Raw genomic sequence first — 61654 nt, 5'->3', positions numbered from 1 at the left:
GGTACTGCTGCAGACCTGCCACATCACCAGAAAATTCCTCAGTGGAAACTGTTAAAGGGACTACGATGAATTTTGTTTATCTTTGGCGAAACTCGACCCTGGCAGCGCCAGAGAATGACTACTCCTTCATTTCTAACATAATAATAATAATAATAATCTTTATTGTCCGTAAGGAAATTTGTCTTACAATTTGTGCATTACACCAAATAAAAAACATTATAACTATAAAAAAACAAAATGTACATTCACACCAGACTCACTCATAATTAACATGCGAAAAGTTTATATCAGATTGTTTCTATTTGATGATTTGATTGCCAAGGGAACAAAAGAGTGTTTGTGTCTGTTTGTCTTTGCTATCGGTGTCTTGTATCTCTTTTGTGACGGTAAAAATCACAAAATCCTTACTGTGACTCCATGTTACATGCCGACGGCCATGTTTTTGCATTCCTCTTTTCGGCTTTCATGTTAAGGCTGACTTTGGTAGACGTGTTTTGTCTTGTCTAATGACATGTCTCACAAATGTCAATCACATATGCCTGTGTGTGAAAAGATTTCTCTAGTGGTAACATTATCTCGGTATGTTATTCGTAGGATCCTTCTCAGCCATCACTGCTCAGCTTCTTTTCAACCTCCCAAGTCTCGAAGTTAGGTGGCCGTTGTGACAATGATTGTATTGAGTAGGTGGATTTTAATCATCAGGCTAATTGAGTTGCTTTTGCAGATAGGCGGTAGTTTATCAAAGACAGCTCCTGCTTTTCAATACGACATGCAACACCATGATATGTAGAACTTTGAGGGCGTCTTTATCCGTCATCTCGTAGTTGAATTTCAAAGTAATACTATGTCGTCTGCGAAATTCAACTCGGTTTGGTTTACGCCATGGGAACCCGAATGCAGCCTGTTTATCTTCGGTTTGCTAAAAGAAAGAGAGATGGGGAAAAGATACACCCTAACCTCATATACGTCTCGATGTTGAAGAATTCCACCGTCTGTTGTGACACAGCTTGATTTGCTTTAGACATGTCGCTCCATCTGGACCAATCGTTGCGAGATGCCTTATTGTCTTGTTATTGTCCAGAGTGATTGCGATGGACGCTATCTTTTTTTTTTAATTGACAAATCTTACCAAACATCATTTGTTGGTAGTCCAGGCTTTGCTAGACGATGTTTTGCACCACGTAAACCTGTTCAGTGCTTGATTTGACTTTTCTCAAGGAGCTGAGAAACACTTATATAATTTAAAACCATTTCGGAGCTCTTAAGGTACTCTTAAAAAATCTCTGATAACAAAATGTGTTCAACTCATTTTTTCTCAATTCAATATTTGTACATTTTTAATTTATGTAGATCTAATCACTTATGATAAAATGTCAAAAAAGAACGACAATGTAAAATAGAACCAAAAACCATTTTCGTGTGTAACCATCAAGGAATTAACTGACAGTTTTAGTGTTCAACATAAAGAAACAAAATAAACAAGAGTTGTTTATTTTCTTTTAACAAGGAGATTCTTTTTTTCCTGGGGGTGGGGGACACCCCGAGCTTACCGCACCGGATGACACCAACCCTAGTGACGCCACTGCTAATACTACATACTTTACATTTCATATTGAAGTCATTCTCTCCACAGAAGTATATTTTATGTTATTAAACATTTGTAGCGACGATTTATACACAGTATAGACTAGCATTAAACACTACGCCCGTTGATTTGTTTCCAGGCTAAATATTTTTATTTTGGCATACTCTCACACTGTACCGACACCCCACCCCACCCTTTTTTTTTTTAAATTTCATCCTACGCATCCTAATGCTCTCCAACGTAGACTTTTTACATGACTTGGAATGACCCGCCTTATTTCCTCCGAGCCAACACAACAACGCACACACACTTTTGTCCCGTAAATTGTATTATCCCTTTCCTCTACCCCCCCCCCCCAATCCTTTAGAAAAAAAAGTTAGTCCTACACATAATCTCTGACTTTTCTTCAGCTTCTAAATTCAATATCGAAATATTTAATATAGGCCTACTCTATGTTGCTTTTTTGCCAGATCACATCGCCCAGCTGTTTTTGTTTGCATCCTAGGCATCGTAACTCTCCCACAAATAGACTGTCCCTTAAGTTTTCTAATTCTAAATTAAGTATTCATGTAGATCTAGTTAGTCTTATTATCCTATTGCACAGAACTGACATTGTATTGAAGTTGTCTCCCCACACACATACACACAAGCAGGACTTTCATATTCCATGTTCTCGTGTACAGAAAAAGATGTCTATAAAGGAGTATTTGTAAGACTATCAATTCCAAGTGTACAAAAGACTTTTGTTGGATAAAATACTAATACACAGAAATATAATAAAAGCTGACGAGGTGCTGACATCGAAAAGAAAAGGCTGAGATTTGAATATTTAAACAATGTATTTTTGTTTTCCAAGGCTAAAAAGAAACAAAAAGATAAAACTGGTCACAACAGACAGAAGTCGGAGAGTTGCTTTCTCTTGTCCAGATTTAGCAAATGACATACTCTCTTTTTCATACACTGAAATAAAGAGAAAATAGGAAAAAAAATGTTTAAGTTAATTCCCTTTTTTTTCTTTACATTTACTACCAAAAAAAAAAAAGTGAAGAATTAAAATAGAGCAGGAGTGCATTGAAGAAAACCTGATACTCAACACTATTGTTCATTAAAACATGTAGGCCTACACCTATATTAACAGTAATCGCCTGTCTAGGTCAACAAATATTTTTATCTCTGAACAGAACACAGCAGAATGTCTCGATGGTCTCAATCAGACAACATGTGTGACCATGGTTAGGCAAAGATATCTATTATCCTCGTATATAAAGAAGCTATCATTGGATGTACAAAAGTAAAGTAGCAATTAAAAACAACACTCAACCATAATCTACAAATACAAAAACAAAACCTAATAAATACTCAGAAAGACACAATGATAAAAGTATATTTCTTGTTCCATATGCTAGGACAAATTTATACAAATGCTTCTTTTCCCTAGTAACATTAGGGCATGGAAGGTGCTGCCTGAATCACTCAGTAGTACGCGCAGGACATAATTATAATTTCTATCTGTAATTTATAATCCTTGGATAAACAAGGATACAGCTTTTGTTACTTTGTTTGGAAAACTCTAGACTCTAGACTCTAGACTATACAAAGCAATCCCTGATCGTACCAAGTAAACAAAAATTTGATTGTATGACTATTTGCAGTTTGTAGATTACAAACCAGATTGCGAAACGATTCAACTATAGTGTACCATTGATAAGTTCCCTTGTCATTTGAATCTTCTCGAACCAAAACATTTGGACTTCTTTCCGTAAGCACATCGTTTCTTGAAAACAAGTCAACAATTTGTTTAAGTTATCTCTGAAACAGAAACAAGTCAACAATTTGTTTAAGTTATCTCTGAAACAGAAACAAGTCAACAATTTGTTTAAGTTATCTCTGAAACAGAAACAAGTCAACAATTTGTTTAAATTATCTCTGAAACATAAACAAGCCAACAAATTGGTTAAGCTAACTCTGAAACAGGAACAAGCCGACAAATTGGTTAAGCTATCTCTGAAACAGGAACAAGTCAACAATTTGTTTAAATTATCTCTGAAACAGGAACAAGTTAACAAACTGATTAAGCTAACTCTGAAACAGAAACAAGTCAACAATTTGTTTAAGCTATCTATGAAACAGAAACAAGCCAACAAATTGGTTAAGCTATATCTGAAACAGAAACAAGTCAACAATTTGTTTAAATTATCTCTGAAACAGAAACAAGTCAACAATTTGTTTAAATTATCTCTGAAACAGAAACAAGTCAAAAATTGTTTAAGCTATATCTGAAACAGAAACAAGTCAAAAATTGTTTAAGTTATCACTGAAACAGAAACAAGTCAACAATTTAGTTATTTCTGAAACAGGAACAAGTCAACAATTTGTTTAAGATATCTCTGAAACAGAAACAAGTCAACAAATTGATTAAGCTAACTCTGAAACAGAAACAAGTCAACAATTTAGTTATCTCTGAAACAGGAACAAGTCAACAAACTGATTAAGTTATCACTGAAACAGAAACAGGTCAACAAACTGATTAAGTTATCACTGAAACAGAAACAAGTCAACAAATTGGTTAACCTATCTCTGAAACAGAAACAAGTCAAAAATTGTTTAAGCTATATCTGAAACAGAAACAAGTCAACAATTTAGTTATTTCTGAAACAGGAACAAGTCAACAATTTGTTTAAGATATCTTTGAAACAGAAACAAGTCAACAATTTAGTTATTTCTGAAACAGGAACAAGTCAACAAACTGATTAAGCTAACTCTGAAACAGAAACAAGTCAACAATTTAGTTATCTCTGAAACAGGAACAAGTCAACAAACTGATTAAGCTAACTCTGAAACAGAAACAAGCCAACAAATTGGTTAAGTTATCTCTGAAACAGAAACAGGTCAACAAACTGATTAAGTTATCACTGAAACAGAAACAGGTCAACAAACTGATTAAGTTATCACTGAAACAGAAACAAGTCAACAAATTGGTTAAGTTATCACTGAAACAGAAACAAGTCAACAAACTGATTAAGTTATCACTGAAACAGGAACAAGTCAACAAATTGGTTAAGTTATCACTGAAACAGAAACAAGTCAACAAATTGGTTAAGTTATCTCTGAAACAGGAACAAGCCAACAAACTGATTAAGTTATCTCTGAAACAGAAACAAGTCAACAAACTGATTAAGTTATCACTGAAACAGAAACAAGTCAACAAATTGGTTAAGTTATCACTGAAACAGAAACAAGTCAACAAATTGGTTAAGTTATCTCTGAAACAGGAACAAGCCAACAAACTGATTAAGCTAACTCTGAAACAGAAACAAGTCAACAAATTGGTTAAGTTATCTCTGAAACAGGAACAAGTCAACAAACTGATTAAGCTAACTCTGAAACAGAAACAAGTCAACAAATTGGTTAAGTTATCTCTGAAACAGGAACAAGTCAACAAACTGATTAAGCTAACTCTGAAACAGAAACAAGTCAACAAATTGGTTAAGTTATCTCTGAAACAGAAACAAGTCAACAAACTGATTAAGCTAACTCTGAAACAGAAACAAGTCAACAAACTGATTAAGCTAACTCTGAAACAGAAACAAGTCAACAAACTGATTAAGCTAACTCTGAAACAGAAACAAGTCAACAAATTGGTTAAGTTAAGTTATCTCTGAAACAGGAACAAGTCAACAAACTGATTAAGCTAACTCTGAAACAGAAACAAGTCAACAAATTGGTCTAGTTATGCATTTGTGCCGATAAGTTGTACCAGTTGGAATTGTATCAGGCAGGTTGAATGGTACGAGACGAGGTTGAAATGATTGAACGAATTAATTCAATAAATATACTTATTAATTTAGTTTCAGTAAAACGAAATCCCGTAAAAACACATTTTGAAGTGTCAATATATATCCTAACTTTCTTAATGAAACTGTTTTAGTATGAAATACAACATCATCTCTAAGGGAAATTTCTTTTTTCTCGTTGTTATTCAAGTCACCAAACACCACAATTTGTGTGTTGTCGTATCGAATAAAGATTTGAAAAACAAAACCCACAATTATCTATATATAATAATGAAGGACCATATTCGATGTGATGTATACTCACATTTCAGTAGTATTCAGCTGGAACAGGGCTTCACAGAAGAAGACCCTCAAGACACACTGCACATTAGAGTCGAGGCTCAAGGTTCCCCTTTTTTTATCATCGGGGTCGGAGAAAGCCTTTAGTAATACTGCAACTGTGGAAATCAAATAAAATGACACTAGTCGACCGGCGGCGTAACATACGCCGCAATTATTACATTAAATTATTAAATTAAACCATTTTATAACTTATAACAGATTTCCTGCGGCCTCCTGATTTACCAGGAGCTCATGGAAATCTCCTGAAAATGCAAAATATACGAAAAAGTCCCGGTAATATCCGGAAATTATTAAAATCTTTAGAAAACTCATACAAATCTCCTGAAATATATAGACAAAAATTGTCATATGTCATTCAATATGGAAAACGCCAATCCTACGCGCGATAAAAAAAAAACGGCATTATGCAATACCCGTAACTGTGGGATCTAGTAAAAGAAGCTTCCCGCGCCTTAAACTAATGGAGAATTACTTGAGGTCAACAATTCTCAAAGATAGATTGAAACATTTAGTAATTCTTGCTATTAAGCGTGATCTATTTAGGAAACATAATTCTTATGATATACTGTATGATTTCGCTACACGCATGGCTCGTGTAGTAATTCTGTGCGTAGTAAAGAATTAATAAAATGCAAAGACGAATATATTTTCTAATACAAACTCTTAATTTTCACTTATTATCCGTATCCCTACCCAAACTTGGCCCCGCGAAATCCATTTCGCATTAAGCTCCACAATGGTTAAGTCCTGCCCTGCTATTTAGTGACGGGTGAATACAGAGTAGATTACTTGTTCTCTTTCCATGACTTCTTGGTCACAATGGTTAAGTCCGGCCCTGCCATTTAGTGACGGGTGAATACTACTTATTCTCCCCCCTCCTTTTTTTTTCGCCTCTAAAATTACTCTAGTTCGTCCGACTTGCAGAAATAAAAGAGTGATCTTTCCATTACTTGGTGTCCAAACTCTTGAGCCATGAAGAGAATTATATATAAAGATCTTTCTCTCTACACACACATATATACTTGTGCTTCGCTACAGTGGCGTCACTAGGGGGTGCGGTCCGCACCGGGTGACACCCATAAGAAGGGTGACACGAATGAAAAAAATAGAGTATTGGCAAAAACTAGAAAATAAAAACACGAATGGAAAAATTGAAACTGTAACCTATACGGCTGCAGTGGGCCCCGCACTTTCATAGGCCCCGCGCTAATTCTAGGTGTAAATCATTAAATTAAACCATTTTATCTGAAATCTCCTGACATTGCAAACTATACGAAAAAGACATGAAAATCCCCTGATTAAAATCTCCTGAAAACTCATACAAATCTCCTGTAAAAAAAATGTCATTTTGGTGTGTCATTTGATATGGATAACGCCAATCCTACTTGCGATTAAAGAAAAATGGCATTGTTTGCTTTCATTTAATAAAAATGCAATAATAGGCGAATTAAAATCAAAACAGGAAGTTCCAGTACTTTATTTACTTTAAAAGTCACTGGCATATAAATGTAGATCTAAGTGTATCTAGATCTCTTTAAAAAAATCAAAGACGAATTTATTTTTTAATGCAAAATCTTAATTTTCAATTATTAGCCTATCCTTATTCCTACCCAGACTGGGCCCCGTTTCGCAAAAGGCCCCGCAATTTGTAGGGCAGGCTCTGTCCTTACAGTTATTTCGTAGTTAAAGGATTACGGGCACGACATGGCCTAAATTGTGCCGATGTGCCTAAACTCAAAACTCAAACTCGTAGTTATGTGTAAAACTGAATTTTAATTTGTTGTCACAAACTTTCTCCGATTGTAAGTTACAAGCCTAAGAGCGCTGTTCATTGCTTCTTAAAAGAAAGAAAGAAAAAAATTCCTATTGCGCTATTCAACGTTTGTATGTCGTGTTTATTTCAACGTAGTGGTCGTTTCAAACGTGAAAAGTGATTACACTTACATGGCAAGTAATAACTATCAATACACAACTATTGGCATTATTTTCTTCTTTTTACAACTACTATTCATGCACTCTCTTCATGGGTTGAAAAAGTTGTTTGAAAAAAAAAAGAAGGAAATATTTCTTGTATTTCAGAAAAACGGCTCTAACGATTTTCCAAGTAATTTGACAATGTACGTAGTTCTTTTGGGGAAAAGTCTCTAATTGGCCACACCGTTAACATTTTGGTTTGACCGTTATAATTTTTCAGAATTATTTGGTCAATCTTAAAATTAAATTTGGCTTACGTCTAGTCATCGATGAACAGATTTTTGGGCACATTACGTCACAGGGCTTCATAGGGAATTTCCGCACACGATTCAAATGTTTCTTTGCATGCAATACAAAGTAGAATAAATTAAACCTACATGGACATTCTACGCACCGTCTAAAGCTAGTGTCTGTGCCAAGAATGTTTTGATAGATACACATGTTAAATACTAGACTAGATCTAGAGTAATGACTGTGCAAAGCTCACTAGAATGAATCCATGAAACCATGAAAGTATTACAAGAAATGAAAAGAATGAGAAATCTTAGACCACCATCGGCTTTAGAAAGTAGGAATCGATTAACACTTTTAAAAAATATATATATAGGCTATTACTAATTATTATTTGTTGTATCTTAGAGTTAGAGCTCGCGTACTGTAGGCTTAATATAAAAAAAAATACAAAGGAATAGCCAATGGAGACCCTAATAATATAATTTCTCTTGCCGTAAATGTGAAGTGCTGGAACAATGAATGATACATGCATAGTACAGATAGAAAGGCAGCATTACGCTAAGAGAAAATAGTGACCTCGGGAACGGCACGTTTTATGCAGTACTAACCCCTAGAGTCTAGACCATACTCCATGTCTATTAAACACATCTTTCTGATCTTAAGTATTTGCCAGTATGCAAACCTCATGCGACACAGTGTCAACCTCAGTAAGTGTTCGACTCCCCGTTTGGCATAGGATTTCATTGTTTAAGACCCAGTCTATATAACTGACTCCCAAAATCCGCCTCAGCCATTTTTGTTGAGCCACATTTAGCAATTTTGGCAGATGACTTCCATGTCTCACATGCATATGTTGCTGTTGGGATGACGATTGTGTTGAGAAAGTGTATTTTTTGTCTCAAGTCTAATGGCTTGACTTGTCCAAATAGGCTGCAGCCTTTGGAAAATGCTCCCTGCCTTTCTTATTCGATTCATGATCACCAGACTTAGAGATTACGTTTAGACATTTCATAAATAAGAAGAAACAATGGTATTCGAACATAGGTAGTCTAACATGTAGAGCTAAACATTTGTGAATAAACCTTGAATCATAGTACTAGATTGTATAGACTTAGAACTAGGCTAGTAGACATAGAGCCAAAGAGTTCTGCAGTTTTTTAGATTTCCTCCATGTTTCGCAATTTTTTTCTCTACAAACATTTTCTTTGAGTCTTGTGCTAGTTTTCCAATGACTTAGGCTGGCCCTGATGTAGTGTACACTGTAGACTCTTGAAAGTTCAAAATGCTGGATGCAGATTCATGCCGGGGCTCCACCTGATAGGCCTACTGCTGTGGGAGCTTAGAGCTCTTTGAGAGACCCTTACAAATCAAAGTCGTCTTGTCAATTATTTGTATTCATAGAAAACGAAGAGAAATAAAGTCTTTTAAAAATGTCATTATAAGTTTCTTAAGTTTTACCTACAACAGTCCATGTGAGTACATGAGACAACAGTGTTACAAACATCAGCTCAATGGAATGAGTTGCTGATTGAAAGTGAAAGTGCCGTTGTTTGTTTATACTAAAGGAGAAAACAAGAATACAGAATTATTCAAATTAAAATAGTCGAGGGTTTACAAAGTTTATATCAACTCACTCTGTCTGGTACAAAGTTTGAACACGTTATTTCTCCCACACCCATTATCTGATTAAGTTGAAACTTTGCACAATTATTCATTCGCCTAGACAAGACATGAATCAATATAAAAAATAATTAACCAATTAGTTTAATTAATTACTAGTAATTAATTATTTTGTTTGATACCAAGAAGGGAATTTAATACTTTAATATTCACAGACACAGCTAAATATGTAGGTTTTGATTCCCTTATATAATAGCACAAGTTAATTCTCCCACATTATCGGAAACGTAAAACAATGATTTATTGTATGAAACATAATTCAATTGATTGGTAACTTATTTTGGTTTATATCGAATAAGGGAAACAACTTCTACATTATTGAGATATATAGATGTAAGTGCTGTGTTCTTCTTCTTGGATAAGCTTTGTTTTTTTTAAAAGGACTTTTAATATATCTCTTGGTTTGACTGGGCCCTTGCTTTAGCGTCTATAAAGCTTTGTTTTGGTCAAACAGACATAAGAAGGAAGATAATGAAGAGTTTGGTGTAGTCGTTCTCTCTCTCTCTCTCTCTCTCTCTCTCTCTCTCTCTCTCTCTTCATTAATGGCAAACCATTGGTAAAAGTTGATCATTTTTGTTACCTTGGCTCCATTATCAAATGATGTGCTACTTGATAAAGATATTAATAACATGATGGCCAGCCTTAGGCCTTAGTCAAGTTAGTCACATAGTCCATCCGGTGTATTAGGCATTATTATTTATCATCTAATACTAATGTCTTCGATTCCGAAGATTAAGGATGAGTGCAGTGTTTTACATGACGACGAAAAACCAGTTGCGTCCTGCATATTTTTTCGCCATTATCAATGATTCTCAAAGCAATTTTAAATCAATAGATTATGGCCTTAGGCCTACTTACATCGGCGGCAGTCAGTTTTACGCCCTTTTTTCAAATTATTATAAGACCAACAAAAGAGATCAAAGAGCTTGACAGTGATCTAGATCTATCAATATAGTCCAGATAAATCAACTAGCGATAAAATTTATTTGAAAAATAGATCAAGAATCTAGAATTTTACAACTATTTCACTAATTATTTTGTATTATCTCTCTAGATATTTTTATTTGTACGTAAACATCTTTTTCTGCAATTCGCAAACAAATTGTACTATTCAGCTGTTCAATAAGGATATTTGCTGGTTCGCACCAAAAAGCATAGCTTTTCATACTTCGAGACATAGACATTGAAGCTACTAGACACAGGTGTAGTTACCCGGCATAGCCCGGGATACTTATTTGAAACATAATATCTAGCGTGAAACTCACTTAATGAGGAGAGCTTAAAGACTTTTCATCCAATTCTTGACAAATTACAACGTGCAGAAACTGCTGTCATAAGCTACTGACCTACAAGATAGCATAATTACAAGATACACCCCTGTCAATAAATTTGACCTCTTTAACCAGGGCCGGCCCTACGAATTACGGGCCCAATTTAATGGATTCTTGAGAGGCCCCTCTTTTACATTTTTTAAAACAACTATTAATATTAATTAGATCATTGAAAGTAAAAAAAAAAAAAAAGAGTAAAGTTTCTCTTTCAGATCTGTTTCTGTGGCCTACGGTTTCATGCTCCACGACCAACAGCTTTTACTTTTCCCCTAGTAATAGGGTTGGGTGGACTCCAAGGCGCACTAAAGATCCCGAAAGTAAAAATCACAGTCTTCATCAGGATTCGAGCCAGGGACACCGCTTCTCTAATCAGATCATTAGGCCTACATAAACATTTTTAAAAGCCCGTGACAAGAGCCGTGACTGATAGTAATATGCTTAGTATAGGCTGACAGATTATTGCATTATTTCTGAATATGTATAAGGCTGACAGAACCGGCGGCGCTACTGATCCAAATCTGTATCGAATATTCCGTTCCTTTGGTCACTTCAGCTGCGTGGAGAGGAAAGAACTGCTGTTTGTGCGACATCGTTCCGACCATAAACAATGTCCAGGCTTTCATCTGGTTTATTCAAAGCCCTAACCCAAAACCGGAGAGAACACTCCAGCTTTGCCTTTGGCGTTGGATGTGGACGGGAGTGTCTCTCCAAAATATGGCTCCACAGATACATGAAAAAGTGTTCGAGATTAACCATAGTCGTTCTACGACTGAAGGTTCATCTAACTAACTAATAAGGCAGGCTGATAGGCTCTTGGATTATTTCAGAATCACGATTCTTACGGATGTTCCTTCAGATTCTGAAAATAATTACTCCCTAGCCCAAAACTCTCGCATGACGATGGGTGATGGCAGAGGACAGGGTTTAAACCCAAAACGAGAGTCCAGAGTGCACACAGCCCATCCATTGGCTTAATATTGTAAATATTTTACGATATAATACTTGAAATTATGACATACTGCCATTTCGTGAGGCCCGTTCGGCGACGAACCCATCGGCCCATTAAATATCGGACCACCGGGTATTTACCTAAAGCCCATAAGGCCAGTCCACCCATGGTGTGCAACCCTTAGCAAATTAATTTGAAGTTTCTACACCAAAAGACTCCATTTTTTTTTTAGAAAATCTGTATGGTCTAGACTGGAAAACAAATACAAATTCGTATTCGATCGTTTTTACGTAACACTTTTTTCAAGCCTCGAATCTTGGAATTTGTTGTTTTATTAGAAGAGAAATGATCTTTAGTTTTCAAATTTTAGAAATAATGCAATCCCATTTTGCGGATTTCAAATTTATGATAATTGATATAAAGCGGTTTCCTTTTAGTTTCCATTCCATTGAGATAATGTTTCGACAAACCTAGATCTAAATAATTGAAGCCAATTGATTTTAATCATCTTATAATTTTAGATAGTACATTTAAATAGATTGGTTACCCCAGGGGTGGACTTGGTGTCAAAATCGGCCCTGGCAATAGGCCTACCATACCATCCGGCCCACTTAAGTTAAGTTAAAGACGCACGTGTAGGCCTATATCCATATTCAGGATGAATTTAACTGCAATTTCAATCATCGTGAATATGAGCTAGTGTTTCTACTTTCTACGTTTTCTAACGTAGCTTGATGTCCAGAGTTAATGGTGTTGTGAATGTTCCTTCCTGGACATTATCATTATCAGATTCAACAAGGTTCTTGATTCGGTTAAACCAAACTGGCGAAGAAATCGGCTATTTCACTGCATCTCTTAGCAGAGGATTTACAGTAATATGTTGCTTTCTCTCTCAATTCTTCTTCTCCTTCACACCTTTCTCTTTCCATAACCGCGTAAAATTGTGATTTGTGAAGGTTTCTTAGCGTGGATCTTGCGAGAAACCAACCAAATAAAGTCGCGATTTTGACTGGACACGCTCTCTTTTAGTTAATTTTGGTAAACGTGTATCTATAGATAACTGTATACAATACTAACCCATCAAATAGGTAATTAATTACTAAGCTCATCGTCTCGTTATAGATTCACCCGAGTATGTTCACACTAATGCAACTTCTACAGGACAATACAGAATATTGACCTTATTTTGTTTGTTAAAATCGCTTAGTGTATATACAGGATTGTATAGTACCAGTAGCATGGTATATAGATATAGATCGAGGTGCTTTCATTATTACGAGAATAAAGTCTGTAAAGTTCTTCTACGAAAGGCAAAATAATGTCATTCAAAGTGGCCTATTCGGCGACACCACCGTCCCATTTGGGTACCGGCCCACCGGGCATTTGCCCAGATCATGGGCAGATGTCCATTTAGCCAGTCCGTCCCTGGGTTACCTAGATCTAGATTCTGGATTCAAAAATTGAAAAATAATAATTGCTTTTATTTATGATGTTCAGGAGTCTCGGATTTAATATCATAATGATCATTGTCATTGGTATTATTATATATTACAACATGTTACATAGGTTAGGTTTGAAAAAAACAACAACACCTTTAGCTTTTCTATATATTATATAGGTCTGTAAGTCTAGATCTAAGTATAGTTCAGTACTTTTCCAAAACTTATCTCGGGTTAAAAACATAAAAACATAGCAACAAAAAAAAAAAAAAAGTCACTGAACAATATATTATTAGCATCACTAACAACCGGTATTTGCGTTGTTTTTAGGTTTGTCGATTGCTGACTAAGACTAAACATACCGGTTAGATACCTCGGTTAGTCGATATAGATTATAGATCGATCTAGATCTACACCACTGCCACGTGATCTACTAGACATAGATCTAGATCTACTAATAGTGCTATTAGAGCATTCAATCATTGGGGATGGGTTGCCTGAGCAAGCCAGGAAAACCAGTGACTTGGCAGAATTTAACATTTAATGATCACACTTTATTAGACTTTAATCACTTTTGACTTTAAATGCTATCTTTATTATTTATAGTTAATAGTACTATCCAAATCAATCGCTATCTCAATTTCGAAAAAAAAACTCTTCAGTTGGACTTTAAGTCAGACTCATTGGTTAACATGCATGAGTAGATGGATGACGCGTAGGATGTAATCATCTTTTTTGAAGGAATGTCTGTATTTTATAAGATAAGAATAGGCTCAATAGGGCAACCGTACATGAGTCTAGATTCTAAGACAATCTAAGTATCAAGTCTTCTACTCTAGTTATCTGGTAACCTGGTACAGGGTACTAGTAACTAGATCTAGACTAATCTAGTAGTAGTCTACGGTCGGTGCTACTATTTTCTAGAATCTAGATACTGGACTGCTCTTTAAACTGTAGGAGTGGATTGGATAATCATAATGACAACTATATTTTAAATCTATATTAGTCTATACTTATATAAAAATATATTTAGTTACACTATATTATAAAATAATATACTATATCTAGGTTTAGATCTAGTACTATGTCTAGACAAGAAATAGTAGTAGAATAGCTAGATATCTAAATCTAGTTAAAATGTAGTAGGTCTTTATATACATTAACAAATATGTACCACTCTAACTCTAAACTCTTTCATTACTGTAACTAGGTCTACTAGATTTATATCTAGTTTAGTTTGTACTATTAGGGCCTACTAGAATCATAACACAAACATCCTTAAAATACACTTTGACAATTATCATAACTAAAAAATAGTCTAAACACACACACACACACACACACACACACACAAAGTAAAACAAACACTACTACAATATCTGATTGGTCTGATTTATTAAAATTTAGATTAAAAAGGCTACAAAATGAAAAGAAGTTAACTTATTAGAAATAGTAAACTATCTGAAAACAGAAACAAGTATATTGACTTGACTTGAAAGTTTGAGAATTGTAGAATATTCTAGTCCAAACTGCCTACATGGGATCTCTACAGAGGCGATTCAATTTAGGACCATTGTGTCAATGGTGCAATGCAGATACTACAAATCCAGTAGGCGTTATACAGCTTTTAAAGTCATTTTCTACCTATGCTGGTCTCCGTAACTGATTGATTTTTCAGATGAGAGAAGTAGAGCATGCAAGGACAACTAAATTGCAAAAGTACAGCATGCAAGGAGGACAATTAAAGACAATGCAAAGAAACTAGTACAAAGTATGCCTATCCACTCTTTAGACCAACCCAGTGTTGCTTCAGGTCAACACACCAGTTACAGAGACATATTGAAGGACACCTTTCTCTTATTCTTTAGCACTATACTTTGTATGGAATCTTATCCTTGTATTTATCCCATGATAAATAGTGTGCTGGTGCACACCATAAGCATCAGTGCAGGAGCAGAGTTTTAATTAGAGACTTTCTGAGACAGAAATCCTAGAATCGTTATTGACTGTTCTTGTAAAATCAAAATGAAGACATACTATGCACTATGCTGTAACATTAACCAATGGGTTGCAACTTCATTATGAAATTCTTTCATTTTATCACAAACTTCAAAGAAGAAGAAGAATCACACTCATATTAAAATCACATTATGGCAGATATTGCTGTAATAAGACTTCAATACTACATTTATAAAGCTAGCTTTCTTTGATATATTAAAACTTTAAAAAGGAAGTGTACTTAACATATTTTAAAAGACTTTTGATGGCTATGATTATTTGACACTAATTCAAAACAGTTTTCTTTTTTTTTTTTTTTCATTTTTATCTTTCTAGATTGTTTTTTTTTTTAAATTTTTACAAGTTAAAAAACAATGAAAGGATTCTGTGTCATTTCCCCAATCAGTTTTCTTTACACATTATATATTGATTGTTATATGTTATACAAAGGAATAGATTTCATCCCCTGAAAACTCAATCAATTCATAGAAAACTTAAAATTTAGTTACTAGTTATGGTTAGGCTCAATAGTTATCAAATACATATCCAACCTGTCCTGCTGGCATTGCACTAGGCTTAATATGGACAGAAACCTGTCATCAGTTAAGAGAAATTAAACACAATTGGTTTTAAGTTTTTTTTAAATTCAAAGTCAAATTTGAATATCTCTCACATATAGAGTGTGAAGACAAGATTTCCAAACTAAAGAGTACTTAGAATGAGTAAAAGGAAAGCAGATGAAAGCCCCAATGCTGATTTGAGTGAATTCCTTATGGGTGAGTAAACTGAGTTAAAAACAACTAGTAAGTGGAAAATGCTTAGAAATACAAAACTAATGATTACTTCTAAAACTAAGTCAAATTATTATTTTTTTTTCAAATAAGGAATAAATAGTAAGTAAATTGTAAACAAAAATACTTCGTTTTGATGAAATACAATTTCAAATTTTCAGTGAAACAGAATTGGCTTATCTCATACTTTCTTATTCTAAAAGTTACTTACATTTAAATCTGAGAAATGATAAATAAAGTAAAAATCATAATAAATTTTAAAATTTGCATCAGTTTAGCATAATTTGTAGGATGCTCTTTTTTGTAGCACATGAAGTTTTTAAAATCTGGTGTCATCTTAAGATTTGAAGATGTGATCTTTTTTTATATAGATATATTGAGAGACTTGCTTATGGTTGTTGCTGCACTGCACACATTCTTCATTTAAGGAATCAAGAAAAATGCATTCTTTTTTATTCCTTTTCATTAGCTAGTCAGTCACTGTGTGTCATACAAAGTTTTAATTATACTTCACATTGTTTGAGTATTGTCTTTGTTGAAATGCTTTGAATTTAGGATTTGATTTGAAATGATTTGATTTCTGTTTTTCTATTTTTCCAGAACTAGGAAACTATGAAAAAAATGTCAATCGAGCACTGCACAAGTTTAATGCTTATCGCAAAGCAGCTGCAGCCCTTGCAAAATATCCAGTTAGAATTTCAAGTGGAGCTGAGGCAAAGAAGCTTGTAAGCTGAAGATTTTTTTGTCTTTCATGAAAGTACCTTTAAAAAAGATGTAGATATTAATAGAGATGACATTATATTTTTTTTTCCTTTAGATTTTAGGGCAATTTCTTTAATATTAATTTTTTTTTGTTGATAGTAATGGGAGAGGTTGGGGATATGTCTTCTCTTTATATTTACTAGAACTGTTAATAGCAATTTTAGGATTTCTATCACATTAACTCTAAAGTTTACTAAGAGAGAAAAACTGCTACCATTAATTAAAGTATCACAATATCTATTAGAATGATTCATTCCCTTTGTTTCATATTTTGAGAATAGGATGGAATAGGAGAGAAGATTGCCAAGAAAATTGATGAATTTTTACAAACTGGTAAATTACAAAAGCTAGAAGAGGTATGTAGATAATAATGTCACCATGATTCTTTTTATTTAATTCTTTATTTTTAAAAGGTGGTTTTGTTTGACTCACACAAATCATTTAAAAGTATTTAGAGATTAAAAAGTCCAGTGGACACTTTTAGAAGTTATTCTCAGTATTTTAGAGTTCATTTCCTCAGACACAGTCTGAATTAGTTCGCTATCTGATACTTAAGCCTGCAATGTCCTGTTTCTTGTTTGAAAATAATGTCACCAGGCAACATTTTCTGATGCATTGTGTTTGCTAATGCTAGAAAAGCTTAACTCTCATAACAGTTGTAGTGTTTTTTTAACTTAAAAGAATAATTCAGAGATAAATTAAAATAAAAATTTGAAGTATAGTGGATGGATAAAGGTTATTTAGTTTAAAATATGCTGTAATTGCTTTGTTCTTGAACAGGGCTATGAATCTTATATACCTTGCAAATGATTTATTTGTGGTTATTGTGACTTAAAATTGTTTTTTTCTTTTTTTTTTTAATTAAAAAAAAAGTCAAGTATCAGGTTGTGAAAATTACAACAAGCCAAACTCTGTGAATTTATGAAATTAAAAGTCTATCTACATAATGTTACAATAGTCAAAGTGCATTTATTAGCTAGTCATTAAAATTGGGGGACAAAGTTCTAGTGGTGGAAAATAATTCTTTCAAATATTATGAAAATTGTATGAATTTGGGTGAATCATTTGTGAAAGATAATAAGTATGCTGATTCTATTTTGATAAATAACTCTTACAGTTTAAAATTGAGCTACTTTATTCATATTTCGGTTTTTAAATAAAAAATGTATTAACATAAACATGGGTTATGTGGGTGTATGTTAAAAAAAAAATTATCCTTTCAGACTTTGTGGTCTATAGGGCAGATGATGTAAAGGTCATCTGTTTATGTGGCCTACAGTTAATGAGGGTGTTATGTGGCCAGCACAACGACCAACTACCTTTACTTTTCCCCAACTAATGTCAGGTACCCATTAGAGCTGGGTGGACTTAGAGGCGCCCGAAGATCCGGAAATTAAAAATCCCAGTCTCCACCAGGCTATGAACCCCGGATCCCAGTTCAGAATCCAACGCTTTACCGCTCAGCCACCGCGCCTCCTATATGTTAAAGTGATTGCCTTTTTAATGGATTTATAAAAAAAAAAGTTGAATGACCTGAATTCAAACTTGAGCTCAAAAGCCTCCTCAAGCCAATACACTAATCACTGTGCCAAGGAAGTGCTTATGAAAATAGAAGGTTTTATAGTTATCTATTGTTAGTTTCAAACTTTTCTCTCTACAAAGTATGAAGGGGACTAAATCAACTTATACCACCACATCATCCAGAACAATTTCTTGCCCTTGTTTGAGATGCCAAACAAAATAATTAATTACCAATAATTAATTAGCTAATTAGTTAATTTTTTTTTATTGATTTCTGTTTTGTCAGGTAAAAGAAATAATTGTGTGAAATTTCAGCTTGATATGAGATTGAGTGTGAGAGAAATAACGTGTACACAATTTTTAGCAGACACATAGACAGACAGATTGAGTTGATGTAAGCTTTGTATTTAGCTTTGAATTATAGTTTAGGGATTCAATAGTAAATCTTGAAATACTCTTCCCAGACAATCACAAATTTAGGTTCCCTGAAAAAAACATCATATTGAGTACTATAGTAACATTGATACTATAACACTTATATTTTTTTTGGTTATTCACTTTCAATAAAAGTTTTTTTTAAATTCAAATCAGATACGAGCTGATGATCAGAGTGTGGCCATCAATGAGCTCACTAAAGTAACAGGTATTGGGTAAGTAAGTTAAAGAAGCTTTGGTTGGTTAATATTGAAAATAAATAATGCTTTAGCCATGAGGCATTCATTAGTTTGGAACAAACAGAAAAGACACTTAACACAGATACATACTATTCAATATCTGATTGTCAAACAAAGGAAAGTGACATTAATCCAATTAAAAATCTCTATGTCTTTATGTTTTGTTTTAATGTATTATTTGATCATTATTATATAATAACAGAACAAATTCCTATAAGACTGGAAAACAAAACTCTGAGTTGGTGCAAATGACAACACAGTATACTGAAAATGTATTGAAAGTTTGCACAATTTGTACCATTATTTCATTCAAGAGGGACAAGAAATCAGTCCCAATGATGAATTTGTGTTGATTGTGTTCAGTCCATCAAGAGAATGTGTCAGATCACACTGGAGTGCTTCAAACATCGACTGGAGTTTAAAATTTTTTTTAATGCTTTGGATGTTGAGTCTTTCACTTGATGCACCTTGCTGTGATGTGACAACTTGCATTGCTCAATCACCCTCAGAGCTATACCACTTCTTGCAGATACTACCAAGCCAGACAGGTCAGTTAGGAAAGAGGCCAGACAAAAGGTGCATCACCCTCCCCGGGACATAGGGATTATGTGATAGGCTAACTACCTGTCCATGGAAAGAAATACTGTTACAGAAACCAAATTAAAACACAAACACTAAACATAGTCAAAGGCGAGAATAGAGCTCCTCAAAGGAGACTTATTTAGCTGTGCAGGGAAAGTTCAATGAATCCTGTAAGGCCAACCACTCTACCAACAACATAGCTAGACAGATTGGAACTCCCAGGGCAAAAGACGCAGAGGAAGACAAAAAAGAACTTGGCGAAGCATAGTACAAGATGAAACCAAGAGGACAAGAAAGAGCTTGGAAGCTGTTAAAAATCAAGCAAGAGACCATGGAGAGTATCTTGTTTTCACTGAGGCCCTATGTTCCATGAGGTACGCAAAGGATGATGGATGTTGAGTTCATATAGGTTGTGCTGTAGATCATTAAAAAAAAATACTCAACTTGTTTGCTAATTTTTTTTCAATGAACAAAATTTGTAAGCACCAGCAGTTCTTGTTTGTACATTTCCTATACCTGTATATCATTACAAGATAACACAAGAAAGGTTTCAAAAAGATTTATTGTGTTGCATACATTAGAGTACATCCCATCTTTTAGCATTCAGTCTGATCATCTACTTATGGACCAGCCAGTTATTATATCCAAAATAATTGTGTCCAGATGTGGTCTGACTAATCAAATTTGACCATAAATAAACAACAAAAAAAAAATATTCACATTTAAAGACACAAAATCTTATATATTTAAAATATGCTCTTATTTCTACAGGCCTGCTGCAGCACAGAAGTTAGTGAAAGAAAATATAATGTCTATTGAAGGTAAGAAATCTAAAGAGGGAAATAGAATGGGGGAATGAAAAAAAAACCCAGCTTTAAATGACTTGGTTAATAAAAATGATTAAAACATACAGCATAAAAATTTGATTAAATTCTGCAATGATAACTAACTAAGTAAAGTACTCCTTTCAGACCTTTGTATCTATAGGGCAGATGTAAAGCTCATCTGTTTCCATGGCCGATGGTTAACGAGTGTGCTATTTGATCAGCACAATGACCACCCACTTTTTTTCCCCAACTAAAATCGGGTACCCATTAAAGTTGGGCGTCCTAAAACTCCGAAATTCAAAATGTCCTAAAAGCCCTGAAATTTAAAATTTTAATTACTTACTTTTGCCTTAGACTTTTTTATTGTCTGTTAGATCTAGTAAATGATTGCAAAAAAGTATTCTCAACTAATGATTGAAACTACTAACAAACAATTTTTTGTTTTGAAACTAAATTTTTATAACAGATCTGAGAAAAAACCCGAGCATGTTAAATAAACATCAGAGAATTGGACTAGAGTAAGTCTTATATAACTAAATTAATATTTAAGAAAATTTTAGTTTAATAGTAAGATTGACTTTTATATTTACATATATTTGGTGCTTCTATTTTCCAGACATTTTGAAGATTTTCAAAAAAAGATCCCAAGATCAGAAATGATTGAGATTCAGGTAAAAATAATTTCTATGAAAGTTGTTTCATTCATTTTATTGTTGGTTCTCTGGGTCTTAAAAAGATACTTAATCTATGATTATTCTTCAAATAGGATTTTGTTAAGGGTCAAATACACAGCTTGGATAAGAACTATGAAGTCACAGTGTGTGGGAGTTTTAGAAGAGGTTAGTACACTGTACTTTCAAACTGTTAAAAGTGCTCAATAAGATGTAAAATCAATCTGTGCTTGTTTGTTTGATTAGTATTTCTATCAGTGCCTAACTATTGTCTCTATTTGTAACCTAAATATAGAGATGTTCACTTGTTATCTGATTGTATAACTTTAAAAGCAGACAAGTCATGCTTCTGACACCTCACAAAATACAAGAAAAAAATAAATAACTATACTCACTCTTACCGGGGTTATAACAGTCACTAGCAAGAAACTAACTAATGCAGTAAGACCAAATACCAGTGAGACTCCTTATAACTTGCCTACAAAGCAGCCTGATGTCCAGCAAGCAAGTGACAAGAAAATGCAGAAGCCAAAGGCTGAATGAGTCATTGCTGATGTAGCATCTTTTTCAAAATTAGCATCACTCTTAATGAAATAAGTACAAGTTCCCCCCCCCCCCCCCCCCAAACCAAATAATTATAAAACATGTGCAGTGCAAGTAGCATAATGATTACACTACTAGAAGTCTAAAGTTTATAAATCTCAAGTTTACATGATCTGATGCTGCTGTGTTGTCCTTGCCTTTTGTAATTTCCTTTTTTTTAAAGGTAATTTGCCAAAACAAAACTTTTTAAATAAAACTATTGACTCACTTTTTAACAAAAAATGTGCTTTACTAATTTAAAAAAAAATTCATAATTAGGTGAGTTAATTTGAAGTCTATGATGTCAAAAGAAAATCATTTTTTTATTCATGTTTAGGTGCAGAGAGCAGTGGTGACATAGACTTTTTGTTGAGTCACAAAGATTTCACATCTAAATCTGAAAAGAGGGTAATTTATTTTGTACCTTTAGATGCACATTGATTTGAAGTTATTGGAAATCATAGTATGTTTACTTACATCTAATGACAAAATATTTGTGAAATAATTTTACATGACTACAAATACCACAAAAAGTAAACACATTTTTTTTTAACGAGATACCTGTCTTTCAAATAGTTTTAAATGGGAAATATAGGCAGAAGGCCATTTACAATACAGAGAAAAGTTGTAGAACAAAATATCAGTGTACCAAGACTGTAGACACATTTTTTTTTCTTAAAATCAATAATTCTTTGTAGGCATTAATAGAACATGTGGGAGGGGGTGAAGGCAATACTATCTTTATTTTAAAGTTTTTTTTCACTCACAATTGTGCTAGGGATATAGGTAATAAAACTACTAGACAAAATAGCAAAGAGGCAGATTTTGTGCTGAGCAGATCTTTGTTCTACGAAATATCATAGAACAAAGTCTCGAATACTATTGATGGTTAATGATCAGTTTCATTCATAGAGGTTAAAAAAGTGTTTGATAGTGTCCATCAGCAATCACTATGGAAAATAGTTAGAGAATATGGCATCCCTGAAAACTTCATCCAGATCCTACAAAACCTATATAGTCAATCTAGCTTCTGTATTAAAACAGAAGAAGGAATAAAGAGTTTTATAGCATCGAGACAGGTTTGAGACAGGGGTGCATCTTATCTCCCTTCCTTTTCCTCCTAGCCATTAACTACATATTGAGGAAAGCAATGAATCAGACTGCCTTCTGTATTCTATGGCATGAACTGAATCCACTGACGAACTTAGCCTTGTCTATGATGTTGCACTACTTGGATCTACAAGTAAATGCATACAATAATTGACGGAAAGCCTAGATAGAGAAGCACCCTAAACTGCCCTTAAACCTGGATAACACTAAAGTTAGACAAGTAGGCAAAGGGTGTCCCCATCAGACTTGGTAAGTCAGAACTTGAAGAACTGGACAAGTTCACATATCTAGACAGCATTATAGCAAATTATGGGCATGCCTTTCATGAGGTAGCAAATGCCGAATAGGAAAGACTGGCCACTGGGCTTGAGATTAAATTCCACCTATTTAATACAATTGTCATTCCAACAGTGACTTATGCATGTGAGACATGAAAGTCATTTGCCAAAATTGAGAAAAGATTTAATGTGGCTCAGGAAAGACGGATTTTAAGAGTTACAGAGATTGTGTTACAAACAAAGAAATCCTATGCTGAACTGGGTATCAACCACGCTATTAGGTTGTAACCAAGGATCATATGAGATTTGTGAGACATGTCCTTCGACAGAATGAATTAGGCATACCAAGAGTAGAAGTGACATGAAGACCTATATGAGGAAAGTGCAAACATGGGCATCCTCATATAACTTGGCATCACAGATTCATGGGCACCTTCATATAACTTGGTGCCACAGCTTCATGGAGGACCTCAGAGCAATGGACACCATCTTGGAAGAAGCTGCAGAAGTTGGCAGTGACAGATTTCTATGGACACTTTAACAGAACCATGACATTGAGGTATATGAGGTGAACTCTAGTAACAGAAAAATGGAAGCTAATACAGCTAGAGAAAAACGTTGAACTAGAGAAGGGTCAGTTGGTAATTTTGTGAGGCTGATTGGATAGAGAGTGGACATGTCTCTGTGTTATGTTGTTCTTGACATTCTGTTTTATAACTATATGAAAGTGTGCTGAGATTCTGTCATTTTGGAGATTGGATTATAAAGTTTTCTTCATGTTGTAAGTCTGAAATTATCTCAGAAGTATTTATATTTGCTCATGTTACATTATTTCATGTAATAACTGTTGTCTGCTGATGTAGGATTTTGTTAGTGTATCTCAGGCAGAGTTCAGTTTGTCTGTTAAATACTTGTTCTAATTATAAGTACTTATGTTAAACCACAGCAGATAATCAAAGTCAAATCCACACACAACCTAAGTTAGACAAAAATTATTATTTTCCTTTAAGATATAAATGAAAAATTAACAATCCTTTAAATTTATAAATTTGAGAGTCATTGTTAAATTGTTTATTTGATTTTTTTTTTTTGGTGTGTCTCATGAAACATGTTGATGATAATTGCCAAAGTAATTTTTCTTATTTTATCTAATTAAAAAAAATGTTTGTTAGCAGCCATCACTTCTTCATAGCGTGGTCAAGAAACTTGAAGATGTTCATTTCATCACAGATACTTTATCACTTGGAGATACCAAATTTATGGTATGTTTAAAAATTCAGCAAGTTTAAAAGAATTCTATGTACATCATGCATTTATAGCTGGTTTGGATGTAAAATGAGTTTCATTAAGTACAGCATTCATTTCTTGTTTAATTTAGCTATGTGGGTGTGTAGATAGTTCCTTTTTATGACATGTACAAAACATGTACGTTACAACTTTTTTTTGTTCTGTTTCAAGAAGTCTAGGAATTAATGTATTTCTTTAAATCCAATTAGCATGTTCTTCTCCTTTACAAAATAAAAGGAGAAAAAAGTTCTCCTTGATTTGTACAAATAATTAAAGTCCAGAGAAAAATTCCATAAAAAAAAAGGATGGATTATTATTGTTAGTTGAACTAATTCACTTTGGTTCAAAGATTGTTTTGGATTAATTAATAAAGATGGATGCGGAAATCTGACTCAGCAATCACTTGATATTATGAAAATAATAGTAAGCAAATCTGTATTTTTTTTTTATTTGTATTTGCTGTAACAGGAATAGCTGAAAATTTTTTTTCAGGGTGTGTGTCGTCTGCTTTCTAAAAATGAGACTAATCAAAATTTATATCGAAGGATTGATATAAGGTGAGTCATGGTTCTAGAGTGAGTTATGCTATAATCATAATGTTATAATACTGTGGTATGATACACTTGTAATAGTATAGACATAATGATGTATTGACACTTGACTGCATAGAAGTCCTGAGTCATTCAGCATTGATACTTAGGACCCAGAACCTCTAGGAGTATATTTCTTAATGTTATTAAATTCTCTTTAAGGCTTTTTCTTTTTTCATGAGAAGTCATGTACCCTGATTTTTACATGGATTGAAACTCAAGACATTTGGCTTTTTGTTTTAAGCACTCTACCATTTTGTTCTAACATCCTACAACAAGTCAACCTACAACAAGGCATAGAAATGATTTTTATCTATACATTGAAAAATGCATTGAACTTTTTTAGCAACATTTAAACAAAAAATTCAGCCTAATAACGTCTGTTTCATTACTTCCAGACTAATTCCTGCAGATCAGTACTACTGTGCACTGCTTTATTTTACTGGCTCAGATGTTTTTAATGCCAACATGAGATCAGAAGCACAGAAACAAGGATTCATCCTGAATGAATATGCTATAAGACCAGTTGGGAGTACTGGTTAGTCACTTGATATGCACATTACAGTAGTTTGTAAAACTTTGTCAGAATTCACATTGTCACATTACATTCTCTCTTGGTTTCGTCTACTAAATCCAAGGGAGGGAATATTGTTTTTCAAATTAAAAGAGCTTAAGTTACATCCACATAATTTAATAAATTATTTATTTCCATCTTAAACTGTCATCTTGTTCAAATGTTTAAATATGGTTAAACAACATAGCAAAAACAGTTTCTGTGAAACCCCTAGGTAGCCCCTATGATTCTGTTGTTTTGTACGCAATGCAGGTGGAAAGGAGTTTTTGATATTTTTGACCACAATGAAATGAGGGTGATATCAAATAAAAAGTTCTTGTTTTTAAGTCGTTTTTAAAAATGGTGTTACAATTCTGAAAAATAGTCTTTTTAAATTTTAACAGCAAAAAGTTTTTCATATAAGTCCATAAGATTCAAATACATAAATTTTTAGCCTGCTACAGAATTTGTTGAAATTAGATCTTTAGTAGTGATTTTAGTTTTTGAGATTTAAATAGGACAGACCAAAAGAGACTACACAAAACTATAGGAATTATTTTCATGCATGTCTTGGTTTTGTCTAAGTAGGACAATACCATCCCCCCAAAAAAGTTCAAGAATATTGAAATACTGTCTAAAATCTGTTCTTTATTTTTCACTATTGCCCAACTAAATCATACAAAACTACTATGTTATTATAGACAAAATATTAGGACCACGCGCTCACATACAATTCAGACGTGTAGTTTTAAAGTCCACTGAATAATCAACATTGTGTAATCCTTAACTCTTTCAGTCTGACGTTACTCTCTTGGAGTAACTTTGCTAGTGCTGTGAGTGCAGTGTTACTCTCAGTGAGTAACTTGGTCTATAAATAAAAATAAATCTATTTCACTATCATTATAATGTTAACCTTTTTCTTTTTTTAGTGGATATGTGAGTGATTGTTCTTTGTCTTGGTTGTAAATTGGATGCAGGACCAACACTTTTTTTTAATTAAAAAAAAAGACAACATTATGTTAGTGGTTCCTCTCTTTTTTTTAGTTGCTTTTTTTTGCAGGACCTGAAGAAATGTAAATACAATTTCTTAGTGCATTTGTTCCTCTTTTGTGAAATGTAAAGTAATAAAATGTGTTTAGTTTGGTGATTGTTTAATATTTATGGATTAAATGTATAATTAAAAGGTCAGTAAATTGATTTTTGAATGAATTTTAAAATATATTTCCTTTTTCCATACTCAGTTTAAACTTAAAAAACATTTTCTTGAATAATTAATTTTACTTATTACTCTTTTTTGGCCAACTCATTTTCTTTTAAAATCAATTCAAATATTTTAGATTATATCATAAAATAAAAAAAAAGTTATGCTAGTTTTAGTAACTCTACCCTCCTTGCACATTTGTGTTTGTCCCACAAAACTCTTTTTTTTTTCATCAAAACACTTTGCACTGAAAGAGTTAATTGTCTTTGTTCTGTTCAGGTGTTGCTGGAGAAGCTCTGCCAGTAACTAGTGAAGAAGACATCTTTGAATACATTGGAATGACGTATGTAGACCCCAAAGACAGAATTGCTTGAAATGTTTGCCAAGCTTGTAAATACAAAGATTGTTCAAGAAAACAATAAAGGCAACAAACTGTTAAATTTGATGTACTCCCTATAAAGCTGGTTTCAAACATTTTAATTTGACTAGTTACTAGTATTGTTTTCCTAACAAACGTTTGTCAAACATTTCTTCCCTTTTGTAATTGGAAGCTCAAGGAAATAAATGAATCTATAAGCATCCTTTATATTTAGTTCTCCAGAGCTTTTTGTAAATAGTTTTCAACTCAGGTTATCATATGGTCATGTAAATATATTGCGTTCGGTTAATTATTGATAACTATCTGGTAGACAAATTTAAAACTGCATGTGTACATACTTTATTGCTATTTGAAAAGACTTTCATTCCCTTTATATGTTTTAATGTGACATGTATGCACTAGGCAAAACAGCAGGGTTTCTGTCCAGGGCTTTTGCCAGAGAGGATTTGAGCCTCTCAACCCATCACTTAAATGGAGTTTGATGATGATGATATTATGTTTTATTGAGACTCTAAGAAATATGTAATTCTCAGGGTCCAAGTACTTTATACATACCCACATTAAAGTTTTAGGTCTACGGGATCATACACAAGTATATATTGAAAACATGGCATTATTATTGAATCTATAGCTGTTTTTTTTTTTTTTTTTTTTGTAGGCATTATATTATATATATAATTTCATTAAGTCCTTTGTAATGTTAGCTCTAAGAAGGGATATATTCACTTTTGTTTAGATTTTTTGACATAAATACAAACTTGATGTCTAACATTAAGACAATGGCCCACAGAATGCTATTAAATTCTGGGGAATATAATTGCAAGTTATTAATGATTGCAATTATCTTTACAACTGGACTTTGATGAATTAGATGTCAAGTTATAGTTTTTCTCTTTTTCTTTGCTGATGCCAAAAATGAATCTGCTTTTACAACGTCTATACTGATCTGTATGGTTGTTCTGAATTTTGAAAGTAATTTGTATCAGTCCTATTCTTTAACAATGTAACAATTGATAAAACACAAAACTTAAAATGCCATTAAAGAATTTTTATGACAGATAAACAGAACACTTTAACCCTAACTAGTCTTAGATTTCAGGTATGAAATTAACCCATTTTATACAAGTAAACCTCTATAGAATATACTTTTAAAGTCTTTTGAATACAAATTTTAAAACTTTAAAGACATTGCTTTCAATGACTAAAAATTACTAGTAACTGTAAATATTACTATTGAACTTACAACAATGTTTTCGAAACAATTTAGTATAGTCTTAAGTTAAAGCTTTGAGTATATGTCAGGGTTGTGTACATGTCTGTAGCATTACACTATTTGTTGTTCATTCAGTTTTTCATTTTTTTATATATATATTTTGAATACTTTTAATAAAATTTCTGAATAAATTGTTTTAGTAGGCAGACATTTTTTCTTTGTTTATTCATTTGAAGTCCATACAAACTTTTAGATGCCCCTAAATTTTGATGGAGCTCTGAGCTTACAGTACTCTACTCTAGGTGGCAGAAACATACAGCCAGCTTAGAAGGTCTACATGCTACCGAGCCCTGACAAAAATGATCACTTTTTAAAATTTGGTTGTACTGATACTTAAGCTGTACGTACCACAACTAACTATTAAAACATTTAAAGTCTGACATGATCTACTCATATACTGAGTTAACTCAATATTGAGAAAAAAATATTTCATTGTGTAAAATTTAACTTAAGTGTGGCCTGCCAGCCACAAGATTTTGAAAACAATTGTGTGGACCATTAAGTCAGTGAGGTTGCCAACTCCTGCACTATGCTAAGACTGGAAACCCATCATGATGAATTTCAGAAAATTTGTTCGAATGCTGTCATGGAGAAACTTGGATCATAGATTGGACATTTCATAGAAAATTCCCAGGGCACTGTCCACCACTTTTGATAATACATAGAGAGACAATCCAGTACAACTAACTTGTAATGCCATTGAAATGTGTAAACTAAAGTATAAATTAAGTTATGAAATTTCTGAGAAAATATTTCATTGACATCTTTTACTTTATAGAGTTGATTAACTGGCAATTATAGATGGTAGATGTGAAATGTTGAAAAAAGCAAATCATCTCATATTTCTGTGGTTTCAAATGCTCTGTGGGTAACTCAAACAACATTTAAACAGATTCAATGAACACAAATCACCATATTCGAAGGTGTCTTTATTGACAATTGTTGATACAATTTTTATTTTAGCATTTAAAATAAAATTATAAAAGTATCCAAATTCATAAGCCAAAGATTCTCAGATCACAAAATATAAATATAAAACAATATATCAATACATGTAGAAGAATACACACACACACACACACAAATACTATATACATTTTGAGGAATAAAATAAATGTATAAGCCAGTATTTTCTAGGACGGCTAATGATGGAGTTGGCTGAACTTGTATCTCTATGACCACTTTGAATAATGCATGCATATTACATTTATTGTTTCAGCACTTAGCTTCACTATTGTATTTACATCCACTTAAAAAAAAAAAAAAATAATTAAAAAGAAAAAAAAAAAAAAAAAGCGAAAAACAAAAAGCTGTAATATTCTCAAAGTTTCAAAATATGAGTCTGTCAAAGTTTCAAAAGATAAAAAGAGTCTCAAAGTTTCAAAAGATAAAATGAGTCTTTCAAAGTTTCAAAAGATAAGATGAGTCTTTCAAAGTTTCTAAAGATTTAAATCTTTCAAAGTTTAAAAATAGAAGTTCAAACAATTTATATATACACTATGTGTTGATTTTGTATTCATGACTGCAGCAAGGGAATTCATGTATTGCTTTAGATACTTGTCACTTGAGTGTAATGTGAAAATCTGTAAAGATAAGTGCTAAGGGAAGTAACAAAATTACTTTTTTTTTTTTTAAATCCATCAGATTTGGCTCAGATTTCCACTGCTGTACATATACAAACTACATTGAATTTGTGGTGCATTATCACACTTGACTACTAATTCTGATGATTTTACAAGATATGTATCATATTAAAAAAATATACCATGCAGCTAAATTGGATGCTACAAGTTATAAACATGTAAATAAAGTCAACTTGTTTTGATTATTTGTGGGGCCACTCAAGTTGAAAAATCTCTATGAAAATGATGATGGATTTCTGTTCTGTTCATGACTTCATTGATTGGTAAGAAAACAAAAGTATGACTAAGTCTTATGCCAGTGTTGTTCATATTTGACAGAAGGTGTATGCTACAACATACCAAGCATCTAAATATAATAATCATTCAATATGAACTACCAATATGTCAGCAACTATAATGTTGCAAGTCAAAATAACCCATGTAAGAAACATAAAAATGACTCAGTACACAAAGTATTATGACAGTAAAAAGACAATAGATAAAATATTGCAGTAATAAAAGTCAATTCATTTCATTACAGTTCAACATACAATCATTTCTTTATACAAAACTATTATAGAGAGCTATATTTTAAAAGATTTTGCCCAAAAACTACAAGACAAAAAAGAGAAGGCAGCAGGGAGATTTTTTTCTTCTTCCGATTTTGATAAATGTGTCAACATTTTCTACTTCTGTTTAAAGTATTAAATAGTGACTCAGGTTGACTTCATTGCACTGTCAGATGAGCAAATGTGTTAATACAGTATAGTCTCTGCATTCCTGGCAGGCCCTAAGCAGTAGGTCCTGGAGGCAGAGCTCATTGCCTTGTTTGTTAGGACCAGCTCCAGCTCCTGAAAGTCTTTCAACCGCCTGACATCCTTGTCTTTTCTGACAATAGTATCTGGCAGTTTCCGAATCTTGGCGACTAGGTTTTTATCTACACCAAGCTCAGCACACAATAAATTGATCAGTGAAGTGAAGGTCAGAGTGGACAGGCTCAGTTCCACTTCAATGAAATCTCTTTCATCACTGTTTGCAATCCTGGCTTTTAACACCAACTCTGTGAAGACAAACAACATATAGTTTTGTTTAGAGAATAGGGCATTAATGTGAACAGAAGACGATTAAAGAAACTGTTAAGTACTTGGCTCAAAACTTAGAATTTATATACAACTCTTGAAATAAAGTGATTTTGTTGGTAGAGGCTGAGCCTAGTAGATATAGATATCTTTGGCCTATATTTTAATTTTGATGTACAAATATTTTTTTTTTTCTAAACCTGATTATTTTTATATCTTCCAAACAGAACTAAACAAAAAAAAAAAAAACAAGGTTACAAAGACAGTTTGTGGAAACACAAACTCAAAATCGGTCCCCAAAGTGCCTGAAGTGGTCCACTCAGGCAGGAAAAAAAGGTAGGTATCAATATTTTCAGAAAGAATATCATAATGAAATTCTATCAGAAGAATGGAGAAAGAAGGTTGACAGATCCTGTGTGGTGCCCCAAAGGGATAGTTGAAAGTGAATGTGAAGTTAGATGTGAACCTGGCCTAACTGATGTCTTATAATTAGTATCTAACTGACCTGTTTTTTAAAGGGTCAGTCTCTTACTCAAAGCCTCAAGAAAAACACATTTCCGTAAAAAAAAAAATTCCTTTAGTTTTGTGTTCCATGACTGGGAATGCTCTGCAGTTCACGCGATAATATGAAAAACTGCTTATTTATTGTTGTTTTAAATTATGTCCAACTTATTTGCGTACTAAATAGATTTTTTCTCTTTAAAAAAAAGTTAATGTTTTTTTTTTAAAATGTAGTATTTAGTATGACAGAACTTACATAACTTAGCAATACAATTGTAAAAAAATTATTATTTTTTTACCAAAAATCTAAACCATTTGCATGTGCTAAAAAAAATACTAATATGGTCATCTCCCTTACTAAAAAAGCCTCCAGTGTTTGTTATTATTTATAGTGAATAGTTGTAAAAATGGTGTACTTTTATGAAAAAACTGCTTACATAATTGATTAAAAAAATTAGATTTTTCGCTTTCAGAAAAGAAAAAGTAGCCGTTGCATCAGAACTTTGAATGATCTTAAATATCATGATGTCTGATTTTCATTTTCTCTTCTGGTTTCTGAGATCTAAACGGGACGGACAGACAGACAGGCCACATAAAACTAATAGCGTCTTTTCCCCTTTTGGGGGCCACTAAAAATACATGAATTTTAGTCTTCATAATTCTTTTGCGTCTCAGTTTAGACATTCTGAGTGTTGTCTAGATTTACTTTAACAAGTAACAAGGTTTTAAATGACCATAATGTAAATTGAAGTTTATACTACTGTTTGAACAATTTTATAGTAATTTTGCTAAATAAAAAAAAACAAAAAAAACTTAACACAATTAACTCTTTCTCTCCATAATTATTTTCCACGTTCTGACGGAATTATTATGATTGTAGTGGCACTAACATTTTCTAATTAAAATGGTATAACTTTTTTATTAAAATCATAAAATAATGTTTTTGAAAATGAATGTTCTTTTTAAAAAGATATTACAAAATCAAGTGTATAAATTCTCATATATACAACTAGAAGGAAATGAGAAGGCTGACACACTCACCAAGAGTGGGAGATCTAACACACAAATAAACTCTGCACTCTATCCAGAAGAATTGAAGAAATTAATTGTAAATAAAATAAATGAGAAATGGACGAGCTCTCATCCAAATCACAAGAAAGATACGCTTACTATAAGCTATCCCGACAAGATCAACGTCTAATCTTTGGACTCAGGACCAAACACAACAGAATGCGACAACACATATACTGGAAGCTCAAAATTGGAACCAGTGAAATCTGCCCATGTGGAGTATCACCAGAGAATGCAGACCACATCCTCCAAAACTGCCCTCTTTACCAAGAGGCCCGTATAAGACACTGGCCCCAAAACACCCCAATAGAAAGAAAACTATATGGAGAGCTCCCTGATTTGGAAACCACTGCGCAGTTCATCTCATGTATTGGTCCAGTCATCTGAAGGCTCCAACATAACAATGAGAACGAAGAAGAAGAAGATATTTTTTTTTTTGGCTTTACGAAAAGTAAAAATGAAAATCTGAAAACTCACCAATGGACGAAAAAAATTTAATCCAAATCACATAAGAAGATCATTTCTATTCCAAACTGAATTAAATGCTTTTATAATCCTTATTCATATTTTCATGAAACAGAACTGGCACTAAAACAATAAAAAAAACTCATGGAGTACAAAACTGGAGCACATTATCCAAGGTCACCACCATAGAAAATTTATGAGAAAAAAACAACAACTTGCAACAGTAAGTTCCAGTAAGAAAATAATTACACTGCACATGATATATTTCAAATAAAAGTGATTCATTGCTATTTACATAATGTTTGCCTGAACAAAAAACAACTTCCATGTTTTAACTGTGGTATTTAAAACAATCCATATGGATGTGCGGGACATAACGAGTCTAATGCCATCATTGTAGTCATGGCCAGAAATTTATAAATTTCATAGTTAGAAACTGGTTTCCATTTTGTAAAAATGGATGTCCTGCGTGCTGGAGTGTTTATTTTTATTATGTAGACCGAATAACAAGATTATCAACAATTGGGGAATCTAGTAGAGTAAAGCTCAGTTGACTCAGAATTGAGTAAGTTCATGTTGACACCTCTATATACCACATTGCCTGAAGTAGATCTAGACTTACTGGAAGGAATAAATCTAAAATTGCTTTCTGTTTTAGTACCCATCTCTGCATTTTTCAAACTGGTCGCCCCCATTCCGTTACATATATGTAATAAAACGGGACCTCAAATCAGTGAACATCAATACTGACCATTGGGAAGACAGCTCTAAACCGCACCAGATGGAGAGAGACAGTGACCAAGAAAGCTATGGATAGCGAAAGAACATGGACCTCAGCCCTGGAAGAAAAACGGACAATGCGAAAAATGGCCAGCTCCTCTACCACCGAAGCAAAAGCCACCTTAACCTGCGATATTTGTGGACGGGAGTGTCTCTCCAAAAAAGGGCTCCACAGCCACAAGAGGAAGTGTGCCAGATGAGCCATAGTCGTTCTATGACTGAAGGAAACCAATGAAGAAACAGGCCTAGATCTAGATGTATTCTTTGTGCTAATACGTCTAGTTTTAGGAGGGGGCACTAGAACTATCCCATTGACTATGAACAGATAAAACAAAATCACTGTCATATGAATCAATAAGGTCTTTTACTTGTTAATCTGAATATAATTTAGATCTACAAGTTTTAGTAGATCGACCTCCAGATGGGCCAAGCTCCATTTCCATTTTAATACAAAAAAAAATAAAAAATTCGACTTTCAAAACGCTCTGTAATATTAAAACCATGTTGAAGGAAATAAACAGTGAACTCTGCAAGCGGAAATCATGTAGATTTAGAATATAAGCATTTTAAATTATTAACCAAGAATAGAAATGAAACAAAGATGTTTAACTGCACCAATGGCAATATCGTCGCTTAATCGGCTTTAATGAAAAAAAATCTACGCTATTATCGTCACTTGGGAGAGAAAGAGTTAAAGTGTTTGTTATGAGCAGAACTAACTATCAAGACTTACTGTTTATCAATTGCACATAAATACCAACATACCTTCATTCTGAGTCTCTAGGTGATTATTAACTTTATGACAACTAGTCATTTCTTGAGACTTTGTTGAAGCATTCATGACAGAAGAGTTGGAATTAACTTGAGTGCTGTCTTTTGTTGTATAAGGAAATGGTGGATGTGACAAGTAGTTTGGGGTTATTGGTAATTGGACAATTTTTGTAGGAATTTCCTGGGATGCTGAAAAAGAATATATTTATAATTACATATTATATGTCACACATTTTAAAAGTGTTTTTTTTTTATCTGATTAGTACTGCATTATAAATAAAACTTTGAAATAATTTAGTGTAAGTCCCACAGAGAGCCTGCAGATCCAGAACTCTCTGCTAATGGTTAACAAAGATATAACGTGACAAGGACAATGACCAATGCCTTTCCTTCCCCTGCTGAAACCATGGAAGAACTCGACCTTAAGGGAAATTGCTAAACATAAATAGAAATTTTGGTGACTCTACCAAGATTCAAAACTGAAACTAACCTTAGTCTACCAACCAAACTCTCGAATCTCTACAAAAATATGAAATAAAAATATATGCTAGCTTACTCATAACCATAAGCTCTGTAAGTATACAATTCAAAAGGCATCATAGAATAGATTATTACCTCCTAACATTTGTCTGATTTCTTCATTAGAAGTCAACTGAGCAGGAATAAGCCCATCATTGCTTTGAGCTGCTTTGTCTGCTCCTTTCTCTAACAGATATTTAACAACACTCCCATGATTTCTCTTACAAGCCCAGTGTAAAGCTGTCCTGTCAACAAAGAAACATGCATACAAATATTAGGGACTATTTCCTGGGTATTCTGGAAAGTATGCATTTAGAGTATTCTTCTGAAAATGTGAGAGATCTAAGTTAGCTTATAAATTAAATAAACAAATCTTTAAATGTACATTCTTTAAAAACAAGTTATCTTCCACAGGATACACTCTTCGTTTTGAACCAGATATTATACTTAATAAATAGCTCAAACTAATCAAGTATGTTGGAAGTCAGTTTAAAATGTTTGTAGTCTATGATACACTTCAGTAAATTGATTAAAAATACAACCAAAAAGTACCATGTTCCGAATGTCATCCAGCTATCAATGGTTGGAGAATAAAAACATGAAATACCCCAAACAGAAATCAAGATGAAGCCAATGTATGTGAAGTTAATCAAGCAGCTTTAATGAAGTATCAAACATGCCTTTAGAACCAGCTCTAACATCCTATTGCTTGGATCAAATCAGACATCAGTTTGCTTTGACTAGCTCAGACACTGCCTTGTTGGACCAATTCAAACATCATATCTTGCTTAGACCAACTCAAGACATCATCTTGCTTGAACCGGCTCAGATGTCATCTTACTTATTATGGTATGGAGAATATTCTAAAGAATTATATCATGAAAAAGAAATCTGGAGGACTATGATGTTTGCTTCTAAAGTTTCATCCATCATTCCTAAGAATGACAACATTTGTCATCCTGGTGACGATGGTTTGGCAAGGCATTTCTGAACTAAGACAAGAGACCTAATTGTGCTTGGAATATCCCAAAGCTAACTAGACATGTTACAAAAGCAGGTGTTGATAATATGAATTATTTTTCATTGTTTTATCCAAGGACTTCAAATGAGCATTTGTAATAGGTTTATCTTCTAGATGTATGTATGACCTGGACAAATTACTCAAGAGATGATTAACCGTCTTGTAAGGGTGTATTACTTGCAAGTCTGATATAATAGGCAAACACTATCACGAGATAAGCAAAGATCTAAGTCCAGACTGTTGAATAACTTGACAATATTTAATATGTAAAGGCCACAGTCGAGTCTCTGTCATTAATTGATGTTATCACCTTGAAGTCCTAGTAATACCAACTAACTAATAATAGATAATTGCATAAACACCACTACCCATGATGTCACTAAATGTCATGTCCATCAATTATGGTGTGTCGCTATGCTAACTAAGAGTATAATACGTTTGTTTTGGTGAATGAGATCCATTGGTATCATAATTAGTGATCATTATTATGAAATGAGATCTTGAGTCTTGATAACCATAATGTCATGAGTAAGATGTAATGATTTAGAACCTAGATCTAGAATATAACAAAGTAATTTAAATGACAGTATTTTAAATATGTTTCTGATAATTACACAGTACGGTGAGTAGATCTAGACTCTATATAGAGCTATGCTATATCATTAGCGGATAGAGAACTTTTGAAAGGGGGGGGGGGGCAATTTTTTTCCAAACCCTAACCCTAAAATCCAGTAAACCCTAACCCTTTGCATAAATGCACACATTCAAGTGTTTTTTTGCTTTCTTAACTGCAGAAATGCATTCTCCAGACATATAAAGCTCATAATTCATTCTATTAAAAATGGCAGGTCAAATTAAGTAAAATAAAGCAATGTGGAGCAAGGGCCAATACTGAAGTGTGACTGATAAATACAAGTAGCGTAAGTAGTGACTGGCGCAAAATGTCTCATTTTTAATACCTTTTGAATAATGATTTAATTTTTTTAAAATCTAATATGAATTTAAAACCCTTAACAACATTGCAAATTACAAACAATTTGTTCATTGAAAAGAAAGGATACCCCACAGATTGAAAAAATTGATTTAGATTAAGGCAGCTGAAAGAAATGTTTCCATAAAATAATATGGGCAAACGATGTTCACTTATATGTGAACAATATAAATGTTTATTAACAGAGGTCTAATAAATTAAATTATTTTTATTATAAAATGAATAATTTTGTTCAATATGCCTGTTTGTAACTTCGTTTTATTAAAGAACTATAATTCAAAGGTCTGAACCAAAATTTTGGAAGACAGAGGAAAAATTAAATAAAAGACAATTAGATTCTATTCTAATTTTTAGGATCCATGCATAAATTATGAGTTAAAGTCCCAAAATTATTTATGCAATAGAATAATCTCAGATTGAGTAAAGGTTGGGAAAAAAAATAATTATTGGGTTCAGAACTCATTTGTTACTCTTATACTTAAAAGTTTCTCAGGAATCTGACTTTTTCCAAAACAAAGTCTTTCTTTAAATAATTTTGACAAATTTATTCTCAAATACATAGACTCTGATAAGTGTGGAGGGCAGTATATGTTACAAATATCGCCCCTGCCCACCCTACCAAATCAGCCAACATATATGAAAGGGGGCAAAATAATATAAAGATTTGTTGAAATATCAATATTAAGTAACTTTTATTATATAGATCTAGATATGTAACTAATGCACTCAAAGGGTTGGGGTCGGGGGTGGGATTCAAGCAAATGGCCCCCCTCCCCAAAATCGGCGAATAAACTATTAATAAATCTAGAGGGGTGGCTGCGACAGTAAAAACTGGTTAAAAATATTAATATAAATAATTAGCATATATTAACATAAGTAAAGAATTTGTATACACACATTTAATTTAAATTATCATATTATAATAAATTAAATAATTATTATGTGATTTCTATACATACACTAAAATTCGTCGCACCCGCTACCGAAAGGCAGCTGATTGGGCATTTTTTTTTTGGGGGGATGATCTACCCTACAGCCCCCCAACTCTCCCCTGGATCTGCCAGTGAGACATAGCTCTATATTGAGTCGATAATAATGTCACTCATCACTCACCAACCATTTACTGTATTTTTACTATTTATATCTACGCCCTGAGACTCTAGTTTTGAAATTAAAACTAAATCTCCAACGCAAGCTGCTTCTCGGAGTCTTTCACCAATATCATCACCTAGTGACATATTTATTTTAAATAGAGTAGATCTAATACAAAAGTAGAAATGTGCGTAGAATATCTTTTACGAAGATTTCGAATCTATCTTGAGTCTATATCTAAAGACTCAAGTCCAAATCTAGATTTATGTATAGAATCTATATAGATCAATTAGATCGTAGATCTAGATAGATCAAATCTACTATAGTCACTATAGAATAGATGTTTTGTAGCTAATACCAATTATCAGGTGCAGACAACTCCAAGGTAAAAAAAAACACAGAAAATTTTGAAAATGCACTAGAAAAACCTAGACAGCAAACACACTTACTTGTTATTAGGTTCGGAATAGAGATGGGAATCGAACCCAACTTTTAAAGTTCGGGTTCGGTTCGGTTCGGTCAGATTTAAGTTCGAGTTCGGTTCGGTTCGATGACGAGTATAGTTCGGGTTCGGTTCGGTCAGGTCTAAAGTTCGGGTTCGGCTCGGTTCGATGTTATAAAATTATGTAATAGCAAAATTAAGTTATAAGGTTTAATACAATTTATCAGATAAAACACTTTAAGTTTAATTTTTACAAAAAACAAATACTTTGCAACATATAATAGACCTATGGGCAATATTTTTTCCAAAATAATGTTGCCTACATACATTTTAAGCAATGTAAAAATTTCTTAATGGAGATAGAATTGAAGATGCGGCAGGTTTTTGCTCAAGTCGGCAAGTGGTTTAATTCTGGGCAAGACTCGGCGCTAAGCGTATTCTAACCTTTTTCTCTTAGTAAGAAGAGATATTTTTTTTAAAGGCTAATATCGATGTGCTTTCTTTCAGAAGGCACAATTCATCATAATAAAAAAACAAATATTCTTCGTGTAGACGTCTCTATCGGGGATTTTTTTTTCACACATAAGTCGTCACTATAATAAATTGCAATATACGGTAGAAATTCGACTATTCTGAGACAAAAAATGCAGAAGAATCTCAATAGCGGAGATGTTTTAAAATGTTTTCTTCAAAACGTTTTGACCCATATTGTGCATACGCGCCTCGCAAAAAGCAATCTACAGTTGACAAGGTCTTATTAGAAGATAAAATGACATCTCCTACTTAATATATTTCAATTTTTAAACATGTAATTATACTAATATTCAGATAAGTTACACTGAAAATAAAACTTTTTTTTTTTTTGCCCCCTCTCCTTGTTAGTTGGTCGTTGGTTTGTCGCTTACGAACAGCTAGTACAATTGAACCAATATAGGCGTTTTATATTTTTACCGGTAAGGATAGATAGAGGGACTTCTTATGGTCCGTCAGTTACGCTGGGTAGGGCACGTATCCCGTATGGGAGACGAACGTATGCCAAAGACAGTCTTTTTTTTTTGTGAGCTAAAAGGTGGCCGCCATAACAGAGGCGCCTCACGGAAACGCTTCAAAGACCAGCTTAAGCGTCAACTTTGCTTAGCTGACATAGAAGAGAGCACCTGGTTGCATGCGGCCTTAGAACGAGTCAGTTGCAGTTCACTCCCGAAGGCCGCGGGATACACATTTGAGACCAAAAGAAAATCCGCTGCCGAGGATAAACGCAGACGCGAAAAGAAAAACTAAATGGACCACCTGCGGACAGTGGTTATGCTTGCCCTGGATGTGGCAAAATATATAGGTCACATCTGGGACTGCGCAGCCATGGGAAAAACTGCATTCCTCACTAATCTTCGGACTCGAAGACAAGCCTTATAATAACATATAAACTTAATAAACTTTAAAATGAAGTTCTTATGTGAACAACTCAATATAGCCTAACTGTTATTACAATATTCACATATTTAACTTTTGATGGAGATGTAATATTAATGAAATATACTGATATTTAAACGAAATCTAGGTCTCAAGATTGTCTGCCGTTTCACATTTGCATTACGCTAATTTCATCATACTCAATGCATAAACACAAATCAGTCGCTTAACCTCTTCTTATCGCCACCAGACACCACACACACACACACACTCTATGACACCCCTTTTTGTCAGGAAGTTGCGTCTCCCCATCCCCTAATTCAAGGTACTCGCCATCCCCACCCACGGGGGAGGACCCAAAGTTTGAGAAACGCTGCATTAAAAATACTGATGATCAATGATGCAAAACAAAATAATAGTAAAAATATTCAGTGGCGTTGCTAGGAATTTTTCATCATTTGGGAGCCCGGGAGGGGCTGGACCTCTTTGGGGGCCCCTGCATTTTGCGTAATATTGAATATTGTAAAAAACACTCATTTGAGGCCCCCCTCAAGTGGGGGCCCGGGAAGATTTTCCATTTCCCTCCCTCCCTCACCCTTGCTACGCCACTGATAATATTCCAATATGGAATACTTCACAAATTTGTAAAAGTAAATCACTTAATAGAAGATAATTAAAATTTATTTTAAACTAGAACACAAATGAACTTATTGTAGATTTATATCTACACTCTCTAATTGGCCAAAACTATTCTTTTCTCAACTAACAGCCATCTCAAATAAAAGTGACAATATTTTAATGTTGACTTTGTACTTACTAGGAACTAGAGTCTAGATCTAGATCTAATTAGAGGGCCCCTATTCAACTCAAAAACAATATTGCAAACAGCCCGCGAAAATTCAAGGCCAGGGGGGAGCCGGCACATACGGAAAAACCCATGGGAACCCCAGCGCGCCGCTTTTTTTTTCTTTTTAAAGTTTTCAAAATACCCCCCCCCCCCTCCCAAGTTTTCAAAGTATAATGGAATCAATAGAATTTAAATAAAATATTTAAGTAATTTTTATTTTTTTTTAAACCAAAAATTAAAGAAAAGGATGTACAAATTGCAAAATTAGTTCGGTTAAGATAAGGAGGGTTCGTTCGGTTCGGTTCGTACCAAGCAGTTTCAAAGTTCGGGTTCGGTTCGGTTCGGTCATAAGTGAGGTTCGAGTTCGGTTCGTTCGGTTCGGGTTCGGTTCGTTTCCCATCTCTAGTTCGGAAACAGAAATATATATAGGTATGTGGGTTTATACAGATAGTATGATATAAATATATTTATAGTTCAGTGATTAGTCATCTGATAATGTTTTGATTCAGTTACTGAGTTAGCTAGACTAGATGACAGAGAAAGACTTTCAAAGACTGAGAAAGTCATAGATCTAGAAATGTAGAATCTAGACAAAATCATTATTAGATCTAGATCTATAATAATCAGTCATTAGTGGATGAGGGATGATTGATTAGTTAGACTGTCACTGATCACTGAAGAGACTTAGACTTGACTGAGACTACTCACTGTCTACTCATCTGTCACTGATCATAATCATAGTAATTAGTAAATCATACTCATGATCTACAGATTCTATTTACAGATCTATAATCTATACACTGTCTATATATAGTTCTATACTGTCAGTGTCACTTATTTTTATACTTATACTACTCTACTTATACTTATAGTACTAGTACTACTAGATATAGGCCCTACTGATATAGACTAGAGTACTAGATTCTAGATCTAGAGTATTCTAGAGACTTAGATTCTAAATTAAACAAAAGCTGCATTATCGTGAATATGAACGATGGAGAGCATTATTAAAAAAGCAAAGTAAGTTTAGTAGAGCTAAGTAGTGTAAGATACCTAACTTTAAAGTTTTGTTTTGTAAAATGTTCTTCATGTTTCAAATGTTCTTTAACTCCTTCAGATATGACGATAATTTTATCCTAGCCCAAACCTCCTGCAGGATGACGGGGGATGGCAGCTGGCAGGGATGTCTTATGATTTATACTTAGTATCTAGTGTGTTTATTAAATTAGTCAAGCCAGTTGGTTTACACGTTGAAAATGACAATATACAAATAAAACCTGCATTGGTAAAAAAAAACAATTCAAACCACACCAAATCTCCAAATCTATCTGTGTATGACAAGTAAAGACAAGATGTTTATTTTTTGAGTTAAAAAATTACTATTTTTACTAATTTACTGAAACTGCCATATTCACATCAAATAAGATCAAGAGGTCGAACTTGGCTTAGTTTGTGGTTTAATTAACTAAATAGTTAAACATAATAATAAAAATGTATAGCCATGTGATCTTAAAGATTTAGGCAACACTAATTGTTGTAATCATTAATGTGAAACCCATGATATATTGACCAAGATCGGCTAACGTAGAGTTAGACTCTTAGGTATGACTTGCATAGAGGAAACAGGATGTCAGGACTATGCTATCAATGAAAGTATATGGGAGAGATTGGCCAAGATTGAAAACATCGAGAGAAACTGTGTATAGGTGTAATTGAGGCAGACTTATAGGGGAGAAAGAAAGTTGCCCTATCTTAGAGTTGTTAGACAGGGCCATTGTCTTGCATGAATTGTAGCAAAGATCCATATGTAGAAATATAAACACAATCTAAACCATATTGCGATGCAACAGTTTCATTTACACTTTTTACAGATCCATTTAGTTCTTTACTTTTTGACATCTTTGAATGTTAACCTATTCCTGAGTCACTCATAAACAAATTCATGTCTAAATGTATTTCTAGATTGTTGTTTGATATAAGCTCTGCTTTCTATAGGGCAATCTATAGCGCAGATGAAGTAAAGGTCATCTTTTTCTGTGGCCAACGGTTGACAAGGGTGTCATGTGGCCAGCACAATGACCATCTACCTTTACTTTTCCCCAACTAATGTCAGGTACCCATTAGAGCTGGGTGGACTCAGAGGTGCCCTAAGATTCTGAAATTAAAAATCCGTCTTCACCAGGATACAAATCCAGGACCCTTGGTTTGGAAGCCAAGCGCATTACCACTCAGCCAACATGCCTCCATGATTAAATGAGAATTGTTACTTGTTTTAACATACTTTTTTTTTTTTGTTCCTGTTATCTAGACAAGTTAGTCAAGAAGAAATAGATGCTCTATGTTCCAGTATTGATGAGTTTTTACCCAGCCCCAATAAATCCTTGGAGTGCTGTGATTTGATGTGTCAGCTCTTCATTACAATCCAAGCTTCTGAACCCAATTATGAACCATGGTACTGAGTTTCTATTCATTTGTTTTTAAAGTTGTGAATTCTAGAATTTTTATTGTTCATATTCTCAAACAACAATGAGAATAAAGAACAGCCCATTTTTGTAGCCTTCAAAAAATGTATTTATTTTTGTTCAGTATATTTTTACAACACTTAAAATGATAGTTCTTTTCTCAAAAGAAAAGATAATAGTTGGTATGGAGTAGGGACATTATGTTTATTTAAGTGGTTTATGATGTTGATATCTGTTATGTGTTCTAGTATTTAACTTATGATGCTGCTCAGTAATACTGGTGTGTAGTTTCCTGGACCAGATTTATTTCCTTTTTTAAATAGTGCAGTGACATTAGCTTCTTTCCAATCCCTACACTGATTAATTGATGTCTGAAAAAATATTTTGAACTCTGGTGCTAGCTCATTGCTTGAGTATTCTTGCTGGAATAGAATCAGTTCTAGATGCTTTATTTGGTTAAATGCTAGCTTATAATTTTTAATCCTTTTTCTTGTATATCTATAGCTCCTATGTTTTCTACTTGGTTTTAAATTTAGCAATGTCTTTGAATTCAGTGGCTGAGAATTCTGATGCAAGTATTTATTTAGAAAGTTAGCTTTAGTTTTGTTATCATTATGTGTACTTCCTCTTTAATGGTCCTACTTCTGTTCTTTCCATTTTCTTAATTTAATGTATGAATATAGATTTTTTTTTTTTTTGTTATTTGTAGATATTACTTTGTTTATGTATTCAATCTGCAGTTGTCTGATAATTTTTTAAGTTAGTTGCTTAATTTTATGATACTTTTTATGGACTCTCTCTGCCTAAGTTTCTTAAATTTTTTAAATTGGTTTTCCTTCTGATTGCAAAGTTTCTTTAATTTGTTATTAAGCCAGCTTTTATTTATTTGCTTTGATGAGTATTTAGTTGGTATTCAATTTTCGTTGTTTTTATGATGGCTTTTAATGCAATTCTAGAAGTCATTAAAAGGTTGTTCAATGTATTAATCTAGGTCTGTTAGTTAAGAAGAGATCTAATGTGTTGTTTAATCTAGTTTTTTTTTAATTATTAGATTTAAACTTATATTGTGTAATATTTCTATAAATAGTTCATTTATATCCTTACTGTTTTGATGTTGATCTATGGTTAATAATTTCAAATTCATATCAGGTAGATTAAAGTCACCTGGGTTCCAAAACGCTGCATTTTTATGTTTTTGATTAGGTTTGATGAATGATTATGATAATTACCAGAATTAGGTGCCTATCATTAGGGATGTTGAGGTGGTGTTAATTTATTTTTTTGCATATACCAATTCAATATTTTTTTATTTGATAAAGTAATTACTTCTGCTACTAGTGTTGTTTTTTTTATTGCTAATAGAATTCCTTCATGAATGTCTGACCTATCTTTCCTAAAACTTTGATAATGGCTGTTGAAAATTTGTGAGTTATAAATTGCAATGACATTTTCTCTTTCTAATAAGATTTGAAAGTTTATTACTAGTACTAGGGTTTTAAGGAGCTTTAAAAAAATGTTTGATGTGGCCATTGCTTTAGTAGATTTAACAGCAGTGGATTTGGCTAGCAGTTGGTGAGCTTGATTTGAAATGTAGTTTAATATTGAATACATTGTATGGGTTTGAAGCATCAAAGGAACCAAACTGTCCTGGTGTAAACTGTTGCCTGGTCTATTTATACGGAGGCACAATTCATGATACCATTCATCACAGTTTTTCACATTGAATGGCTTTTTGTTTTTTGGTGCACTCAGTTTTACAAATGTTGTATTTATCTTTAAATGTAGGTCCTGGCTTTGATTCTACATCCCCTGCTACTCAGTAACCTTTTAGAGTTAAAAACAATAAAAATATCCTTCTTATTAAAAAAACAAATAAATATATTCTTTTCAGTATATCCACAAATTTAGTCAGAAACATGATACAGTGCTTGAGGTTAGCAACCCAAAAAAGTCAAGGAGGAGGTAACAGATGTAGGCTTTGCCAAATGATCCTTTCTGAATTATTTCCCATGAATACTGTGATAACTGATTTTGATGAAAATACTTGTCTCCCCTTTAAATGTCTACAATTGATGCAGGTATAAAATCTTATTTCTAAATAATTTTTTCCTTTTAAAGAATTCCATAACAAAAAAAAATGGTTTGTAAGAATAATATAAAGATAGTCCTAACATTTCTTGTCAATTTATTTCACTTCCACCTGTTGGGCTGATAGTTTGTTTCTAATTCTCATTTTCAGTGTCTTTCAACAAAATCACTACAAGAAATATCTCTGACAGCCAAAGAGTAAGTTACTTTAGGGAAGTCATTTTTGATGATGGTCAATTAAAAGGATGTTAATGTCCATCTGTATTAAGGAAATTAAGCTTTGGATTCTTCATTAGTTATGTGTCACATTTATACTGTTGTTAAGATTACATAAATATTTATTGCAGATTATTTTAGTTAGTTTGAAATGAAAAGTCAAACAATGTCTATACAGTCAACAATAGGGGAACTGAAATTGGAAGGAAAAAAGAACAAAGTCTATAGTAACTCAGTTTTAATGGAAATGATTGTCTGTAGTTATGCCAATCATAGAATGGGCAAACTGAAACAATTTTTTTAAAAGTCTTTATATTTTTATTACATTTTTATCTTTCTTAAAAAAGATGGTGTTTTTTTTTTTACCATAATGAGTGCATTTTGTGTATCCAATTTTTGATATCTCTGAGTTCAGTTTTCTGATGAATATTTTTCTTTTTGACTTGTCCAAAATTCATCTAGGTTTTTATTTTTGTGGACGGGTCGTGTGCGGGTCATATCCAGCTAGTTGTGAATAAAATATTTAAATTATTGTAGTTAGTGCAGTTTTGCTATTTGACCCTATACTTTTAGGTGGTTGGACTCTGACAAGTTTGATAAACAGAAAGCAGCCTTATCTCTAGTTATGATCTTTGCCTTAAAACATGGAGAGCTAAGGGATAATGAAGTGGAAGATCTCTTGGAAAAACTGGCTCACAGGCTCTCCTCCTCCTCTTTGATACAAGCTCCAAACCCTTATGCAATGAATCCCTTCCGCAAAGAGAATGAAAGTGTGGTGACAGAAGTGGATGGATCTTCTACAATGAACCTGTTTACCATATTAAGTATTGGTGAGTGACATGGAGGTTACTATATACAAATTAAAATGAAAACCTCCCAATAAGTTCCTAACTTTAACATGTGTTGGGAAGAAAGACTTCTGTTTCTTGTCTTCTCCTTCAGCTATCACTTAGTCTGTTGACTGTCTTTCTCCATTTCTATTTGTCTTTTGCCATGGAAAGAATTTCTTTCAATGACAGGGCCGTCCATTCTTTTATGTTTTCTTCCCATTGTTTTCTCTATCTGCCTTTTTTTCTCATGGTATTGTTCCCTGAAGGAAGATCATTGTGAGCCCTGAGGATCTTGTGATATGGCCATAAAGTTTGCCCATGGTGCCCAATAGCTGTTGTGATCCTGTTTCTAATCTCCTCATTTGTGATGTGGCCTTTGTATGTGATACCTAGGATCTTTCTGTAGCAGATGTAGACAGATGTAGAAATGAAGTTGAATATCTGATGCCCTTAAAACTGAGAGCTTAAGGCATATGGAACTCGTCAGCCAAGTAAAACTTCCAACTTGCCTGGTCATGTGGTATACATTTTGCCTTGTGTGATATTCTTAGTTTGAACACTGTCTGCTATCATATCCTGTCTTTTAGCAGGTTTGGACTAGTACATGATAATCTTCAAGACCTTTCCTTCTAATGAGTTCCTTTGGATCACACCTTCACCTATCCTTTAGTCTGTTGAACCATTGGGGCACCACGCAAGATATTTTGAGCATCTTTCTCCATTTCTCTCTATCTTTTGGCTTAGACAGAATTTCCTTCAATGAGAGTCCTGTCCATTCTTTTATGTTGTCTTCTCACCAGCAAAGTCAAAAGAGGGACCATGACACAGGAATTTATGAATTCTTTAAATATGGACTGTCCCCTTTTAATTTATAGGGATGCACAATTTTATATTGTAGTTGTTTGACTCTTTAGATATTTTTGAAATAATGTAATTTGTCTTTTTTTTTTTTACATAGGTCAGTATTACTCTGAAGATCAAATTTTGAATGTGTTAAGTTTTTCTATCTTGAACACTTTGCTGTGTAGAATAACCCAGCTCAAAACTACAGATGATCAGTCATTATCTCCCTCGATGAAGAAATGTATTAATATCATGGTTGACTACTGTCTAAGAGTATTTGAACAGTCTGAATTAAGTGAGTATATTTCTGTTGGTCATTTCTGGGCTGGTCATGTCAACACTGATTTGACTTCATTGTTTTGTAGGGATGCTGCTCTTTCTAAAATGAAATTGTTCAGTCCTCTTCCTCTGGTTTGGGATGAGGAGTGGGGTGGGGTGAGTTGAACCACAAGCTATCATGAGAGAATTGAAAGTACATACTAACTAATTATTGTTGTATAGACCAGTCACTGTCCTAAACTTATACACTAGTGACCAAACTTTTTATTTTTTATTTATACATTCGTTTCAAAATGTTTCTCATTAACTATTTATTTAATCAAACTGTAATTAAGTATACCATACTATTAGAGATATTTTTTGTCCTTTCTGTGAAAAATCAGTTTTCTGAAAAGTTTTCTTTATTTGCATTTATTCAATATCAGTAATAGTTTCTTATTAATATTAATGTTTAAAATGTATTTTTATGAATTTGGGGAAAAAAATGTTGTTTTCTTATTATGCTTACAGAAGTGAAAGTACAATGTGATTCTGATCTTCAGACTTCAGTAAGTAAAAACTTGTAATACGAAGATCTAATTATAGAATCCATTGTTAGATTTACATAAAAAATCACCTTCTTTAAAAAAATATTTGTCTAAGAAATTCCCTGAGATATACCGGTACTTTCATTGATCTGTTTTGCTATTTAATTAATTTAAAAGTTTTTTGATATCTAACTAGATTTTTATAAAATATGCTTAAGTATATCATTTATCCTTTTTTATCCTTCCCTTTTATCTTGCAGAATATTTCTAAAAAAATTTATGTGAGATATGCATTTTTAAAGAAATATGTAAACATATATTTTGTCCTCAGTGTCTGATAGAATGTATCCATATATTGGATGTTCTCTGTAAACTAGATAAAGATCAAACAGCCAGGGTTTTTCAAGAAGTCAAGAGATTAAACAGTCGACTAGCTCAAGAAACTCCATCTTCTCCTACTCTGATTCACATTCTGAAGTTTATATTTAATCACAGTATGTGGTTTTCTATGTTTTATTGTACATTGTTTTCTATGCTTATGAGAAGTGTATGGGATAAATGATTCATTTCAATACACATGATTTTGTCACTCTTTGAAATCTTATACATATTATATAATCACTAACTCAGCTATCTATAATTTTTTTATATACTCAATTGAGCCTATTCAATTTTTAAAACAAGTGGAGAGCTACATAGCTGTCATCTCCTGTTGACCAGTTAGACTGAAGAGCTACATAGCTGTCATCTCCTGTTGACCAGTTAGACTGAAGAGCTACATAGCTGTCATCTCCTGTTGACCAGTTAGACTGAAGAGCTACATAGCTGTCATCTCCTGTTGACCAGTTAGACTGAAGAGCTACATAGCTGTCATCTCCTGTTGACCAGTTAGACTGAAGAGCTACATAGCTGTCATCTCCTGTTGACCAGTTAGACTGAAGAGCTACATAGCTGTCATCTCCTGTTGACCAGTTAGACTGAAGAGCTACATAGCTGTCATCTCCTGTTGACCAGTTAGACTGAAGAGCTACATAGCTGTCATCTCCTGTTGACCAGTTAGACTGAAGAGCTACATAGCTGTCATCTCCTGTTGACCAGTTAGACTGAAGAGCTACATAGCTGTCATCTCCTGTTGACCAGTTAGACTGAAGAGCTACATAGCTGTCATCTCCTGTTGACCAGTTAGACTGAAGAGCTACATAGCTGTCATCTCCTGTTGACCAGTTAGACTGAAGAGCTACATAGCTGTCATCTCCTGTTGACCAGTTAGACTGAAGAGCTACATAGCTGTCATCTCCTGTTGACCAGTTAGACTGAAGAGCTACATAGCTGTCATCTCCTGTTGACCAGTTAGACTGAAGAGCTACATAGCTGTCATCTCCTTTTGACCAGTTAGACTGAAGAGCTACATAGCTGTCATCTCCTGTTGACCAGTTAGACTGAAGAGCTACATAGCTGTCATCTCCTGTTGACCAGTTAGACTGAAGAGCTACATAGCTGTCATCTCCTGTTGACCAGTTAGACTGAAGAGCTACATAGCTGTCATCTCCTGTTGACCAGTTAGACTGAAGAGCTACATAGCTGTCATCTCCTGTTGACCAGTTAGACTGAAGAGCTACATAGCTGTCATCTCCTGTTGACCAGTTAGACTGAAGAGCTACATAGCTGTCATCTCCTTTTGACCAGTTAGACTGAAGAGCTACATAGCTGTCATCTCCTGTTGACCAGTTAGACTGAAGAGCTACATAGCTATCATCTCCTGTTGACCAGTTAGACTGAAGAGCTACATAGCTGTCATCTCCTGTTGACCAGTTAGACTGAAGAGCTACATAGCTGTCATCTCCTGTTGACCAGTTAGACTGAAGAGCTACATAGCTGTCATCTCCTTTTGACCAGTTAGACTGAAGAGCTACATAGCTGTCATCTCCTGTTGACCAGTTAGACTGAAGAGCTACATAGCTGTCATCTCCTGTTGACCAGTTAGACTGAAGAGCTACATAGCTGTCATCTCCTGTTGACCAGTTAGACTGAAGAGCTACATAGCTGTCATCTCCTGTTGACCAGTTAGACTGAAGAGCTACATAGCTGTCATCTCCTGTTGACCAGTTAGACTGAAGAGCTACATAGCTGTCATCTCCTGTTGACCAGTTAGACTGAAGAGCTACATAGCTGTCATCTCCTGTTGACCAGTTAGACTGAAGAGCTACATAGCTGTCATCTCCTGTTGACCAGTTAGACTGAAGAGCTACATAGCTGTCATCTCCTGTTGACCAGTTAGACTGAAGAGCTACATAGCTGTCATCTCCTGTTGACCAGTTAGACTGAAGAGCTACATAGCTGTCATCTCCTGTTGACCAGTTAGACTGAAGAGCTACATAGCTGTCATCTCCTGTTGACCAGTTAGACTGAAGAGCTACATAGCTGTCATCTCCTTTTGACCAGTTAGACTGAAGAGCTACATAGCTGTCATCTCCTGTTGACCAGTTAGACTGAAGAGCTACATAGCTGTCATCTCCTGTTGACCAGTTAGACTGAAGAGCTACATAGCTGTCATCTCCTGTTGACCAGTTAGACTGAAGAGCTACATAGCTGTCATCTCCTGTTGACCAGTTAGACTGAAGAGCTACATAGCTGTCATCTCCTGTTGACCAGTTAGACTGAAGAGCTACATAGCTGTCATCTCCTGTTGACCAGTTAGACTGAAGAGCTACATAGCTGTCATCTCCTTTTGACCAGTTAGACTGAAGAGCTACATAGCTGTCATCTCCTGTTGACCAGTTAGACTGAAGAGCTACATAGCTATCATCTCCTGTTGACCAGTTAGACTGAAGAGCTACATAGCTGTCATCTCCTGTTGACCAGTTAGACTGAAGAGCTACATAGCTGTCATCTCCTGTTGACCAGTTAGACTGAAGAGCTACATAGCTGTCATCTCCTTTTGACCAGTTAGACTGAAGAGCTACATAGCTGTCATCTCCTGTTGACCAGTTAGACTGAAGAGCTACATAGCTGTCATCTCCTGTTGACCAGTTAGACTGAAGAGCTATTGGCTATCTTTTCATTTGTGAACAGAAGTTTGATTTTTTTCAGTCAAATTAGAAAAACATTGGAAGCCATTAGAGAATCAAAATGTAATAATTAGGTGAAGTTTAGTAAAAGTAAAAGTTTTATTTAGTCCAATTGGACATGTACATTTCTTTATTTTATAAAAACAACAGTAACATGTAAACAATGGTTTTTATGTAGGTACTTAATAGTGTTTAAGAATTCTTATAGAACATTGTAAGCAGGTAAATTAATACAGTTTTTAAATAAAATGGGGTGTGGTGGCCAATTCTTTCAGTGCTCATCTTCTGAATGGAGAGGTCTTGAGTTTGAATCCTGGTGAAGACTGGGAATTTGAGCTTCAGGATTTTTAGGACACCCCTGAGTCCACTCAAATCTGATTTAGGGTGGGGAAGTAAAAGTGGTTGGTTGTCATGCTGGTCATATGACACTGGTAAATCATAGTTTTACATTAACTGGCTCCATTGCAAGGTCTGTAAGGGGAACCTTTACTTATGTATGAAGTATAATTAACTAATAGGTGAAAACATACACACAAAAAATCTTTGTGCAGTTCATTTCTATTTGATATTTTAAAGTTTTTATGTACACTCAATTATCACATTTATAAACTTGAGAACCCAATCATTTTGTTTCTCTTGCCTGTAGGTTCATCTGTTGTCTATGCTCCCCAAGAAACATACAGGAACTATTTCATTACAACCATAGCCAACCAGTACAGTGATGAGGGTTTGATGTATGACACTCTGGAGTTTCTCTGCAACAACATTGAACATGTAGCACACAACACAGAAATACTCACAGATTACTTCCCTAATTTATTCAAGGTAACTCTAAGAAATGTATCATATAAACTTTTTTTTTTCTTTATAAATTTACTGTAAAAAAAAATAAAGTTCCCCTTTCAGACCTTTTGGTCTATAGGGCAGATGATGTAAAGGTCATCTGTTTCTGTGGCCTACGTTTAACAAAGGTGTCATGTGGCCAGCACAACGACCAACCGCCTTTACTGTTCCCTAACTAATGTCAGGAACCCATTAGAGCTGGGTGGACTCAGAGGCGCCAGAAGATCCCAAAATTAAAAATCCCAGTCTTCACCAGGATTCGAACCCCGGTCCCCGGTTCAGAAGCCAAGCACTTTACCGCTCAGCCACCGCGCCTCCAAATTTACTGTACAAGGATTCAATGTCTAAAATCATGAAAAAGAGATTTAGACATTTTTTTGTTATACATAAAGGACTGTAATAGAATAACATAGAATTTTAAAAAGGAATTGTCTCTAAAAGCAGATATTGTCTGGCAGAACCAGAACTGTTTCTGTGTTTATTTAAAGATGCCTATTTCAACTTCTGTAGTATACATCTTTTTGTAGAAACCTGCATCCTATTGAGGTGTTTCTTTGATATATTTAAAAATATTAATTTCAAATTATTGTTGTTCTTTTTTTCTTCTATTTATTTGATCAGATTCTAGCCTGGCACCCACGAATATTTATAAAGGATTTCATGATATTGCTTCCTGCGATGATGAATTCTGAAACATCAATGGAGGTAAAATCAAGACTAGAGAAAAAAATAACTTTTTATTATTTTTTTTACAAAGCTTATATCAACCCACTCCATCTGTCTGTCTGGTAAAAAGTTTATACACATTATTTCTCTGACACCCAATCTCGGATCAAGCTGAAATTTTGCACAATTGTTCTTTTCTAGTCTTGCTGTTTGTTTTGTTGGGGCCAACATTATAAAAATAGTAACTTTCCCCTGCTTTAACTCTTACCCACTAAATGTTTGGTGCCCACTAGTTCTAGATGTCCTTTAACCCTCTGTCTCCCCCACTGAGACTTGTACATAAGGGGCACTAATGTTTAATGAGATACTTTTATTTTTTTTTAACTATTAGTTAAAAAGATGTTCAATTACAATTTATTGTTAACTAATTATTATAAAGGTCTTGATTTAATGTTCTGCATTTTACGGTTGTATGCTTTGTTCTGGCTAGTTACTGCATTTGATCCTGGACCTGCCTTGTATGACTGCTGCCTTAGAAGTCATGGAGAGATCCAAGAAAGAAGAACCCTTGTCCACCACCAATACAGAGCCAGCTAACTCTTTGGAAGCTTTCTACTGTGCACACTTGAGGCCTTTATTCAACTACATGACACGCTGTGAAAGTCATCAAGGGGATACAGTGGACAGGTTTAGTGTTTTGTTGATCCCAGTGGACAGGTTTAGTGTTTTGTTGATCCCAGTGGACAGGTTTAGAGTTTTGTTGATCCCAGTGGACAGGTTTAGGGTTTTGTTGATCCCAGTGGACAGGTTTAGGGTTTTGTTGATCCCAGTGGACAGGTTTAGGCTTTTGTTGATCCCAGTGGACAGGTTTAGGCTTTTGTTGATCCCAGTGGACAGGTTTAGGCTTTTGTTGATCCCAGTGGACAGGTTTAGGCTTTTGTTGATCCCAGTGGACAGGTTTAGGCTTTTGTTGATCCCAGTGGACAGGTTTAGGCTTTTGTTGATCCCAGTGGACAGGTTTAGTGTTTTGTTGATCCCAGTGGACAGGTTTAGGCTTTTGTTGATCCCAGTGGACAGGTTTAGGGTTTTGTTGATCCCAGTGGACAGGTTTAGTGTTTTGTTGATCCCAGTGGACAGGTTTAGGCTTTTGTTGATGCCAGTGGACAGGTTTAGGCTTTTGTTGATCCCAGTGGACAGGTTTAGGGTTTTGTTGATCCCAGTGGACAGGTTTAGGGTTTTGTTGATCCCAGTGGACAGGTTTAGGCTTTTGTTGATCCCAGTGGACAGGTTTAGGCTTTTGTTGATCCCAGTGGACAGGTTTAGGCTTTTGTTGATCCCAGTGGACAGGTTTAGGCTTTTGTTGATCCCAGTGGACAGGTTTAGGCTTTTGTTGATCCCAGTGGACAGGTTTAGGGTTTTGTTGATCCCAGTGGACAGGTTTAGTGTTTTGTTGATCCCAGTGGACAGGTTTAGGCTTTTGTTGATCCCAGTGGACAGGTTTAGGGTTTTGTTGATCCCAGTGGACAGGTTTAGTGTTTTGTTGATCCCAGTGGACAGGTTTAGGCTTTTGTTGATGCCAGTGGACAGGTTTAGGCTTTTGTTGATCCCAGTGGACAGGTTTAGGGTTTTGTTGATCCCAGTGGACAGGTTTAGGGTTTTGTTGATCCCAGTGGACAGGTTTAGGGTTTTGTTGATTAGTTTTGTAGTTTGACACTTTGGCTAAATATAGTGGATCCTTGACAGTATCTCCCTACAGCCGCCTGACTATTGTGTTGAAATAGGTCAGTGATTCTCAACTTCTTTAACACATGTCATGTTTCCATAACCCCAAAAATCACTGAGTCGAGTCCAATGGAACCCAATGTCTACTGTATACGGGCAGTAAGATGTAGTTTTTAGAGGGAGGATAGCATTATATCACAGGCATGATATGGGCAGTGAGCTGTAGTTTGGGAATCTCTGAAATAGATCATTTTATGTTGTGACTCCTAAGTGTTATATGTGTTCATTCTTTGAGCTTGGTGAAGTGCTGGGACTACTGTTTAGGATTCTGTAGATTAGATGGTGTGTGTGTGTGTGTGTGCATTCTTTTCTAGAATAGAAACTGTTGACTTAATGTGCCAAGAAATGGAAATGTTTTTGTCACTTCCTCTCCAAAGTATCCTCAACCTCAAATCTTTAAGTGTCTTATTCCTAACAAAAAACAAGATATTAAAATAAGTTTGTATGACTCACAAACTCAGTTCAATAGTACTCACACATTACATGACTTACAAACACAGTTCAATAGTACTCATAGATTACATGAGTCACAAACTCAGTTCAATAGTACTCACGCATTGCATGACTCACAAACTCAGTTCAATAGTACTCTTACATAAAATGACTCACAAACACTGTGACATATATTAATCTGCATATCAACACAAAATACTTATTTAATTTTTACCATTGAATGGGTTATAAGTTCACCAAGAAGTTAACATCAGTTTGTGGTCATGTCTATCTAGACTTGCTCTGCTTCACTCAGTCTTGAATGATGTTAAAGGAAACACAAGAGTCCTGGTTTGTTGTCAGCTGGTTCCTGTGTTGCTAAAGTAAGTGGACAGTCTCACCAGTTCTCTACTAGTACCTACAGCATTGTGGAATTGTCATGACTTTACATTCAGTTATTACTTAAACAAAAAGAACTACCAAAAATACAAGAAATATTTAGCTGCATGTCAACTATACAAAATGTGATAACATTAGTTATATTGTTAAGTAACTGAGGGCTACCAGTGTGATTTCAACATGTACTAAGTAAATATTTTCATTTTCATGTTTCTATAAATTTGCATAATTTCTTTTGAGATTATTCAATTTTATAAAACACAGATTATGCTTGAGGTGTTTATATTTTCCTGACTTAAATATTAAGTTATTATGAAGTATTTATTATTATTAAGTATTATTCTGTTGTCCATTGTCTAGTTCTCCATGCAATAAGTTGGTCAATTGAAAATTTATAAAATCTCTCTCTTTTATTCAACTTAAAAAAACAACATTTCTCAGAATCTGGTTTGAAACCATGGAGTCTTATGGAGAGGCCAGCTTGATTTCACTTGTTCTTCCTGTGATTCTTGAGAGGTCAGGTCTATTGTACAGTGTCCCAGAACTGGTGCAAGATGTCCATAAGTAGGTGTTTGTCTTATTGCTTTAAATTATATTTTGTTCAACCAACAAATGTAAAGATTAAATAAATGTTGAACTAGTCCTAATTTGTTCTCAACTAATTTGTTATTCTCATTTATTCCCCAGAATATTTGCTGATAAATTACTCAAATTGTGCAAAGCATTCCCTGAGATCATCGTAACCCAGTATCATGAAGTAATAGATTTCCTGCAGACAACAGCCAATATGGCAGGCAGAGTTCAAATCTTTGTCAACCTTGTAAGTTTACTATGACTGATGCACTGTCTGGAATGCTTTCAGTACCCGCTCCCTCCTTCCCCATGCCTGGTCATAAGTTTCTCTTGTTTTTTTGTTTTTTTTTCATTTTATATTTCTGTTTAATTATTCACTAAGAGGCAAAGAGTCTTAAATATACATTTCATTTGAAAAATAGTTTTTTATCTTGCTTATGGTAAAGCACATTTAACAAGAAAATTTCTTGAAAAGTTTGTGAAAAGTAAAGAATTAAATTTTTGGTCTCTCTAGCTTAGAGATGCCATATTTTTAAGCTTGCAGCAAAAAAAAAAGTAGTTACACCTTTCAGACCTTGTGATCAATGGGGCAATTGATGTAAAGGTCATCTGCTTGCTAAGCGCTAATCAATTAATTAAATTGCTTAATGTTGTCTGAATCTGTCCTTGCAAAGCTTATTAAGCTTATTGATTATAGATCTTTATTCTGCTGTAGTTCTAAAAAGAATTTATTTTTTAAAAATTAGCTTATATTAATGTTAGTATTTTTGTTTTAGAATGTTGTACATTGTTCTGTGTTCTTGTGTATAGATTAAAGCTGCATTTATATTGTTAAGTAACTGAGGGCTACCAGTGTGATTTCAACATGTACTAAGTAAATATTTTCATTTTCATGTTTCTATAAATTTGCATAATTTCTTTTGAGATTATTCAATTTTATAAAACACAGATTATGCTTGAGGTGTTTATATTTTCCTGACTTAAATATTAAGTTATTATGAAGTATTTATTATTATTAAGTATTATTCTGTTGTCCATTGTCTAGTTCTCCATGCAATAAGTTTTATGTTGTACAGATTTATGCTGTTGGAGAATATGGTAGCCTGGTCTACAGTTCTGATTGTACAGCTGATAGAATTGGTCAATTCTATGAATGCCTTGAAATTGTGACCTATGAACTTGTAGGCCAGTTGAGTTTAACAGAGTTTGATCCAAGCATTGCTAAAGTTCTTTCAGCTCTAATGTCAGCCTTGACCAAGGTCAGTGAGGCTATGACATACATATATTTTTAAAATTTTTTAAAGTTCTACATCTTCAGATATATATATATATATATATATAATGTATAATGGTTTCCTTATGACACATAAAAAAAAAAAAAAATGGAAAAAAGAGTGATACTGTTAAGTTGTTGACAGTTAAAACTTTCTAATTTTTCTATCTTCCTGCTTTTAAAATGAATAAAAACTCTGGCTTGCCTAACACAGTATATATATATATATATATAAAAAACACAATACATTCTGAATGCTTTTAAATTTAATAAAAATATTTTTTTTTACTTGTTAAATCTTTGCTAAGTGCATATGCAATTAATATATTAGTACTGTTTGCCCTAAAAATTGCAATTTTTAGAAACTTAAGAAAACGCCTTTTCTTGTGGTAAGCTGGCTTTAACTGACATTTTTTTCAAACTTTCTCTTTTTAGATTACAATTATAAGAAAGCTTACTTAATATGACTTGAAATAATACAGAAAGACTGAGCACTTCTTAGCTAGATCAATAAAATAAGAAATGGGTTGGTTATCTAAAAAGTAATGTATCAATCCATCACTAATACCTAAGTAGCAAAGCTGTTGTTTGTCACCAGTCATTGATCAATAAGAAATGGTGTATTATTTATTGCAATATTTACATGTTGGTAGAAGCTTCTCTCCCTCTGCATGTTTCAGCTTGCCTGCAGAAGTCATGATCTGATTCCCAGAGCCATACTCTGCCTGACTAAAGTCACCAAACAACAAAACCTGATCCTGCTGAACAGCTCCACTAAAGAATATCTAACCCAGAGGGCCACTTCACTCATTAGTTTGATGAAACTGCCAGAGTTAGTACTGTCTGCTATTAGATCACCTTCACTATCATTTTATGGGATGAAGCAATGAGCAAAATGAACCAACGCTGTTTGAAAGTTTTTTTGTTTAGTTATTGATTGCTTTAGAATTATTACTTCACAGCTTGTTTCTCTGAAATGCGTACTATATTTTTTAATGCTCTTGAAAACATAGCTTGAGGTTCTGTTGCCTTAATTATGTCTCATTATTTAAATTTTAAGTTGTTTGGTTTATTGTAGAGAACGTTTTAAGTTAAATTTATTGGGGGGGGGGGGGGGGTGGGGGGGCGCTTATGACCCTATTATATTATCTTGCTTATATCAAGTGGTTTAATTTTGTATTAAGCTTATGTGGGCTGACTAAGCTTTATGTGGGCTGACTAAGCTTTGTGTGGGCTGACTAAGCTTTGTGTGGGCTAAGAAGTGTTACTTTCAAGTAAAGTGTAGAGATCACTCAAAGCTCCTCACATGATTAAGTCTGTAGAAGTTTTGGTGACATCAACAACAGATTCTCATTTCTAACTTTTCTAGAGATATTTTTTAAAAGACATTTAATTCTAATTACTTATTTTACTTATCTTACTGTAGAATTTTGTATTTTAAAACCAGTTACATGATAAACAAAGGCATAAATAGTCAGAAACACAAAGTGTGCTTTCAAATAAATGAAGTTTCATCAACTTTTAATCTTTTATGGAATCTTCTAGGGATGTTTATACATTCATTTGAATTAAACATGAAGAAACCTTTTTTTTTTGGGAAGCTGCTGTTCAAATCAAGATTTCTGCAGAATAATGAAAGTTTAGCACAGATTATTTAAAAAAAAACAACCCAGGTATCAAAAGAAACAATTATGTGTTCAAATAATCAGCAAAATATTCTTGTGATCTGATAAAATACATTAAAACTATAGAGACCAAAATGTTATTGTAGACTATAGTTGGTTATTTAAACCAAATGGTCTGTTTTGTTTCAGCACTGCTTCCACTCTAGTGGCATCAAATCCACACAAGTAAGTAGTGCAGTTAAAAATTTTGTGTTGAGATGCCTGGCTCTGTGGTGAGTATGGTGGGTGAAGGATGTAATTGCAAGTTGTTTAATCAACCTTGTTACAGAAAACAATTCTAATCTCTTTTTAAAACCTTAAAAAGCAGGAAATCTGTTTTGTCTGGCTATTCTTAACTAATTCATTGAAGTATAAGAAATTTTAGTTTTAAATTATAAAATACAGAGATTTACAGTGTCTATTTTTTGTTCCAGATGTCACCTGGACACTATGAGTCAGTGGTCAGTACTCAGAGGACTACACAGACTGTTGAAGGAGTGAAAGTGTAGGACATCAACCTGAAGAAGTTCCTTTCAAATTTACTTTGGTCTTTCATCTTTGTTTTATATGGCAACCATTTGCTTTGGTTTTTTAGTGGCATTTATTACTACCAATTTGTGACAATTACCAATTAGTGACTGTATTACCAATTAGAGACATTGTATTACCAATTAGTGACTGTATTACCAATTAGTGACTGTATTACCAATTAGAGACATTGTATTACCAATTAGTGAGTGTATTACCAATTAGTGACTGTATTACCAATTAGTGACATTGTATTATCAATTAGTGACATCGTATTACCAATTAGTGACATTGTATTACAAATTAGTGACATTGTATTACTAACTAGTGACATTGTATTATATCAATACCAATTAGTGACATTGTATTACCTATCAGTGACATTGGTCAAAACTTAGTTATTTCTGTTGAAAATGAAAATGTGTTTAACTTCTATACCTGTAACCTCTTTCTTAGAATTGTATTAGATAACTTAAAGTTGTGTTTCTTATATCAATTGTAGGCTATTGAATCTACAGATGTTATTTCAAAAGAGAAGATAATTTAATTCATGCGTAATTCTAGTCAGGAATGTTAATTAGAGACTTACATTTTGCTGTTATGGGTTTTCTTGACTGAATCATGCAACTTGTTCCATGCTCTAATGGCACTAGGGAAGAAGAAGCAGCACTTGTATGAATTTATCTTAGCATTTAGAATAAGGAATGTGCTTTTATCTTTGTGTCTTTGTATTACATTACTTTTTGCTTTTTCTAATTTAAGACTTGACGCCTTGATGTTTTTGATTTGTCACTAACAGAATCCTATCATAAATATTATTTTTAAAACTAAATATATATGATCAAATCTGATTAGATTTATTGACTAAGTGAAGAAAATAGAGATTTCCTTAAGGCTCATTCCATCCCTTTTTTTGTTTGCTCTAACTGTTTACGGTTGGGGTTGGTTACAAGAGCTGACTTTGATAGAGTAAAAATGGATTTGCTTGAAGTTTGACTTGATAGAGTGAAAATATCAACTGTGAAGTGAAATGTTTCTGTGTTTTAATTGTTTCCTAGTTTTGAGTGAACTGACATATATGTTAGTATATTTTAATTATTTGATTGTCACTGTTGCCACATTATGGTGAGAAAGTATCATAACATTATGTGCCTAGTATCAACTCAAGATACTTACGGCTTTACATTCATATGTGTGGATCTGGGTTGGATAAAGTTGAGAATCTGGGTTTAAGAATTGCAAATGTGGAGTTTTGTGATGCAATGACACTTTCTTTGTATTTGTCTAGTGGTCTCTAGCCTAAGATTGTTAAAAACATAACTGTGATAATAGTATCAATCTTTTGTGAATAGTTTTAAAATATGAAATAATATATACAGTTAAAATAACAAAGTAACAAATGAGACATTAGTTGTACAATAAGTCGTTGAAAGATTTTGTTTTGTTTAAGTGATTGCTAATTTACCAAAAAAATATTTATTTAATGTGTAAATTTTTTTATGCAATAGTCTCCCTTTTTATTGCAGATCAATAACACTAATTTAATTGTAAATAATGCATTACAAATACATACAAAAATAATATCGATATGAAAAACTTTTTTTTTAGTTTCAAAAATTTTTTTATTAGTTAACAATAGCTAGAAAAATAAAATGGATTTGCTTGAAGTTTGACTTTAATGCCTTTTTAATTGGTTATCTGCCATTGAGTCCAGAGTTGAAAGTTCACACTTTTGATTTCCAGCAGCGATTTATTATCTTTCATGATCATCGTTGTCCTAATCCTAAGACTCCTATCAAGGAATGATTTTTGTAGGTCAGGCTATCGAGGAGTTTGGTCATTTCAAAACCTGCAAGGCATTCCTTTTCTGAAAGCTTGACGGGTATTCAAAGATTTTTTTTGTGTGACTACATTTTAATTCTCCATCAGTTCGAACCAGTGTTTTATTTCCAGGAGGAGGGGGGGGGGGCAACCTATACTTTTTCCATTTTTTTTAAATATAGCTGTCTTGACTGTATTTTGTAAAGCTTATATCAAGACTCACTGGCAACTCTACTTGTAACAAAGAAATACGGATGGTCTTGCTTACATGCCCTCCTTTGGGTATGAAATGTCTGGTAACCCTAGTCTTGCTTACATGCCCTCCTTTGGGTATGAAATGTC

The 61654-nt window shown here is 33.8% G+C and overlaps 4 protein-coding genes across 14 annotated transcripts; 2 read left to right on the top strand and 2 right to left on the bottom strand.

Annotated features, from left to right (window-relative positions):
* Positions 1-2405: 2405 nt before the first annotated feature.
* On the bottom strand, positions 2406-10708 carry LOC106055660 (uncharacterized). 5 transcript variants are annotated; one of them, XR_001215581.2, is made up of 5 exons: positions 10468-10708; positions 9388-9488; positions 5684-5816; positions 3254-3394; positions 2406-2545 (listed from the first exon to the last, which is right to left on the bottom strand). XR_001215581.2 is itself a non-coding variant. In XM_013212020.2 (5 exons), exons 2-5 carry the CDS (start codon positions 9431-9433, stop codon positions 2415-2417), a joined length of 420 nt encoding a protein of 139 aa, XP_013067474.1. In that variant the 5' UTR covers positions 9434-9488; positions 10468-10708; the 3' UTR covers positions 2406-2414. The 5 variants fall into 5 exon arrangements, 3 of the variants coding, with proteins under 3 accessions (XP_013067474.1, XP_013067484.1, XP_055878085.1); XM_013212020.2 differs by having other exon boundaries at positions 3285-3394; XM_013212030.2 differs by having other exon boundaries at positions 3285-3394; positions 9392-9488.
* Positions 10709-13536: 2828 nt separating this feature from the next.
* On the top strand, positions 13537-28557 carry LOC106055642 (DNA polymerase beta-like). 6 transcript variants are annotated; one of them, XM_056019609.1, is made up of 14 exons: positions 13537-13639; positions 16006-16102; positions 16718-16842; positions 17161-17235; positions 18992-19050; positions 20428-20477; positions 20950-21001; positions 21100-21154; positions 21250-21322; positions 22074-22144; positions 24297-24386; positions 24904-24968; positions 25400-25539; positions 27035-28557. In XM_056019609.1, the coding sequence occupies exons 2-14, from the start codon at positions 16045-16047 to the stop codon at positions 27127-27129; spliced, it is 1008 nt and encodes a 335-aa protein (XP_055875584.1). In that variant the 5' UTR covers positions 13537-13639; positions 16006-16044; the 3' UTR covers positions 27130-28557. The 6 variants fall into 6 exon arrangements, with proteins under 6 accessions (XP_055875584.1, XP_055875585.1, XP_013067446.2 ...); XM_056019610.1 differs by having other exon boundaries at positions 13637-13658; XM_013211992.2 differs by having other exon boundaries at positions 13637-13705; positions 24300-24386.
* Positions 28558-29315: 758 nt separating this feature from the next.
* Positions 29316-38669, bottom strand: LOC106055635 (ankyrin repeat domain-containing protein 40-like). 2 transcript variants are annotated; one of them, XM_013211981.2, is made up of 4 exons: positions 38341-38669; positions 35312-35460; positions 34691-34885; positions 29316-31089 (listed from the first exon to the last, which is right to left on the bottom strand). In XM_013211981.2, exons 1-4 carry the CDS (start codon positions 38463-38465, stop codon positions 30785-30787), a joined length of 774 nt encoding a protein of 257 aa, XP_013067435.2. In that variant the 5' UTR covers positions 38466-38669; the 3' UTR covers positions 29316-30784. The 2 variants fall into 2 exon arrangements, with proteins under 2 accessions (XP_013067435.2, XP_055875589.1); XM_056019614.1 differs by lacking the exon at positions 38341-38669 and adding an exon at positions 35768-37436.
* A 2845-nt stretch (positions 38670-41514) lies between these two features.
* LOC106055623 (AP-5 complex subunit zeta-1-like) lies at positions 41515-60714 on the top strand. Its single transcript, XM_056019607.1, has 18 exons — positions 41515-42038; positions 43327-43470; positions 45372-45558; positions 45720-45766; positions 46358-46614; positions 47573-47752; positions 48247-48284; positions 48595-48757; positions 51978-52156; positions 52796-52879; positions 53331-53527; positions 55351-55437; positions 55895-56017; positions 56141-56273; positions 57103-57285; positions 57980-58131; positions 59114-59149; positions 59398-60714. The coding sequence occupies exons 1-18, from the start codon at positions 42013-42015 to the stop codon at positions 59462-59464; spliced, it is 2283 nt and encodes a 760-aa protein (XP_055875582.1). The 5' UTR covers positions 41515-42012; the 3' UTR covers positions 59465-60714.
* Positions 60715-61654: the final 940 nt, after the last annotated feature.

The sequence above is a fragment of the Biomphalaria glabrata genome, chromosome 2 (assembly GCF_947242115.1).
Source record: "Biomphalaria glabrata chromosome 2, xgBioGlab47.1, whole genome shotgun sequence".
Taxonomy (NCBI): domain Eukaryota; kingdom Metazoa; phylum Mollusca; class Gastropoda; family Planorbidae; genus Biomphalaria; species Biomphalaria glabrata.
This window is presented reverse-complemented; position numbering and strand designations above follow the sequence as displayed.

Coding starts and splice junctions, on each gene's coding strand:
- LOC106055660 (XM_056022110.1), bottom strand. CDS start 8,004: ATGAAGCCCTGTGACGTAATGTGCCCAAAAATCTGTTCATCGATGACT. Junction 5,817..7,952: donor CTGTTCATCGATGACTAGAC/GTAAGCCAAATT, acceptor TGATTTCCACAG/TTGCAGTATTACTAAAGGCT. Junction 2,546..3,284: donor GACAAGGGAACTTATCAATG/GTACACTATAGT, acceptor TCTTTATTTCAG/TGTATGAAAAAGAGAGTATG.
- LOC106055642 (XM_056019609.1), top strand. CDS start 16,045: ATGAGTAAAAGGAAAGCAGATGAAAGCCCCAATGCTGATTTGAGTGAA. Junction 16,843..17,160: donor GAGCTGAGGCAAAGAAGCTT/GTAAGCTGAAGA, acceptor TTTTGAGAATAG/GATGGAATAGGAGAGAAGAT. Junction 21,323..22,073: donor GTGTGGGAGTTTTAGAAGAG/GTTAGTACACTG, acceptor ATTCATGTTTAG/GTGCAGAGAGCAGTGGTGAC.
- LOC106055635 (XM_013211981.2), bottom strand. CDS start 38,465: ATGTCACTAGGTGATGATATTGGTGAAAGACTCCGAGAAGCAGCTTGC. Junction 35,461..38,340: donor AAAAATACAGTAAATGGTTG/GTGAGTGATGAG, acceptor CTTTGTTGACAG/GACAGCTTTACACTGGGCTT. Junction 34,886..35,311: donor AATCAGACAAATGTTAGGAG/GTAATAATCTAT, acceptor ATTCTTTTTCAG/CATCCCAGGAAATTCCTACA.
- LOC106055623 (XM_056019607.1), top strand. CDS start 42,013: ATGGAGAGCATTATTAAAAAAGCAAA. Junction 45,767..46,357: donor ATATCTCTGACAGCCAAAGA/GTAAGTTACTTT, acceptor CTATACTTTTAG/GTGGTTGGACTCTGACAAGT. Junction 52,157..52,795: donor ACTTCCCTAATTTATTCAAG/GTAACTCTAAGA, acceptor TTATTTGATCAG/ATTCTAGCCTGGCACCCACG.